Below are 72,089 nucleotides of genomic sequence, written 5' to 3' on the forward strand. Positions count from 1 at the left end.
AGAGTTAGTTGATTTTGACAAAGGCACCAAAGCAATCTAGTGGAAAAAGGAAAGTCGTTTTGAATGATGCTGAACAAATGGATATCTATTTAGGGAAAAAAATGAACTATAAGCTCTACCTCATATAATTTGAGCTGGATCATCAGTTGAAATATAAAAGATAAAACTGTAATTTTTTTAGAAGAAAACAATATCTTTATGACCTGAGAATAGGCAAAAATTTCTTATAGGACCAAGAGAGCAGTTACCATAAAAGAAAAAGAAATATTGTTAAATTAGATTCCACCAAAATTAAACTTTCTTTTCATTAAAAAATACCATTAAGAAAGTAAATAGGCAAGCGAAAGACTCAGAAAAAGTAGTCACAAAGTATAAATCTGACAAAGGACTTTTTAAAGACTATATAAAGAACTTTTACAATTTTATAATAAACATTAAAAATGGGCAGAAAAACTCAGACACTTCACAAAAAAGAGTATACAAAAGCCCAGTTAACAAACATGTTCGGCATCATTTGTCATTAGGGAAATGCAAATTAAAATCATTGTAAAACTATGATGAGATTCCTCTTAACAACCACCTGAATGGTTAAAATTAAAAAGATTGACAACACCAAGTGCTGACAAAGTTTAGCACAATTGAAACTCTTCATTGGTGGGGTATAAAATGGTACAACCACTTGGCAGAACTCTTTGGCAGTTTCATAAAAGTTAAATATATACACATCCTCTTTAACCCAGACATTCTACTCCTAGGTATTAACAAAAAATAAATGACTCATCAGCATGAAAAGACGTTGCACCTCACTAGTCATTAGGTAAATTAAAACAATGAGGTACCCATTCACTTTTTATCCTTTAGAATGGCAAGGATTAAAAGTTGTTAATTGATGAGGTAGAGTTTAGGGATTCCTATGCTTGTTTGGAGGAGTGTAAGCTGACTTGGCTGCTTTGGAGAATGTGTAGTGAAGCTGAAGATGTGCATACTCTGTCTCACCAATTGCATTGTTAGTGATACATCCCAGAGAACTCTAGCAGAGATCTAGGAAGCACATGTATTGTAATGTACAGTGTAGCATGTTCATCCACAGAAAGAGGGGTAAATTGTGGCTTTTTCATAACCACACCAATACAGAGTTAAAATGAGTGAACTAGAGCTACATAGAGAAATCTCAAAGAAGGAAAAGGCAAAGTGCAAAAGAAAACAAATAGTCTTATACTATTTATATAAAATTTGATATATAAAAACATTTATGGATATATGCATTTGCAGTAAAAATATAAAGTTATGCAGAAAATTGGTGAACACAAATGATTGTTTCTAAAGTAGAAAGATATAATGTCTAAATTTCCAAAAAAAAAAAAAAATTAAAAATTATGGCAAATAGGACAAGTATTGAGATATAATAAATCTTGGTGGATACATGGATGTTTGTTTTATTCTCTGTACTTTTCTGAATGTCAGAATAGATCACAACCAATACAAAAATAAAACAACAGCCAACAGGTGAGGGAGTGGAGACAATGAATGGGAGCCAGCTTTCTGAGATTTGTTCCTTCAGATCCCTGTGCCCTCTTGGCTTCTGTGACTCCAAGCCTCTGTGACACATATTGCTCCAGCCTTCTTTATAAGATCTAGGATCCTTTTCCTATCAGCCACGCACATTTGGTTGGTAGGGTTGATTGCCTCAGATAACACTCATTTGAATTCTAGCTTTGCTACTGGTTGTATGTACCTCTGGACGGTAACTTCTCTTACTGTCAGTCGTCTTAACTGTTAAATGATAACAATAATGTGTTTTTCACTCATTAATACAGCAAACATATTGAGTCACTACTGTGTGCCATGCAACTATGATAGGTACTGCGGTATTACACTGGTGAATACACCTGCTTCAGAAGTGATTCTCAATCCAGACTCACAGAATTGCCTATAAAGCCCTTTAAAAAATTAGTAATAACTGGGACTTGTCATGAGAAATACTAATTAGGTCCGGGGCTAACGCATCAGACTGGAGTGCCTATTTCTATAACATTCCTTTCACAAATGATTCTAATATTCAGGAATGGTTTAGCATCTTTATCCCCATAGTCTGTTTTATGGGAGCAGCTATTGTGTTTTTCTTGTTCTCTGCCATGTCCTTAGAGCCTGGCCCATTATAGGTGCTCGATAACCATTTGTTGAATGAATAAATAAGAAAAAGACATTGTCACTGCCCTCTAAAGGTAATAGTCCCTTGGGGAATGTAGACAAACATGTTATAGTGAGTATTAAATGACTTAAAAATAATTACTGCCTGGTGTATAGTGGTACTTAGTTGAATCTTTATGTAATCATTCCTAAATCCACATCTCTAGTGTTAGTCACTGATTTCTAATCTTGAGAGGAAAGTAAAATTAATATAATTTGTATAATCACAATTTTTAGTTGCTTACAAAATTCTTATTGATGTTCTCCCATTACCTCAAATTTGGCATTTCTAAACCTGAAAGCTTCTTTTGTCTGTCTCTTCTCTCTTTAACTCTCTTTTTCAGCTGTCTAATTTTTGTCATTGACAACCATTTTTCTTCTATTTGTTCTAAACTAGAGGCTTTGCAGTCTTCTTTGAGGCTTTTTTTTTCCTGTACAATGTTTTGAAGTACTCATTTCTTCTGAGCCATGTTTTGTGCTCATACCTTGATGCTGCATCTCTTAAGATCTCCATGAGGCAGTACAGTGTAGTGGTTCATAATACAGACTAGTATCAGACTGGGAGTTGAATTGCAGCGCTGTCACTTGCTGGCTCAGTGACCTTAGGTGAGTTCATCTGTGCCCTCTTCTGTAAACAACCATAGGGTTATTGTGAGAATTAAGTGGTCTTAAGGTGAACAGTGGCTAGCATGTAAATGCACTATAACTGTCAGATGTTAATGCTAAGTATTTTGTCTTCTCAGTTAAATTGTAGCTTCATGAAAACATACTATGTATTTCTTTGGTAATCCCCTTTAATACTTGTTACACTAGAAGTCCTATAGGAGGCTCGAAAGTACTTGTCAGTTTTGAGAATATGGTAGTTATTTTGCTTTACGTTTAATAGTAAAATATTTTTCTTTAAAACCTGAGAAATAATTTTAGGATTTCTTTAGAATCCGATTCTTGCCATCTAAGAACAAAATTAATATAAACATGAAATTATAGTGGAGCAGAAAAATGTGTTCCTGATGAAGTAGTTAATAGAAGTCTTCACATTGACAGTTAAAAAATCTTATGATAGGAATAACTTTCAAAGGCGGATGTGCTGGGTCAGTGTTCCCCAACCTGACTAAGCATAACAGCCACCTGAAGTCCTTGTGAAAATACAGATTTCCATCCCCTAATCCGGACTTCTTGAATCAGACTCTCCAGAAGTGAGGCCTGATATTTGGGTATTTTTTTTTTCCTTCTTTTCTAAACCCTGGACGAGTCTTATGAGAGATAAAGCTAGTTTAGATAATGTACTTTCTTTTGAGATTTCAACTGGATTTCTGTAGGCAAATTATTTTAATCCAGCTATTCATATTTCTTTGCCTTATTTCTAAAACACTTCAGGCCTGAGGACTTGCGCCGTGAGTTTGGTCGATATGGCCCTATAGTAGACGTTTACATTCCACTTGACTTCTACACCCGTCGCCCAAGAGGATTTGCTTATGTTCAATATCCTTTATTTTACTGTGTGTGAATATACTACATATACGTGCATATACATATATGTATACAGGAGCATATGTTATGAGATTAATATTGCCTAATTAAATGTGTTTATTTCTTTATCTCAGAAAATCTAAAGCAGTCCACAGTAGCTGGCAAGCGCCCCCCAGTTTGAACCAACCTGTTAGCTAGAATCCAAGCATAAACCGAGCAGGCAAGACAAAAGGCACCTAAAGTTCAAGCATCAAGGAGTAAAGAGGGAGGGTGGACACAGATATAAAGACCTGGAAGAGGGGAAGTCTTTATCAAGCAAAAGACAAAGCCAACACCAGGTTGAGACTTCGGCTTTCCTACATTTACTCAGAGTTCCAGAGTCAAAGCCAAGTCTGATTTTGTTGGTTCTGCGTCTCTTATAAAGTCCATCTTGCAAGCCTTAAAGAGTAAAGTTCAAGGTTCAAGATCAAGTGACATTGAGGTAATTGCAGTCTCATTTTGTATTGCATTTCTTCAGCTTTTTCTGTTTTCAATTAAAAAAAAACAGTGAACAATCTCCTGAAATACAGCTATTCAGTCATTTTATATAGCTTATTTTCATTTTAGTTAGGTTTAATATATAATTTATATAGATAAGGGACTTTAGTAAGGGTACTACAAACCAATATATGTAATTACAGATATTTGCAGATTGCTTTTGTGTTTCTTTTGTGAAGGTTAAAAGGTAAATATCATTTTTAAAGAACTAAATCAGTTTTAAAAATGTTTTAGCTCACTCATGTGTGTTTTGTTTATAATAATTTTTCCTAAATGTCATAATTAAAAACTTTTAATTAAAGAGTAATTTTAATCTTTTACGTGAAAGAAGGGAGTGAGTCCTAAACAGTTTCTTTTATAATACTAGCCAATGTTGGACTTACTTTTTTCTCATAACATGTTTGAAATTTTATAGGTATACTGCAACTACACTGATGTATACATTAAAAGTATAGTTGCAAAAAAAAAAAAATAGTTTCATGTTTGTTTCTGTTCTTTTTATTTTTAGATTCACTCTTCTAAGTCATAATGGGACATTTGTTTTCATAACGAAAGTGGGGTTTTTTTCCTGGTTATTCATATTGGAGATATGAGCTTAGTTACTTGAACTTGTTTTTCCTATTAATTTCATGTCACATAAATAATTCTTTTAAAATAATATTTTTGCTTGATATCTGATGTTCAAAGTGTCCTTAACAGCTAGTCATATTTGAAGATGTTCGTGATGCTGAAGATGCTCTTTATAACCTCAATAGAAAGTGGGTATGTGGCCGTCAAATTGAAATACAGTTTGCACAAGGTGATCGCAAAAGTAAGTGTCACTAAACATTAGAGCTTGTTTATTCAGCAGAGTTTCAGCAATGGTAGATTTGTTTGTTTAAAATTCTGACAGTAGTACTATTTGAGCAGCTGTTATTGAAGTTTTCAAGTAATGAATTTATAAGTCTTGCACTTCATATTCTAGCACCAGGCCAAATGAAATCAAAAGAACGTCACCCTTGCTCTCCAAGTGATCATAGGAGATCAAGAAGCCCTAGCCAAAGGAGAACTCGAAGTAGAAGTTCTTCATGGGGAAGAAATAGGAGGAGGTCTGATAGCCTTAAAGAGTGAGTACAAAATACAAGAAAATTGAAAACTTAATTTTCTACTTTTTCTGGAAAGCATTTTAAAGAGTTTTCAAAAACATGCCACCAGAATCATTTTGTTTAGTATACATAAAGAATCATCTTTTGTAGAAAGATTAATTTGGGTTTATTGGGTATCTTCCATTGTTTTTATTTAAACTTTTTAATAGAAATATAATATATACTGAAGTAAAAGCAAAAAATTAAAAGTATACTTGACAAAGGAGAAACTTTAAATAAATAAAATTTTCCTAAATGAACCCAACATTAAGAATGTAGAGTTTTGGTAATTAAAAACTCATAAGAAATATAATCACTTGTGAATGGATGACTAAATTTGATGTAAATCAATATCTTTATAAAAGGTAAGTTATCTTCCAGAGTAAATTCCAAGTATGTAGTATTGTAGGAAGAAGACATAAAAATAGTAAATTTTTTCAGAAGAAAATATTTCTGAGTTATCTATTTTGCTAGCCAGGAGTTGTTTGTGTTAGAATAATAGTAAATTACAATGGAAATTAATTTCTTGAAGTTATTTAAACAATACTGAAATTGTATTAGCATCCTGAATTCTTAAACACTTGTACTATTTATCTTAAGTTTTAATGCTGTAATTTTTTCATAGGCATGTCGAATTTTAAGGTGAATTCTGTTCTTAAAGAATTATCAGCATTTACGGTAGTATCCTCTTTCTGTGAGTAACAAAAGAGTTAGTTCCCCTGGCCCACATGTAGTATACCTAAGCTATATAGGTCCATTAGCTTCAAATCCAAAATGATCACCAGGGCTGCTCACTTTCACTCCAATCCCTCCATTCCTTAACTCTAAGAGCCTAGACAAGAAAAAGCTCAAAACAGGATATATGTACCAGAACTGGAGAGAGAGAGTCTTTGCTCCAAGTCCTTTGTTCTAGAAACAAGACTCCGAAGTGGCCCGGCTCCAATCCCTCCAGCCAAGTGGAAGGAAAAGGTAGGAGAGAACCACATCCACATTCTATGATTATTTAATATCTAAGAATCCTGATTGCCACAAAATATCTTAGAGCCCTACATGTCAGAATCTCACATGTCAGATCAGTACCTCTTACTGGGTATGCTTTGATTTTTGGCCCATCTTTAGGAAGGCATGAAGGTGGGAGGAAGCCTTAAGCTCCTTTAAAAGCCAGAAGAACCCAGGTCAGGATTGAACCATTACCAAGATTGGTGAAGAAATACTTAGAAACAGTCATATTCTGGAACTTCATCCTTTCTATCATACTTCCTCTGATAGTGTAAGAATATAAACCTTCCGTGCATCTGTGGAGAATAGTCCAGCTTGTCCCATGGCCAAGGGATTTTCCCTTTGGTTATTTGAGATTTAGACTCTGGAATACAGTTTCTGTACTCAAATACGAAATTGTATTTATAGAACTTAAAATGTAGAACAAATTAAGATTTAAAAAAATTTTACATGCCTTGTGTGTGGAAAAATCATACCGATACTTACTGACGTTACTTGAATTTTATATTTATATACTGTCATGTATACTATACTGTCATGTATACTATACATATGTAGACTGTAAACTATACATGTGTAGTTTACCATAAGTTTAGTGTGCTGTGGATGGACATATAAAACGAAAGGTCTATATATCAAAGATCAAAGTAGATGTAATATTGTGCCTAAAGCAGCACTGTCTTAACTTTACTGAATAATATCCACTGCTCTTGATAGAAAGATGTAGTTTGAAAAAAAAAAATTGCCCATTTGATTCATTAAAAATATAAGTTGTTTCCAGTTGCATTAGACCCTTAGTTAACCAATTTTTCTCCTGATGGATCTAAAAAAGGTGATACTCATATCATTTTCTGCCTTTTACTGGAGATAAAGTATAATACTTGGCTGGAGGAAAAAAAAAACAACAAAATGTCTGCTAATTGTCCCAGATCATCATGGAATTAGGAATAGAAAGAACCACATCTTGCAAGACAACGCTTTTGTGCTTTGTATTAGTTATAAGATCATTGCTTAACTTCCCTGACCTTAGTTTTTTTTGTGTGTAAAATTGTATTATAGAGAATGTAAATCTTATCTAGTTCTCAAGGTATTTTTGAAGATCAGACTGTGTGTGTGTGTGTGTGTGTGTGTGTGTGTGTGTGTGTGTGTGTGTGTGTGTGAGAGAGAGAGAGAGAGAGAGAGAGAGAGAATGACTATATATGAACTTAACGCTATAAGTATATACAGTATATATGGTATTACTTTGGACTAAAAAGAGGTCTCTTTTTTTGCCTTCAGTGGATGTGGAAAAAAGAACTAGTTCATTGTTATCACTAGACTATGAGCTCTTTGAGGAGCAAGGACTTTTGTCTTATTTGTGCTTATATCCCCTGTACATAGTAATAGCCCCCAGCTCATAATAGGTATTCCATAAATCTTTGTAGAATTTATATGTCAATGAATGTGTATATATTTCTAAATATTCCTGAAGAATGTTAAAATAGCATCCATTTTTTTTTCCATGTTAGATATTTTTCAAAGACAGTTTTTTCATTTATTTCTACAGCTATGTACTACAGACCTGAAATTTAATAATTTCTAAAAGATTGCTTTTATTTCAGAATATATTCTTGATCAATATATTTATACTTTCCAGTGCTCTTTATTCCTTTCTGTCCTTCCATGCTTCTATCTGGGGTTATTTTCCTTCAGCCTAAAATTTTTTTAGTATTTCTTATAGTACAGGTCTGTTGGCAATGAATTCCTTAGCTTCTGCTTGTCTGAAACATCTTCATTTTATATTCATTTTTGAAGGATAGTTTTGCTTGGGATAGATTTCCAGATTGGCGGGGACTTTTCCCCTTTTTCTTTCTTTAATAATATCATTCCATTTTTTTTTCTGATGTCCATAGTCAGATGGCATCCCTCATGTTGCTCCTTTGAAGGTAGTGTGTTTTTTATTCCCTAGCAGATTTTCAGATTTTTCTCTTTGACTTTGCTTTTCAACAATTTCATTGTGATATGCCACTATCTGGGGTTTAGTGACCTTCTTGAAATTGCGAATTGATGCCTTTCAGTACTTTTGGAAAATTCTAGGACATTATCTCTTCAAATATTGCTTTCACCTAGATATTCAGTTTTTTCTTTTGGCCATGTGACTGTTTCACATACCTTGTATGCTCTGTTCTGGATTTCCGAAAATTCCTTTTCTCTTACTGTGTTTCAGTATAACGTTTTTCTAATAATTTTTCAGTTCAGTTCACTATTTCTTTTGTTGTAGCTAGACTGCTGTTAAAGCTATCCAGTGACTTTAATGTCAGATATCATATATTTTCAATTCTGAAATGTCCATTTATTTCTTTTTATAAATTCCAAAATTCTTTTGAAATTCTCCATCTTTTTCATCTGCTTTGTCTTTTTCTCTTATGTTTTTTAACATATTAGTCATAGTAATTTTTTAAATTCCTGTCTGAATAATACCAATATCCAAATTGCTTTGCATCTTTCTTTTATTTGTCTTCGTTTTTAATCATTTTAACCTGTTTTTCACATACCTAAAATTTTTTCTTATTGGATGTTGGACATTGTTAATGAAAATTGTAGAAGCTTTCCATGATAGTCGTCCTCCAAAGAAAGTTGTTTTCTTCTAGCAGGCAAAGTATTGGCAGATCACCTTGATGCTGTCAAGGCTTGGTTTGAGGCATTGTTAAGGCTAATCTGTTAAAGGTTTACACTTACTCTTGGGGCATGGCCCTTACCTGTAGGACATGGTCTCTCTGGGTTCTTAATTAAAAGCCTGAGTTGTTACTCAAGCTCCTGACCTTTTGGGGGCTTGAACTTCAGCTTCTGTACCCAGCATTATGTGTCTGATCATATTTCAGCTCAAGTTATTGAATCTTCCAGTTGCTGTTTTTTGCTGACCCCTTGGGGGGGGGCGGTCTTATCTTCTGCATGCACAGCTTAGAAGATAATGGCTTGAAAATTTATAGACAGATTTTAGGTTTCTGGAGTTTTTTTGTTTGTTTTGTTTTGTTTTTTGTCTGCAAATCTCTGTCTCTGGGATTTTACCTCTCAAGTCTCAGCCATTTTGGTAGCCCTGAATTCTCACCTCTGTCTCTTCAACTTAGTCAAATAGCCATTTTCTGGTTGGTCTCAATTTCCCCATGCTGGCATTAGGAAAATTGTCTGAGTAAAAGAGCCACAGATTCTAACTTCTCAAGTTTTGCTTGTGTTGGTTATTCTCCAGTGCCTTCAAACAGTTGTCTTACAAATGTTGTCTAGCTTTTTATATGGCTGTTTTCTGTGGGAAGATTAGTACAAACTGCTCTGTCATGGCAGAACTCAGAAGTCCTGCATCTAGGTTTTCTTTTGTTTTTATAAGCATTATTTGATAAACTTCAAATAATTATTTTCTTTTTTTTTTCTTCAGATTCGCATACCTCTTAGGAGTTGTGTAACTTAGACTCAGTATGCAGAGCATTTTTTAGAACTGATCCATGTCATAAGATATATCTAGTAAAGTAAAAATCTTTTGGTTATATATTCTAATATAACAAATATTACAAACTTGTTATGGCTGAATCAAAAGCATGCATAATAAAATCAGAATTGTTTCTTTTAACTTATCCAATAAAAACATAACCAATATTATGTAAAGTATATAATTTCCTGCAAGTGTTGTTTCCTAATCTACTAACTATTTTTGTATGAAATACATACTCTAACATTGTGGATGTTTGCAGGTCTCGACACAGGCGATTTTCTTATAGCCAGTCTAAATCTCGCTCCAAATCACTACCAAGGCGGTCTACCTCAGCAAGGCAGTCAAGAACTCCAAGGAGGAATTCTGGTTCTAGAGGACGGTCCAGGTCCAAGTCCTTACAAAAAAGGTCCAAGTCAATAGGAAAATCACAATCAAGTTCACCTCAAAAGCAAACTAGCTCAGGAACAAAATCAAGATCACATGGAAGACATTCTGACTCCATAGCAAGATCCCCATGTAAATCTCCCAAAGGGTATGCTAATTCTGAAACTAAAGCCCAAACAGCAAAACACTCTCATTTTCGATCGTATTCCAGATCTCGGAGTTATCGTCATAAAAACAGTTGGTGAACAACAACAGAAGAGTGCTAGGTAGTCTTTCATATAAGTTATTAAATCTCTCATTATGTTAAATAAAAATTCTTCAAGGCTTACAGAAAATGTGAGTTGATATTAGTTATTTTGGGCATGTGCAAAAAAATAAAATCTCTAGCTTTGGGTTAATAAAGATTTGGTCTTAATTTAAGGGCCCACACCACAAATTATGTGTCTGATGTCACCATTTTATGGACCATTTTTGTTTACATTGTGGCAGAAGGGTACTTTTCAAAGAAAGTGGGTAAAATGGAACTAACTTAGAAAATTCTGGTTGATAGTATAGTAGTTCCCCTCTTATCCATGGGGATATTGTCCAAGACCTCCAGTGGATGCCTGAAACTGCAGATTGTAATGAACTGTATATATACTGTTTTTTTCTATACATATCCTATGATAACATTTATAAATTAGGCACAGTAAGAGATTAACAATGACAATAATAAAATAGAACAGTTATACTATAATAAAAGTTATCTGAATATACTACAATAAAAGTTATCTGAATGTGGTCTCAAAATATCAAACTGTACTCACCCTTGTGAAAAAGTGAAATGATTACAATGCTTACATGATGAGATGAAGTGAGGTAATCAGAACTGTATGCAATTTAAAACTTATGAATTGTTTATTTCTGGAAACTTCCACTTGATATTTTTGGACTACAGTTGACTGTGGGTAACAAACTGGAAAGTGAAACCATGGAAAAGAGGGGAATACTGTATTGGTGGTAATAATACCTTTTACAAAAATATTTTTTACCTTAAAGCACTTTTATGTAAAAAGTAATTATGACTGTATAATTGGATAGGGCAGATTTAAACTATTTGACACCTTATGTCTCTTTTTGTGTCTTCTGTTTAAACTTGGGCCAATTCTTGGTGGATGTTAGTTCATATTACAAAATTCTGACATTCCCCAAAGTTGAATTTATAGAGAGATAAAGCATTCAAAAGATAGATTCTCTCTTGAGCTTAAAAGTTTTATTTTTATTGGGTGGAACAGTACAGATAACGCCGACATTAAATTGTATCCTGTACTATGTTCATTCACTTAAAACATCAAAACGTTTTTAAAAATACTGAATTTTGAATGGTTTGAGATTATAAAAATTGTGTGCAACACTCATAGTCCAAAAATATTCATATTAAGCCTTATACATTTGAAGAGTGGTACATTTTGTATAAAAAAAATCATTTTATACCATTATTTCTACATGCCTAGCTTTCATCTGCTTTTTTTCTTTTTAGAGCTCTAGCTTAAGACTTTAGATTGTATAGAATAAGTCATCACTTTTGAAAGTGTTTAGTACCTTGTATTAAGAAACTCAAGACTGCATTCTCAAAAAACAGCTTCGTGCAGTATTTGGACTTAATTACACTGCCCTTCATTTTTTAAACCAAATAACTTTATTGCTATTTGCTTTTGTAGTTGTTAAACCTGAGTTTCTTTAAAATGTGTTTGTAGTTTGTTTTTCAGAGGGTTTTGGTAGTATTTGTGATAAATATTATTACAGGGGATATATTTATAGAGTCCTACTTGTGTATCTTGTTGAATTATATTGAAAATTAAAGTTTTCAGCCCATACAGTTAATATTTGTATCTAGAGTGCTTAAGAAAAAAATCTGTCTTATATTTTTAGCATATAGGAGCCAGTGTTGCTTCTATTTCTTTTGAATACAAATTCCAGTTTTCTTTGCATTTTAGATCATATGTGTAAGAAACAACTTTACAAAATAATTTATATACTGGTAATATTGGGGCAAGTCCATAAGTTCACATACACTGTACTTTCTGAATAGTTTCTCTAATCATAGCAAAATTTATTTCAAAACTACAACTCTTTGAATTGTTCCGCTGTAATAAAACTTAATTATAAAATTACGTGGTACTATTGAAAATTTAAAAGATAGTTTGAAGAAAACGACAAATATTAATAGTAATTTTTTATACTTTCTAAATGTTTGGGCTTACACACACATATGCAGTCATTCCAAATACTAACTAGGAATTAATAGTGTCTTTACTCTTCATTTAATCATTGTCTTAGTAATAAGTCCATAAGGCATTGTTTCTAAACATGCTTAATCTTTTGACTTACCTCTGGTTTGGTTTTACACTGTACTCCGTAGGCCGCTTAGAAGGATACTAGTTTGTTTGATGAAAAAACTGGAATGATAATAGTTCAAACTCATTTGAGCTTATAAGTGTGTGCTTGGCACTGCTCTGTAAGTTTTACATTATTTGCTCATCACAACAGCTTTATGAGGTAAATGCCACTACAGATATGGCAAGTGAAATGCAGAGAGGTTAAATGAATTGTCCAGGTCACACAGCCATTACACTTTGGAACTGGGAGGGTGGCTGGGCTCCAGAGTGCCTCTCCATGACAACCATGCTGTGTCTTTTTGGAAGAGAATAGTCTTTGACAGATACATGCTAAACTAAGATAATGTTTAAAGAGAAAAGAAAATAGAATTAGGAAAAGAAATGATTATAGGCTTCAACAAAAATGGGTTCCATGCCTGGAAATCGATTGGCAACTGTGCTAGTACCCAGGAAAATTGTGTTCTGGACATATCTATTCCAGGGTTCATTTTTGCTACAGTTATTTCTTGGACCATTTAAGAGAGGATATGTAGGGCAAGACTGTTAATAAATAAAGCAAGTATTTTACACAGCTATGGTCATTTCTTTTAAAGATGATATATTTACTCAGGTACTCTCCAAGTTTAGGGCACAACCTACCTCCATTTGTTCAGAATCGTAGAGGACAGTTAACGTCAAAGAAAATAAAGTCGGCCACTAAAACTACCTGTTTTCTTTCTCTATATGAATACACACATAATTTCTTTATAGTAGCCAATAGTTTTCAGCTGCAAACATAATGGATATGCTGAATATTTTAGTTGGAGCATAGGAGTTAATCATGTCACCGGGCCAATTTACTTTTAAATGTAAACTATTAACTAATTTCAGGACTATATATTGTAGCGTTTACATGAGATACAACTAAGACTTGTATTACAAATAAGAATTTCTGCTTTTATTCCAATCCCATTGCAAGGGGCAAAATTAGTCAAAGTTTAAAAGAAGTATTTAGAAATACTTCTATTCTTCTGAACTACATTGAAATTGTAATTAGAGTGGTAGAGTATTTGGATACTTGAGTTGGTAAATACATGCTATTCGTGCAGCACAGTCTGGTGCAGAGGATCTGAGTACAAAGATAATTGAGTCAAAACCTTTTTAGAAGTATAATATTCCCTCGTATTCCAGGTTGATTCAACTTCTCTCAAAACAGTACAATAATGATAACTACTGTTTCTTTAAAAGAATCATGCAAAGAAAGTATTTTCCCTAAAAATTGGTATTAAAATGTTTTGAGTCTATCTTGGGGAAAGAGTTATATGAATAGTCTTTCCTGAATCTTATGTTCTAGGAATATACCACAACTCTGAACTTAGAAAAGAAATAACAATTTGTGGAGGTGGGTGGATGCTCAGTGGGTTGACAGTTACCATTTTTTAAAAGTATGTGAGTTTTAAGTATATGCTTGGTTCACATAATTCAAAACCTACATCTCCAGTTTATAAACTAGATTACAAAAATCAAAATCAAGAATGTCAGATTTCAGGTTCAGAATGCTTGTAAAAAATTTAAAGGGTCAGTCTCTTCAGATGAAAGAATGCCATGCCAGTAATCTGTATTTAGTCCTAGAAATGGATTGGTTGTGTGTGTGATAGCTTGTATAGAATTAGTTCCTCCGAAAAAGTAACAAAATTACTACTGCTCTAGGAGTATAAGTCTATGAAGTACATGCTTAAGTATTAATATGCTTTTTAGAAAGACTTCTAAAGGTAGAGAGGGAAACTTGGATTCTTTACTACAACCACCTGTTTCCTAAAGAAAAAACTACATTCTAGTTTTCTTAGCTTACTCCTAATAGTATAGACTTAAAATGTTGTTAAATTGACTTTTAATTTCAACAAAAATCGATATAAGTCTTCCAAGCCCAAGTGATAGCTTATTTTTTCTTTTGGTAAAAAAAATTTAATGGGTTTTGGGTGGGGTGGGGTTAATCATTCCTATTACAGTTGTGAGGCAGTATTTGCTTTGTGATGATAATACTTCTTGAGAAAAAGTACTCAATCGAAGACCTTTTCAAAATTGCCATAAGCTATATAACTGGTCAGATTCTTCGGGGCAATCATATTTTAATGAGAAGGAATGTTATTTAACACATTGTGAAGTATATAACTTCGTAAAAATCTTGGAAGAGTTTAGCATTGTTAGTAAACCATACAATTTTGACCTTAAAATGTTAAATGTAGCTGAATTAGAAATACTAATGTTCTAGTTTTGTAGGACATTCATTACAGTATTTTTAATGTATATATGAAGTCTAACCATTTTTTGTATTTTATACATTATAATTTCCTCCTCAACCATGTAATTGATGAAATGGGATTTTTAAAAATACCACTTAACATGATGGGTGAAAAAGCTTTATTCTAAAATATTTCGTATGAAAAGCATTTTATACAGTGCTCTGAGCTGCCTGTCAGTAATCAAATATACTCTGATACTCTGAAAGGTTTTGGTTACCACACTGTCCACTCTTTTACCAGTTTTGACTAAAAGGTTGTGGTTTTTGTATGTTATGGAAAGTGGAACTATATCACTTAAGGAATAATTTTAAATGCTTTTAGCTTTCTGTTAGCTCCACTGGTATTAATTCAACATTAAAGTCTTTAAAGTAGGAACCAACCAAGTTTTAAGAATTGCACACTGCTTTGCCCTTCTACTCCCTAATCACTTCAATGCTAACCAGCCCTTACCCCTTTCTACTCTTTTGAGAATCATATTAACATGTTTCCTTTCAGACAACTTTGGTAGAATATCTTTCATAAACATAAGTCTATTTTGAAATTCAGGATCTGGTCTCAAGCATCAGATGATATAGCTATGTATATGTGACCTGCTTTGATTAGTATCTTTACAACTTGATAAATCTAGCACATTTTCCTGCCACTTGGAAAAATTACTTAGCTTTCCTGAATCTTTTCTTACACATAAAAGTTATTGTGTGTCTGACTAGAGAAATGAAGTATTTTCATTTTTAAGAGTGATTTTGTCTTTTAAGCTATTATACCTTTAAGATACATGATCTCTTCTAATTAAATGGAGCTTGGGTAGAATATTTAGCCTCCTTTGACAAATACACATCAGATTTTCCATTATTATTGCGGAAGCTTGCTTTTGCCAGTCCTCACAATTTGTCCCTTCAGATCATTAATTCAGAGACTAATGCCACTGTAAGCTATTTCTCTAACAGTGAACTTTAAATTTGTGTCTCCAGTTCTACACTAAGGAAATATTGCTATAAATTGCTTAGAAAATGAATTCTAATTTTTCACCGAGAAATCAGCAAATGCAGTACCTTTTATAAATCTTAAATTGTAATTCAATTTTTTTTTTATAAGTTTAAGTTTGGCAAATGTAATTCCAGGAGTAAAAACATCATATATTTTAGCATATTTAATTTAGAACTCCAAGAGAATTGCAAAGGATATGAAAAGTAATCTGAAAACTGCCAGATTAATTGAAAACAATCTAATCCAAGAGATTTAAAGAAAAGGTTTAGTTCAATATAAAATAGGTTGTCCCTAAACTCTTAAACTCCATCCACCCATACCTTCAGAAAATCCTATCTAAAAGTTTCAAGTTTCTTTCAAAGATTAAGTTGTTTATAAATACCATTCTATAAAATGTACTCTCGAATTTCCTTTGATTTAAAAACAAGTAGTTCCTGAATTACGTGATTTGTGCTTACACAGTTCTGCCTCAGACATACTCTTTCTGTTTGAAAACAGTTGTATTTGGGACTTTTTGAAAGATGGATTCAAGAGAGAGGAACAAAGTGCAAAAAGCTTGGAGGAGTTGGCTCAGGGATCAGATGTTAGGCAAGGTAGGCCTGTGATTTTAAAATATATTTAATTCAGCTATGTCATTCAAAAATTTAAGAGTATACAAGATGATGAAACTATCAACCTTTCATGCCCAAGTGTATGTATGTTTTAGTCCTTCAACTTGAAGCAGCTGTCAATTGCGTAGACCAGTGGTCCCCATTTTTGGCACCAGAGACCAGTGATTATATAAGAATCTAAAGTCTGATGATCTCAGGTGGAACTGAGGCGGTGGTGAGCACTGCAAATACAGATGAAGCTTTGCCTCCTCACTCACCTCCCACTGTGCAGCCCGGTTCCTAACAGTCCCACTGCCCAGGAGTTGGGGACTCCTGGCATGGGAGTTGGAAGGCCTTCCACTCTCTGAAGAATAATGTATTCAGCAATCTAATAAGAGGGTCATTAGGAGAAGAGAGATGTACAAAAAGACAATTATAAAAGGTCAGTTTTACCCAGTTTCAAATCTTGGACTAAGAAAAGGGAAGGAAGCTTTATTCCTACACCAAATGAGTTCATGCTATCAGAATTCAGAACTTAAATTAGAACTGTCTGCTTACGTAGGCAGATGTTTACAGGTACGTAGAGGACCAGCCACCATATAATACTCTGCGAGAAAATATTTAATTCAACAATTGTTGAGTCCATAGGAGGCAGAAAGGATGAGGTCAAGAGCACTGGTAAATGTGTTAAGCCTCATGAGGGAAAAAGGAGAGGCTACAGGAAGACAAAAGTATTTCGGTTCCATTTTTATTTTGTAATTTGTGCTTCCATGCACAATTACCCAAAGTTGTACCTCTAGTTGTACATCAGTCTACTTGCTGTGTATTTCCACGTGGATATCCTACATACACCTCTCAAAGCAAATCAAGATTATCTTCCTCTGTAAAATGATCCCCCTCCAGAATTCCCTAATTGCTAATTTTATCTTCCTAACTGCTCAATTTCAAAACACTTTTCTTACTTTCCACTCAGTTGCTCAATTCTTAAATCTACATCCAAAACATGTCTCAAATAAGTCCATGCTTCTATGTTCCCTCTGTTAATGTCCTTTAGGCTCTTAACGTGGCCATCTTAAGCTTTCCCTTTACACATTTCTATCTTCACATTTTTTTGAAGCAGGAATCTCATTCCCTTGCTCATAAACCTATTGCTCTGCAATGCTTAACAAAGTTGAAACTCTTCAGCATGATACTCAAGGCCCTTCATATTGTTACTCTAATAACGTTCAATACACTGAATCTTCCTTGCAATTCTCCTGAGCCACTGGGTGGGTATTCCATTTTTATCCACCATCTGCTTAGATTTTTACCTGACAATTTTCTTCTTTGCCTGTCAAATACTATTATTTGAAGCCTCAACTCAATGCTACTTCTGTCAGATTCCCAACCAGACAATCCTTACCAGAATTAGTCACTACCTTCTGGGAGGGCCAAGGACTTTAGTTTTTACTTCTTCAGGCATTCATTTTGGTTAAGGAGTTCCAGCTTGTATTTTAGTTATATTTGTCATTTCTTGCCCACCCACCTATACTGTTAAATTTCAGGTCAATCAAATCCTGTATTTGTACAGCATAGTACTTTATATTAAAAATTGTGAAGGGGTGATTGATTACATACATAGTACGATGCTTAAAAACCTAAATGCTGGTCCTGATAAAATGTAGATTACATTCCAGTCTTTTAACATATAAACCATATAAACCACCCTAAAAGTTACATTTTAACATATAAACTACCTTTAAGTTGGAAAAAAAATGGCCCTTGTCAACCTTTTAATAATGTAGTTTGGTCATTACCTTTTTCCTTTATTTGCCTACAAGGACACTAAGACTTAGCACTAAGATTAGTGCAAATATAAGCAGCTGTATTTGTATGTCACTTCGTCAACGGTATGAGTTGAATAAACTTGCTATCATTGTACAGACCTATCTAAAAGCAGCTTCAAAATGCCAAGCATATATTGGTATCCTGTAGTGAAGTACCATCGCATGTAACAATTTTTTCCATTCATATACTATAAACTTTCCACAGCTCTACAAGACCCCTTTCAGGCCTCTAGTTAAAATTTAAGTCTGAAGCTAACTACAGGAACATTGGATGAAATATTACAAGGGACTCCAATGGGAGAAAAAGGTGGCAGAATAATTGGGTTGCACTATGGTCTGAATTCACATTGAAACCTAACCCTGAGATGATAGTATTAGGAAGCAAAGCTTTTGGGAAGTGATTAGGTCATGAGGGCAGATCCTCATGAATGTGATTAGTGCCCTTAGAAAATGGGCCCCTAAAAAAGCTCCCTCACCCTTCTGCCATGTGAGGACACAATGAAGACACCAACTATCAAGGTTTCAATTGATACCAAATCTGCTGGACTTCTTAGCCTACAGAACCGAGAAATTTCTGTTTATAAGCTACCCAGTCTCTGGTATTTTGTATAGCAGCCTGAAGAGACTAAGGGTGCTAAATAGAATTTTACTGTAACATCAAAACTTTTTTCAAATTTGTTAATTCCTTCTCCCTAAATATTATCGTCTAATTCAACCAATTTTGTTCACACTTCAAACTATAAAACCTATGACTCTCATATCTATTTCCTGTCATGCCTTTAAAAGTTCTATCCATCCTCTTTACAAGTGTTATCACTCAGAAAGTCTTTTATGAGGCTGAAACTTCACCTTTCTAGTTTTTCTAACTGCATTTTTTAGTGTGTGTGTGTGGGGGGAGGGTATGTGTGTATATATATACATACATCAATGTGTAGTAAGCATAGCTCTCTACATATAACAAAGCATGTTCTAGCCAGTGCCAAAGAATAATGGTTGGCTGGGTTACATTATGAGCTACATCTATATGAGAGCACATCTATTACTAATCTTCAGATTCTGTGGCAGCTATAATACAAGTTATCTTACCCTTTTCGCACTGCTCATCAAGTCGATAATGATTCTAAGGTGCCCATACTACTCACCTTCGTACATCCAGAAAGTTCAGTGTCTTCCTTCTCTCCTGTATGAACCAAATGGTACAGGAAATAACACCTGAGACTCTTCCATTTATTTTTTTCTAGTAAGGATGGTAGCACCTTTCTTATTCAGTCTACCCTATAAAATTACATATACTCTCTTAACACTCTTGTCCTTTTCACATCTAAATATTGCCCAATTAATCAGAAGAACTTTTTTTTTGTTATTTGAAACAAACTTTAGCTGTGTATAACTAAAAACTACATAGGTTAAATTGTTTCAGAATTTCTTACTGAGATAGACCTTATGTACTATTGTGTAAAAATCAAAGTTTGAATTTTAACGAAAATATATAAGCTGCCATATTTACCTTCAGGCAAGCTTCAGAATCCAAACTTTCATCTATTTTAATATCCATTATGCTTGTTTTCATTCAAGTATTACCATTCAAGTTTCTTTCACTGAAAATGTATGGTGTGGTTTAAGTCAAATAGTACTTTATAAAACAGCTCATATATAAAAACATATTCTGGCTTTACTTTTAACCACAACCATTTCTACTTGTAACATGGGGAATTCCTCCCCTTAGAGGTAGTAGTGTTAAATTATTGTACCCTCTAAATTTCAGAGCAAAGAAATAGTTAAAGACATTTAGCCAGTAAAATAGTTAAAATCCATCTCCTAGTTACACGTTCAAAGATGAAAAACAGTCACACACAAAGAGTCAAGACTAGTTTAAGGGGGGGGGCCAAATTATTATTATTTAAAAATTTGATTACAACCAATTTTGTTGGCATTAAAATTAGCAGTATTTTAAATTTGAATATGAATATAATCCAAAAACCAGAAATTAAGTTTGGTAAGAATGGGAATAGTTTTCCAGTAATTACAGATTAGAAGGCAGAAATCAATTTTGAGAATAGACAAACCCATGTTTACAATGATTGTGCCACAGATTTAAACTTCAGTAGTGCATTAGTAAACTGTTCACATTTAGATCTTCACCTTGAGATTTGACAGTTGTTTCTTGAGAAAAATCTCTCAGTACCTTGTGCAAATAGATTGGTCTTCCATGTGCCTCAGCACACTTAAAATTTCTTCATTGTATATATACAAAACACCTACCATTTGGGCAGGGCAAAATACATACTTTCATAACAAAACTATAATGTACCTCTCAAGTATGAACAATATACACATAATAACATGGTATACATTATTTACAAAATATAAAATATAATACAAGCTGTAATTTTTTAAACTCATTTTTTGCACTTGTAGGTTGCAACAAGGCAAATTTCCACTTCTGTACCAATTTTCTTTTCAAGCGTCCAGAGATTTTGGAAAAACTGTTTTACATATATACTGAAATCTGAGATCTAAGTTTGTACTTTTAGAAGAGTTTTTAAGTGTACTGCCATCAATTCCCTATTTTGGTTGGAATTTTCAATAGTGCTTCCCATCCAGTGACTAGGTGGCTTTGGAAGAACACTAGGAGAAGGTGGATCACTAAACTTTGCCCCAGCATAATTTTCCTTTTGGCTCACTTCAGTTAGAAATGCTGATTTCTTCAAATGCTTTTTTTTAATGTTCTCAGTATTTTTAAAAGGCTTTTTTTCCTGCTTCTGAATTATATCAGATGAAACAGAATCCTGCCAGAAGTTATTCTCATTTCTTTTTGCAGAGGTGATCTTGCTTAGTGGTAAATTATATTTGCTTTTCTGTCTGTTTATCTTTGGTTGTTCAAACAAGTGCATACCATGAACAAGCTGCCCGTGGGGAATGATGATTTTCTCTGATTTTCCCATGTTTGATTTTAAAACCTACAAAGACAAGGAACATAAATGTGAGTATAGTCTCATGATAAAAATCAGTCATGAACTTCACACCATATATCCAATGTATTTAAGTTACCCTGGACTTTAGTTCACCGTCTTGGTTAAAAACATACATGCTCCCTGCACTTATTTATCATTGGATGTTCAAATATGCATATACCTAATTTGGTTTACCACTAAAAATAATCACCAGTTACTAGTATGTAATAAATAAGCAAGTTGTAAAATGTCAAAGTAAAACACCCAAAGTAACCCCAAGTCCATCTTTCCATAAATGTAAGGAAGAGTAATGAGCTATCTTCCAAATACACATGCCAACCCTGTTTCTGACAAAGGTGTTTTTACAATAGGATGTTGCCAAGAACATTTTCTAATGCTTTCATTTTGGTTGGTTCAGAATCTGGTTAAAAACTATATTAATAAACATACTATTTACCTTTAAGACAGAATAAAAATTTTATTAGGAGCTAGATTTTAAGTGAAGTATTTTGATAAGTTACTAAGTACACACAGAAAAATTATTTCCTAGCCTCTGAAAACAAAAATTTTCAGAAATTTAAATACTAAAATAAAAACACAATTACTAAAATACTTTTCACTCTTTATCATCTTTTCCAGTTAGACACACTTTTAACAAATCAGAAAAATGTTTCCTGCCCGCTTACAACTTTCTGGTTTCACAACGGCTTCAAGAACGTTGCTGCACTAATTCTAATCACTTTCCTAACTCAAGTGATCCTTATAGGAAGGCATGACTGGATGGAAAATATTAAATATTGCCCTTCCAACACTTGTAATATGGTAGGGAAGCAGGACTTAAAAATAGAAAAGAAACATTCCATGTTAAAAGGGCAATTGCCAACAGAGCTCCCTGGTTTTAATACCATTCCAGAAGAGAAAGGAATCTTACTGACCAGGAAGCAAAAAACACAAAAAACCCCTTTTGATTATCACTAATATTTCATAAGGGCCATAGAATTGTAAAACTTGAAAGAAATCTAAGATAATTTAAGAAATTACAGCGGACAAATTTAATTTTTCCAAAGCACAGCTACATAAGCTGCAACTCTCGGTGCAATATCCTTTCAACAAAGGGCAGTAACTTATTTTCGATTATAAAAAAGCTTAAAATTAAGAAAAAATCTTTTGGTATAAAGCTTACTTTAATTTCAGGTCCTTTTAGTAATTTGATCCCGTTTATCAATTTTATCCTAGTCCAACAGCACGGCAATTGGACATCATCTTTTCTTTCGAAAATTTCACCAGTCTGAACCCCAAAAATAAAACTTAACTTCCATTAAGAAAGTCCGTTATAGTACACAGTGAGAATTGTTAATAAATTCCAGCCATCCGACAGACTGATTAGCACACAAAATATATCGCTTCAAAGAGGGAAGAACTCTGCCGCCGGTCCTGCCAACTTTGAAAGTTAAAAATTACTGCTAAGTAGGTTGGCCTGGCGAGGAGCAGAGCCCCAGTTGGATTGGCTCCCTCACAGCTCAGCCAAAAGTAAGCCGTTCAGAATAAGGCCGATGCAGCCCACTCCAAATCCCTCACCAGAGAGGTGCTGAGTGTGTACACGCGCGTTGCGGACTAGTCTTGGAGCTCCCCAAGGTCAGGAAGCTGAAGACAGGCCCCCACCCCTTCCCCTACAACCCTGACCGGCCGCGCCTTCTTCATGGGCGCCGAAGCATTCCGCACGTAGCGCGCGCTGACGTCACCATCCCCCCGCGGGCCCCTTCCCTCCCCACCTCACCCCGCGCCCCGAACGCCGAAACCCCCTGGAACGCCGCCAGCCTTCTAAATCGGGGCTGTTGCTGGGGCGCAGCCGCTGCTCTCATTGGCTGGGTCCCGGGAGCCAATCAGCAGCGCTACCGCATACCTCCCCCTCCCCTTTCTGCCCCTCAGCAAGAACAGAGCAGGCGTCACGGAAACTTCCCTCCCGAGTAAACAGCCGCCCCTCACCTCGGCCCCCCTTCCCGATCGCCTTAGTGCAGGGCCCCAAACCCGAGCCGTGCTTTAAGTGCCGGAACTCCCCAACGGTCTCCATGCCCCCTCACGGCATTTACCTCTCTTCTGAACGAGGGTTGGCCCGGAGCCGCGGGCAGCAGCGGACCAGAAAAAGGACTCGCTTCCTCAGTTCGGGTTGCGGTTGCAGGATCCGGGACCGAGGCGGCGGCCTGGCCCGGGACTTCCTGCGCTCCGCTCTGGCCCGTTGAGGGGCTCGGCCCGCTCTCCAGGCTCGGCCGGTGCTGCTGGTATTTGTGGAAGCGGCTAGGCAGCTGCCCCGCCGGGCTGGCCCTCACCTTCTTCTTTCGCCGCTTCTTTGGCGCGGCCCGAGGAGTGATCCCCGCCGAGGCGAGGCTGCAGTTGGGCAGAGGTGCTGGAGCGCGAGGTTGAGAGGTCAGACAGGGACCGTCTCCCGCTAAGAACTGAGGGAGAAAGAGGGTGGGGGGCAGTCCCCGGGGGTCCGGAATCCGGGATAAAGGCGGCGGAGCCGTGGTCACCATCGGGAAGGCGCCGAAGTAACCGCGGGCGGAAAAGCCAAGGGGCGCAAGGCGGCCGCCCAGGACAAGCGGCTCCCGCTGTGGGACGGAGACGACGGTCATAGTGCTGGGAGGAAAGTGGCTCAGCAGGAAGAGAAGGAGCAAGTAAAGCCAGAGATGAAAGCCGGTGACGGCTGCTGCTTAGCAGAGCCCGAGAGGAGCGCGGACTATGGTTCGGGGGTGGCGGCGCAGCAACAAATAGCCTCAGCTCCAGCCCGAGTGTTGTTATCAGAGGCTCCGCCCCCACGCCCGCCCATCTCCCTACGAAAGCCCAATCAGAATTCGACAGGGCAGGCCACGCCCCTCCGGCTTCGCCTCCACCACCTCTGAGAGACACACACAAACAACCAGCTTGCTGCAGCCGGGCACAAAGAACGCGCACAGCGCAGGCGCCGCCAACGGGCCCTTTCGGGAAGAGTCGGTCCCGCGAACAATGAAGTTCCGTTTCGGCCCCACCTCCCCCACCTTTCTTCTTTCTCACCCCCCCGCACCCTACCCTGAAGGCAGAGGTCAGACTGCTAGATCTAGGCAGAATTTGGTAATGGGTTTTGGGGGCGGGCGGGCGGGAGGGAGAATTTGTAAGCTTCGACGCCACTGACCTTGGGGAAGTAATCTATTTCAAGCCTAACATAATAGCATTATTATTCGTTTTCTTTTAAGATTTCAAAGTACATTATGGAGATTTCTCTCCTAGCAATCGTGAAGAAAATCAGTCCACATTTATATTCGGTGAGGAGCAGCTCACGCTTTTTTCATTTACTTGGCTGAGCAACGCTGCGCAGTAGCCAAGGTAATCGGAGTAAGACTTAAGGGAGTGACTAACCGAAATTGGCCCCTTAATATATAAAAAGTTTTCCATAAATCCGTAACTGGGCTTTGTAAATTTTACTATCTTCATACTTGAAGGACTGTAAGTAAGACTTTGGGATCGCAAAACGGCGCCTGATACTGAGTAGGAAGCAATGGAGGAGGCTTGCGTCTTTAAGAGAAAGTGAAACAGTTCTGCAACATAGTGTATTTTGCTAGCTGATTGTTGATAGAAATCTGACTCTCTTCGTGTCCCCGCACTGCGCTCACGCTTAAAAGGAATTGTGGCTATTTATCAACCATTTATGTGCCAAGAACTGTTCTTTACATAACTTTCTTGAACTTCACAACAACCCTAAGGAATAGGTACTGTATCCTCATTTTACAGGAGAGGAAACAGACTTAGGCAAAAAGTACTTGTCAAACGTTATATAGGAAGTTAATATCAGATTTTGAGCTCCAGTCCACACTTGGCAAGAATAAAGTTTTAACGTCATTGTACCACCTGCCACACTACGTTGTAGGTTTTTAGAATACCACAATAATTTTACACTTCTCTGTATCCTTACAACCTCTAAGCCATATTGTTCAGCTTTGTAGTTCTTGGTGTTTTATGATTGATAACAAAGTTGGACATAGGGAATATGCAGAATAATGCTTCTCAATAACTATATGAACTTTTAATACTATATTTCATCGTTATTGATTGCTGGATTTTATATTTGCTGCATTTTACTCATTTTTTTTTTTGTTTCCACTACTTAATATATAGTAAGTGCTCCTGTTCATTGGATAAATGGGAATCACATACTTACAGAGCTGTAAGAGATGATAGAGAGCCTTTAATTCAACTCCTCAGGTCTGCAGATTGAAGCTGGGTTTAGGATCTGGTGAGAATGGCCTCACAAGAGTTGGTGGAGAAGAGCAGGCAAATATTAAGGAACCTATGGAATGAGATAATTCTTTTTTACAAGCGTTTCTACTTTTTCAAAGCACATTTTCATGTTATCTCATTCTGATTCTGTAAAGAATTACTCCAATCCTTTAGAATAGGTTGAAATAGGTTCTATTTTACATGGGATGTTTAAAAAGCCTCTAAAAATAAAGTGACTTGCCTAAGGGCACATAATGAGTCAGGGACTAAAATCATTTGAATTACTAATGCTTAGTCCAGTACACTTTTCACTATATCCTAGGACCTAAAGTTTAACTTTATGGGTGTGGGGGAGGGGAATAATATCACATTGTCCTGGGGAATAATATACCTTGGGGGAGAGGAGAAGGGAGGAGGGCTGCTAATTGACAGTTCAATGGGGCCCTTGATCAAGGACACACCTATTATTGTCTGTATCTCTTGGATGAAGGAGTTATTGTGTGGTATTTAGTTTATCCTTTTGAGGCCTGAAGGGTAGGCCTCCTGGATTCTGTATTTTATGAAAGATAACCTTGCAGCTGTGGCCACCTGGTGAATGGTGCTAAAATGGTGGCCACCACTTAAGAGACTGGGAACTGGAATGGACCAGCAGAAGAGAGCAATCAGGGTTTATAAATCAGATTGTTGGATTTCATGTTACTCTTTGTATATAGTTCCTATAAACTCTTAGTCTTTAGTAAAGTCTAATTTTAATATTCAAATCTGGTTTCATCTGTGCTGTATGATATAAAGGAAAAGATCAGATGCTCTTGTCTGGGTTCAAAAAGCCAATATGGAAGTAGCAAGATATTCCAAGGGTAAAGTAAATCTTGGGAGGTCTCTCAGGGTTCTCGAAGATTTTTGTTCCATTGCATGCCTTGGTTTTATTTTTGTTCAATCAACAGTTTCTTTAAAAGAGGTTTCTTACTAAAAAAAAAAAAACAATTGAAAAGTAAACCAGCTGTTAAGAGCAGGGAAAAAGATAAAGGCCATGTGTGAAATAAGCAGTTTACCTGCATTAATATTTAAAAGCCCTCTGAATTCCTGTGTCGTCTCCTATCTTTATCCCTCTCCCATTTTTATTTCTGTCCTCCTTTCCCTTTCTCTACCTTGAATATCATCTTTGTCTTCTGTTCTAAATGTCTTTCTTCCCACATTACTGTGACTTTATTTCCATTTCCTCTACCTATTGTTGCTTAGACTGTAAATGTCTAAGCTCTAAATGACACCTGTATGTTTGAAAAAGGGAACACTTATTCCAATTTGCACTTTCCTTAATACTCAAATGATTAATCTTTCAAATCTATGAAATAATATTTTTCTAAGCATTGAAGACAACCAGGAAATCAAGATGTTTAATTTAACAAATAAAAATTTCCCTGACATTTAAGCATTGATCACAAACCTTATTTCAACAACATACTCCAAAAAGTTTAATTAAAATTATAAGGTTTATATTTAAAAGCAAACAAAATGTGCACAAATTTTCACAATAATGAAAAATTTACACTAACCTATTATTCCTATAGGTTGTAATTAATGTCTTCATTATCCCTATACTTAAACCTTTCTGGGGTTGCAGTAATTTTACCACATGTTTATTTCTTAAACCTCCCTAAAGGGGACATCAGGCCTGTGCAGGTTGTGCTTTGCACAAGGGTGACTGAAAAGGCAGAGGGGAAACTGAAAGACGGCTCTCACTCTCTGCTCTTAAAGTCATCTTCCAGGCGCTGGGCCACCTGGAGGAAGGGGTAGATATCTTTTCCTAATTGGTACAAAGATGTCTAAAAGGGCTTGTAGCATGGAGATCACCTAGGAATACCGGGTGCTGTAGGTGTTAACAAATAATAAAAAAAGAAAGAGAGAGAATGAGAGAAGAAAGAAGGAAAGAGAGAGAGAGAAATAAAAAGAAAGAAAAAAAAAAGAAAGAAAAAGAGAAAAAGAAAGAAAAGAAGGAAAAAATAAAAATAAAAGGGCTAGTAGCAGCTTTGGGGTATGATAATATTATGGATACTTGATTCTATTTTCATTCTAGATGTAAAACCAAAAGAAAAAGCATGTTTAGACCAGCTGAGGTTTCAACCAATGGAACTTTAGTTGGGTCACAGGCCTGATTGTACCTTCTGGCTGGCTCTCCTTTTATACAATGATGAAACTTTTAAATTCTTTGCCATTCACAGAATGGAACCCAATGTCTTTCCTGAAATGGTGTATTTTTAAAGTTTCATTTGGCCACCTTACAGAACTCAGTTTCCTATCGTATACTGACCTAGACTATTAAGTTTTTGCAGCTGATTTTGAGACCATTGAAAGGTCTCATCTTTTATGAGACAGGGAAGGCATCTACACAATCAGCTGTCATCTTCACAACATTTGGCAAATCATCATCTTGAAACACTATTGAATTTTCTACTTGGTCATTTTATGATCTCAGTGCTGATTAAATGTTGGATCTTTTTTCTACCTAGGTTTTTATGTATGACAAATGATGTGGGGCAGTTCTTTCTATTGTTGGTATAGTTACTATTTTTTGTTGAGGACTGCTTTGCTGATTCCCGGTTCCCTGTATTCATCCCTCCCTACTTTCACAATTAGAGAAATGGCCTATCTATGCTTTATAAATTAATATATGCTTTAGATAAAAAAGTATATATAATTCCATATTTATTCAACTTTTAAAAAAATTAACATATTTATATTACCACATTCACCATCTTTATAGCCAAACTACCTATTACTAAATTGTAAACTTTTTCCTTTGGGAAATCATTATGGACATTCACAGGTTGGCATAGTTTCAGTTATCTATAATCATTTTCTCTTTTTTGCTCAAACCTTTAGAGCTTGGCCATGAAAGGCCTTTTAAAATGGTCCTATGACCTCTTTAGCGCTTCTCCCAGACATTTTTGAAACATTCCTTTTTTATATAAACAACAAGATGTTCCAGATTATCTTTATCTTCCTCTGACCCAAAACATGGAATGAGCTGTTATATCAGGAACCCTTGTTCCTTTAAATGAAGAAAAATATTAGTGGCAAAATCTGAGCATCAATGATGAAGATGAGATTATTCTGCATGAGTACATGGGATTAGGATAATATCACTGGTAGGACCAATTTTGAACAAAATTGGAAGACATTTAAAGTATGAGTCTGTTGGCTTTTTAAAATTCTAATTTAATTTTAACACTATGAAATCATTTTAAACATTTATTCTATTGTAAAAAAAATTAGTTTTCTTCCCAACATTATCTTAAATTTTTAACTACAATTTATGCCCTCATGTATAATCCTTATATGATTTATCATTTGTCATTTCTGTAATCACTTCATTGTCCTTGACATCTGATTCCTCTACTTTGTCTCTCATGTCTTTCCTTTTTATCTTTTTATTTTTCCTACTGTTCTCATTGTCCTTATTTCATCTCACCTCCCTTAAATATTCAAAGCATGAAATTGAAATGTAATTCCTGCTTCATAGTGTTCTGTGGAGAGCTATTGTCTTTCTCATGATTTAAGCTCCTTGTAAAACTTGAGGACATCTATGTTTGTCCCTGCTTGCAACTTTTCTAGATCAAGTTATCAGAAATTTAATGCTGTGTGTGTGTGTGTGTGTGTGTGTGACAGAACACACTCTGTAGAATATTGGCACATTTTTATTTACTTTTACTTAGTAACTAGTGTTTTTAACAAATATTCCTCGGCCCCTATCTGTACTGACGCAGAACAATTTTCTGCGTCAGTACAGATAGGGGCCGAGGAGCACAGAAGAGAAGCAACTGGGACAGCATTTTATAATTTATCAAGGTTTTAGTAAAATTATTTATTAATAAAAAAAAGAGCATTGTATATATTGTTAGTTTTTTTTCATCACAAGAATTCACTCAGGTTACCTAAAGTAATGGGGTGTTTATTTTAAGGATATACACACGTGGACATAAGGAAGACGTGAAGATCAACCACATAGCAGGCCTCATAGCATCCCAGGAAAAACTTTATATCAAGAACTCATGGGAGGAATAGGAATTATAATACAGTGCCTAAAAGATCTGGAATGAAGTTTGGAAACTCAAAATTAATTCAGAATCTGGAGCAACCCTAGTACTCAATTATTTTGTCACTCCTTAGCAGACATTTGTTGATCCTTACTCCAATGCTCTGTCATTGCAATGACTCACCCACTATCTGTGCTTTTCATGTATTTCCACTTATACTGTCACTACCAATTAATTCAGTATTTATTCAAAGTTCAAATTCCAGAGAGAGAGGAATTGATTGGTCCAGATTGGATGATTAGATGATTCATCACCATAATCCTGGTTCAGCAGAACTTTCTTACTAGACCTCCTCTGGGTGGCTTCTGGCTAGGAAGATGAGCCAGAATGGCGAGGCACCTATATATAAGGAGCCACTGAGGATCGCTTCAGGGACTGCGGACATTACTAGCATTGAGAAGTGTGGCCAGCCCAGTACATTGTATAACCTTCTTTCTAGGCGCAAAGCAGCCTTCTTCTACCTGCAATTCCCAGGAATCCAAGGGAAGTGAGACAAACTATGGAAACTGTGGAGATCTCTGACTTGAAAAATTGGATTTCTAGCAACAGTGTCCCATCATCTCTGGTACAGCAACAATTGACTGGAGCATAGTAGAGACTGCCTTTTTAAAACAAGGCATGTGCTCATCCAGCACATTCACTCCTTTACTTATCTGACTCTTTAAGCAAATAAACTTGAAACTCTTCTAAACATAGATTGGAGGCAGTGAGACAAATGGCAATAATTTAGCTGTGAGGGACCTGAGGATTTGGGCTAAGATAGTTCAGAAGAAATGGAAAAGTGAACATGGGAATAAAAGCCTAAGACATGGTGACTGACAACAGGAGTCTAGTGAAGAGACCAGACAGGGTGGGAAGTATGAGGATGAGGAAAGGTAAGGAGAAGGGAAAGTAAAAGTAAAAGATGGCTCCCAGACTTTCAATCTGGTCGATCTGGAGAAAAATGATAGCCTTGACAGGAATATGAAAATCCAAAGGGTTAATTTAAAGAGGAAATATGATTTCCATGGTTTAGTAAGGTTTTATTTTGGATGTTCTTTATTTTAAAGACAAATTAATTGAAAGTTTTGTTTTGTCTTTCAAAAAAAAAGAGCCCCACAACAATTAAGCTATTTTTTCTTGCTTCTGAACCCCTGATAGAAAAAATGTTCTTACTCTTGTTCAGTACAAAAATGTGGAAATCCATTACTTTAATCAGTTTGGTTATCTTTGCCTATTTCATTTGACATTTCCAGAAAATAGGAGTTAATCTACTTCTAAGAAACTTAAAATTAATTAAAGAAAATGAATTGAAACATACCCTATCAAATCTCCTTTATTTTTCAGGTCCCAGAACAGTCAGTTTAATCCTATCCTTCTCGTCAGTTAAAATTCCATGAGGAAAACAACATATTTCATTTTTACAAAATACTACAGTGCCCTAATTTTTACAGTATTTGACCTTAGGGTAATATAAAGTAGAATTTCAGACACTAAGGCTCTTTCAACTATGTGATGGTGACAGGTTACTTGTTTTAGAGAAATGCTTATGATTTTCAAGCATAAGTGAGATTGTGTAGAGTTTTTTTTTTGGTTTGTTTGTATGTTTGTGGTTTTTTTTTTTGTAGCTTGTAGCCCCAAAACATAAAAAGAAAAATGAGAATTGGCTAATGATTTTCTGTTAATTCTTCTTAAGAAAGATGGTTTCCATGTCCTTATGATATCCAGAAAGATTTATGATTTGTGCAAAACAATCAAATCAACCTTGTCTGAGTTATCTTTACCATGACCTTATTTTATGCTTAAAAATTTAAGATTTTTACAAGAAAAAAACTGACATTCCTTGAGTTATATCGTTTTTTAAATATTCTTGAACACAGAGAGAAAAACCAAAAGAATGGATTGCACAGCCAAAGAACAACCACATCCACCTTCACAGAGAAGATCAAAACGAAGCTGTGATGTTGATATTTTGCCAAGTTTCTCTGAGATATTGATTATGACTTGCCGCCAAATATGACTCATTGCTATAAATGCTGTATCTAAAATAATGTCATTAGTTTTTTGAGTTTCAAGGGAGAGAAAAGGGTGATATTTTGGCCTAACTAGCGAGTTAACATATTACAGTTATTCACATGTACAACAAGTACACATAATATGTTTAGGTTTAATACTGACATCAGGGTTTTTTTTTCGATACATCCCAGCCAGATCATCCAATATTGTTGTCCACTAGCCAATAACATATGCCATGCACACAGAGCTTACAATCAGCTTCTTATTCTTATACCTTAAAGTGTAAGCAGTCAGGCAAGGATCACCAGATTTTTGAGGATCAAACAAACAGGTATAAAAAGAATTTGTAAGACACAGAGACATAGAATGGAAGAATGCTTTAAAAAGACCCTCTAATTAATAGCCTCAGGGTATTAGGAGTATAGTACAACTGTGAAACAAAAACAAGATGCTATATAAAAGAAAGAGAATACAAAAACAGTTATTGAAAATTTACAATACCATGGCAGAAATAATAAAGATAAAATAAAATAATAAAGATGAAAAAGATAAATTTAAGGTAATATCCCAGAAAGTAAAATGTAAAGATAATGAGTTTGAAAAACGCTACCATGTGAGGATACAATAACAAGTGTAACTCAGAAGAGGACTCTTGCCAGGTTGGCACCCTGACCTCAGACTTCCAGCCTCCAGAACTATTAAAAATAAATTCCCATTGTTTATAAGCCACACAGTCTATGGTACTTTGTTATAGCAGCCTGAACTGACTAAGGTAACTCCCCAAGTGTCAATCAATCATAAGGATAAAGTTCTTGCAAATATGTAACAGCTCAAGAAATTTACTCCCCATGCAATTTTTATCAGGAAGCTACTAGAAGAAGAGGCACTTCATTAAAGTGAGTAAATCAAGAAAGAATAAGACATGGGATCTAGGAAACATTGAGATCTCACACAAGAGAAGAGTGAAAAGAATTTCTAGGATAAAGGTGAGAGGTGAGCTCTAGATGATATCTGTACTTGTGGCCTAGATCCCAGACTGCAGCGGGAGGATGAATGATTCTGGGAGGGAAGAGAGGATTTCCAAAAATAAGATGAAATTGATAGAATCTGAAATATGTTGGAAGGAATTGAGAAGAGATATACATTTCTAGCAGAGAGCCTGGGGATAAATGCTAGGTAAATGGGAAATGAAGCAAGGAAAATTAAATCAAGGAAAGAGCAAGGAAATTTTTAATTTGTGAGAAGAGAAAAGGTACAAGAAAAAATATGTTCATAGTACAACTGATTACATGTAAATAGCAAATATCAATAGAATCCAAATATAACTACATTAGGAGGATAAAGAAAATTCACATATATATGTATATGTGTAAGTATATGTATGTAGATGGGATCTAGGTAATAATAGAACTGAAACCTCATTTTTTATAAGAGAAAGCCATTAGTTTATGCCTTAAACCAAAAAAATAAGTACAACACTATTAGCATTATATTTGAAAATATGAAGGTTAATACTAAAAGAATAGGTAAGAAGGTTGAAAGAGGTTGCCTGGGAAAGGAGGGAGTGAAAAGGAAGGAAATGGGTACAGAGGGAGTCCAGGAGACCTCTAGTTTTCTTTTGGGCCTTGTAATACTTATTTTACTTTAAAAAAAAAAAAATATATATATGTATATATATATAATTAAAAAGAAAAAAAAACAGGATTTCAAGGTCAAAGCAAAGGCACAGAGGCATAAGTGCGTTAAATAGGCATGGGTGGGAAACAGAAAATAATGCAGAGGTGTTGGAAAACTGGACAGGTCATACTAGAAAGTGGATGAGTAGGGACGCCACATAGAAGTGAGTATATTTTGAAAGGGGTAGAAAGAAGGGCAAGACACTGAAAGCTGAAAGACTAGTTAGAAAATATTTTAATTGAAAGGTTTGAGGGAACTAAGGCACAATCGAATGGAAAGGATTAGTTGTATGAGAAATATCCCAGGTGGAGTTACAGAATTTGATTTACTGATATGATATGGAGTGAGGGAGAAGAGAGAGTTGAGAATTACTTGGACTTTTCCAACCATGCTATCTGGGGGATTCTGATGCAAAAATTTAGTTTGCCTAATTTTGATGGTCTTCCTCATTTTCCAGAGTTTTCTCCAAATGACATTTGTTCTTTAAGAAAATAAAGGCACTGAGTTTGGCCAGAAGAAAACAAATCCCTTCCACCAGTTGGATCTACCTACATTAATTCAGAGTCATTACGAAGTCTCAAGGATGTGAAAGTGCTGGTTACTCTGTGTAAATATAGGAAATTCTATCATGGCCATTGTTGTTTATTTTACTAAAGAATGTGACTCAAGTTCTATGGGATATGCCAAATGAAAAGTTTCAAAAAATGTTTTGAGCAATGTCAGCAACATTGAACACTGATACAAATTGCCAGTATGTATCAGTAGGCTTCAAAATGGGCATATCTTTCACTGCAACATACATTATATTACATTACATTACATTACATTACATTACATTACATTACATTACATTACATTACATTACATTACATTACATTACATTATATTACATTACATTACATTACATCCTGGTATAGTGGGTTGAATGGTGACATCCCCCACCCCCCAAAGATATGCCAGTGTCCTAATCCTTAGAACCTGTGAATGTTACCTTATTTGGAAAAAAGGCCTTTACAGATGTTAAGTTACAGACCCAGAGATGAGCACAACATCCTGGATTTTCTGGGTGGGTCTTAAATCCAATGACAGGTGTCTTTATGAGACACTCAGAAGAGGAGGAGGCAATGTGACTTCAGAGGCAGAGATTAGAGTGATATTGCCACAAGCCAAAGGACACCTGAAAACACCAGAAGCTGGAAGAGACAAGGAACTGATTCTCTAGGAGAGTTTGTAAAGAGAGTATGATCTGCCTCTTGGACTTCTGGACTCCAGAACTATGAGAAAATAAGTATCTGTTGTTTTAAGCCACCGAATTTATAGTCATTTGTTACGACAGCAATAGGAACCTATTACAATTGGTAATATTACATTATTTAAATGTCCTAAAATACCTATTAACCCAAATGTCTTACATATGGAGATTAGATGTTTGGTTTCATGGAAAAGAAATTATACAAACTAACTCAAGCAAAATGGGATTTATTGTAAGAATGCCAAGCCCAAGGAATCCATGGAAAACTAACCAAACCCAGAGCAGGAGCCCCTGGGCATAAACACAATCTAGTAACTCTCAGGGTACTACTTTTTTCCTGTCCCATGACCAAGCCAACCATTGGTGTCTCTCTTCCAAATTCCCAAGAAAAGGCTGTGAGTGGCCCAGCTTATATTTGATATCCACTCTTGGCCCAATCATTAGGGAGCTTCAACCAATTTGTAATTTTCTTGTTTGTGCTTTCTACTAAATAGCTCTCTGCTAAGGCTTTTCTTCTAAGTTTCAAGAAATTAATGTACTTTTATCTTGAAAGTTTGGATTATTTTTTTAATTGTGGTGCAATATATATAACATAAAATTTACCATTTAACCATTTTAAAGTTTACAATTCAGTGATATTTAGTACATTCACAATGTTGTGCAACTATCAGTTGCTACCTAGTTCCAGAATGCTTTTACCACTTTAAAAGAAAACTCCTTACCCGCCCAGCAGTCACTCTCCTTTCCCCCCTCCTATAGTTCCTGGTAACCACTGATCTGCTTTCTGTCTCTGTGGACTTGCCTTTTCTGGACATTTCATATAAATGCAATAGTACAATATATGGCTTTTTGCTTCTGGCTTTTCACTGAGCATGTTTTTCAAGGTTTAATCATATTGTAGCATATATCAGTATTTCATTCCTTTTTATAGTCAAATACTATTCTACTGAACGAAGATGCCACATCTTGTTTATTCATCCACTAATGGACAGATATTTGAGCTGTGCCTACCTTTTGGCTATTATGAATAATGCAGCTATGAACATTTGTTTACAAGTTTTTGTTGACCATCTGTTTTCAATTTGTGGGGGCATGTACCTAAGAAATTGCTGAGTCATATGGCAATTGTTTGTTTATTGGAGAACCATCAAACCATTTCCACAGTGGATCCACCATTTTATGTTCCCACCAGTAATTGTATGAGGCTTCCAATTTCTCTACATTCTTGCCAACACTCATTGTGGTTTTTTTTGTTTTTGTTTTTGTTTTTGTTTTTGTTTTGTGATTATAGCCATCCTAGTGGGTGTGAAGTGGTTTATCATTGTGGTTTTTATTTGTATTTGTCTAGTAACAGATGATGTTGAGCATCTTTTCATAGGCTTATCGGCCATTTGTATATCTTCTTCTTCATGTATTCTGGATACTAGGCCCTTATCAGATATATATTATTGTTTTTTTAAATATAGCCACAGAAGCAAAATCTCTTGCCATTTTCTATTCTCAAACAGAAAAAAATAAGGTTCTAATTTGTGCACATTAACCGTAGGTTAAAACCCATGTTTTAAATAAGCATCTAAAAATATCTTATACTCCTTCCTAATGATTCAGTAGTTGTGGCTGTGGAAGTGGTATTTACCACCTTATGTCCTCTCAGATTCATCTTGGAGTGCTGCAGGGACAATCAATGCCATGTTTATTCCAATCTTCAGTGATTTCCAGTTTTCTGAAATTCCTTTATTATTTTGTCTGGTTTTTCCTTTTAACTCTTTTTGTACTGAAATTGTACTCACACTTTCTGTTTTTAACCACATATCCCTGTTTGGTGTAGAATATTTAGTTTTTCAAAATTATTGTATTCTAAGAAGTAAATTAAAAGATGACACTAGCAATCAAGAAAACCAGGGTCTTTGATATATTTGCGTTTTCAGGGGACTGACCATGGTAGAAAGTGGAACTAAACACAATCTAATGAATAGGATAGGATAGGATAGGATAGGATAGGATAGGATAGGATAGGATAGGATAGAATAGAATAGATCAGACAGAAGAGAACAAAATAGAATAATGGCAGTAGGAAATTGGGCTCATTTGCGTGAGTTAATGATTTTTAAGTAATCAAAAGTTAAAAGCCATAAAATAAATACATTTAAAAATTTAAGGCTTGCTGTGAACTCACATGCTCAGCTCACAGGTCCCAATAGTTAGGCATAATTTATCTCTTTAAAGTCCATTCTCCCAGCTTACTTTGACACAACTGCAATATCATTGCCAACAGGTTTTCAAAAGTGTCAAAATTTCTGTTTGCTCGGCACATACAATATTTCTCCTCTCTAGACTTTCACACTTAGAAAAACAAGATTCTGCTTACCTTAAAATCTTTAAATAACATTAGCATTTCAGAAGATGAATTACATTTATCTTTGTTGTCTTCTACTCCTGGGTTACTGATGTCTGCTCCCAGGGTATGCATCCTAATTTGTAAATCCTGGAGTCTTTTGAACCCACTAATTTTCCAGATGATGAAAGTGAAATAATTTGCCAAGGTTTAGAGTTAAGAATAGAATACAATGCACAGAATGGGAGGAATTATTTGTGAATCATATATCTATTAAGGGACAGAATAGATGAAGAACTCTTACAACTCAACAATAAAAAGACAAATAACTCAATTTAAAATATGGGCAAAGAATTTGAATAGACACTTCTCCAAAGAAGATATCTAAATGGCCAATAAGCACATGAAAAGATGTTCAACATCATTGGTTATTAGTGAAATGCAAATAAAAAACTACAATGAGATACCATTTCACATCCACTAGGCTAGAATAGGGAAGAAGATGACAGGTCTTGGTGAGGATGTGGAGAAATTAGAATTCTTGTGCTGCCGGTGGGATTATAAAATGGTGTAGCTGCTTTAGAAAACAGTTTGTCAATTCCTCAAAAAGTTAAATATAGAGTTATTTATGACCCAACAATTCCACTCCTAAGTATATAGCCAAGAGAACTGAAAACATGTATACACACAAACTTGTACATAAATGTTCATAGCATATTTATAATAGCCAAAAGGTGAAAACAACCAAAATGTCCATCAATTAATGCATGGATAAACAAGGTTTGGCATATCCATACGATGAAATAGTATTTGGCCATAGAAGAGAATGATATACTGATATATGCTACAAATGGATGAACCTTGAAAACATTATGCTCAGTGAAAGAAGCCAGATATAAAAGACCACATATTGTACAGTTCCATTTATATTAAATGTCCAGAAAAGGCAAATTTATAGAGACAGAAAGTAGATCAGTAGTTGCCAAAGGCTGGGGGTGGGGGAGGAGAGGGAATAGAGAGTGACTACTAATGAGCATGAGGTTTCTTTTTGGGATAAAAACAAAGTTTTTGTTTTGATAAAAATGTTTTAAAATTAGCTAATGGTGATACTTATGTAATTCTATAAATATAGTAAAACTCACTGAATTGTAGACTTTAAAAGTATGAATTTTGTATTGTGTGACTTAATCTCGATAAAGTTGTTATATTAAAAAACAAAAACCCAGTTCTGTCTGATACTTATGCATTGAGCTCATAGGTAAAATGAGTTCTCGCAGAGACATAGAAAACATCTGTTCCCAAGTGGAAAAGTCCTCTGTCTGGATCTATTAATTCACCTGTTACTTTAATGTCTACCAAGTTTTTCATTGAAATACCACATCTTCCTTCCCCAGGCATTGCCGCCCTGATTTAGTTGAAAATCTGTGGAACCCTTTGAATTCAAACAGATAAAAGTGAAGCATCTCTGGTTGGAAATGATAAGGTGTGTGTGGGGGGGGAGGGGATGGGGGTGAGGACCTGGTCCGTTAAACATATTCTTTCATATGTAGTCCAATTTTGTTATGTAATAAATAGTAAAACAAACATTTTAGCTAGGACCTTTTCTGAATACTAGGGACCATTATTAGACCCTAAACTAATAACTTTCTCTACTCTAAAATTATTAGTGAGACTAAAATAAAAAATAAGCATGTCCCACCCTGTAGCAATATTATAGATACAGCTTTTAATACTATAAAATATGTGTCCTTTAAAAGGATTTGAGGAGCACTCCCATAAGATAGTTGGATATAGGGTGCTGTGTAGAACATCTGAAACAACCACGAATATACATTTACTGCTGTCAAAGAGCTTATATACCTTCTTGGAAAAGTAAGCATCATATAAACAGTTTAATTAAATGGTGTAATTAGTATGAAAAGTACATGCTTTTGGTACACATTAAATAAGACCAGCAGAATTCATTCACTTAACTTTCATTCACTAAAACTTTTTAACTGTTTTCTAAGTACCAAACACTATTTGAGACTTGGAAATTACTGTGCTAAACAAGATAATCATGGTCTGCGGCAACCTAATTAGCAATGCACAGCAATAATGCAAAAGATGTCACTAGTCAGTAGAGGACTAAGTACTGTAGAAATGGTAAGGTCATTCCTTAGCATTTAAGAAAAAACCTTGGAAAGTTCCAGGTACAACGTTTGGGCTCATTATCTGTTTATTGAAATACTCTAGGGTATTGCTCTTGCCTCTAGTTGCAGCAGCACACAATTATTCATGCCCATACAGTCACTCATGTCTACACATACACACTTCCAGGTAGAACTGGGCTACTTGTGATGGAAGGTAAGTGGTATCTGGGGCCAGGCCAGGGATACTGACAGCTGCCACCTATACCTTCCCTCTATAAAGCAGATAAGCAAGACAAACAGTGAAGGTGTTAATAGTGGCTCTGGCCCATGGGGAAGGGTGTGTGTTGAAGGAGCTGATTCTTAGAGAAGAAGCTGGTGTAAATTTTCAGCATGTTGCAATGGCATTGCTACCTGAAGACTTCCCACTACGGTAGCAAGGCCACTCAAAAATGCTAAAAATTTACTAGTCTTAAAGCTGCAACTGGTAGATTCTGCTGTCTTTCCATTAGTTCGCCAATTAATGGGGATGAAACTGTGTCCCTGCCAGCTAGGCCCAAGAAGACACAGAGGTAGAAATATAATTATGTACACCACCAGCTCCTCCTGCTCCGAGAACCAGCTCCTTTGACACACACACACACACACACACACACACACACACACACACACACACACACACAGCAGGTTGAGTAGCGTTGTTCGTTTCCTTTTTTTGCAACCTAAGCACTGAGACATATTTATTAAGAAATGTGTCTGAACTTCATAACCTCTTCTCCCTACTGAAAATGCATGATGAGGTTTTTTTTTTCCCCTCATCCTCTTTCTAGGATGTCTAGTCCAGTCCCTTCTATACAAGACCAGCACACTCCCTCAGGAGCTTACATCTTACCTAATTTTCCTGCTCAGGGCTGCCAGCTGTTTTGTACATTATTGAAGAGTTGCGAAATCTTAAGCAAAGAGGCTAGAAGTAGAAAGGGTGAGAAACGAGGATCCTGTTCTAATATCAGGGGCTGGGGGCTCTGTAACAGAGAAGATCATTTTTATTTCTGTAGAAACGATCACTGTAGGGCAGTAGTTTTCAGAATGTGGTCAGAGAACCTTTTGAGTCCACACGATCCTCCTTTTTCCAACTACATGTCTGTGTGAGACTGGATTTCAACCAAAACATATCACAACAGATTGAGTGCAGAAGCAGACATGAGAATTCAACTGTCTTCTATTGAGTCAGACACAAGAGATTTGCAAAAAAAAAAAATAAATGCCACTCCTCTCATTAATTTTTGTTGTTAATTTTAAGTAAATTAATACATACTTTTAAAGTTGTGTTTTAATTTTAAAGCAATAAATACAACATAACTCATTTAAGAGAGCTCCTTGAAATCCTCAACAGTTTTTAAAGTGTAAAGAGGTGCTGAGATTTAAAAGCTTGAGAACTGCCTCTCTAGGTCTGCTCTTGCCCCCCATTTGTTCTCTTTCTTGTTCTTGCTGAGGCACCTCACCAAGATCCATTGCTCCAACTATCACCTCCAAGCTTGTTGGTGATTGCTATGGGCAGCACATGAGCTTCTGTGTGCTGCTCTCCGAGGACCTGGAGATGAGAGAAATAAGATTGCCTCTGAGAATCAAACTGGATAAATCCATGTATAGCACATGTGATCAGCCATTCACTCATTCGACAAATATTGATTGAATAACTGCCCTGTGCCATGTACTATTTTTGACACTGGGGTTATTGCAGCAACAAAAAAGAAAATCCCTGAACATTCTACTGGAGTGTATTGAGAGATTATAAAATAATATAATGAGAAATAAAGCCATATGTAGATGTAATACAAGAAGTTATCTGTAAGAGTTTGACTTTAGGAAGTATTTGGAATAACCTCCAATTCTAGATTCCTTTTCCCACAAGGTTCCCAAAGGTGATAATCAGACAATGGACAATGATAAAGGAAAGGAAAATAATGTGATAAAGATTGTGTGTGGGTGTATGCATGTGTTTTTCTCTAGCCTGTAAATTATGTTCCCCAGTAGCCATTTTGCTAGTAGGCCTTGGAAGTGTTTACAAATTTTGTCCTGGTAAGGAGGCAGATATGATGCAAGAAAAGTTCCTGCCAGCCATGGGAGTGGGGGAGGAGGAGAGCCAGGAGAGCACACCCTGGGATTGGCTGCTCAAGGACAAGACTAGACTAGCATCCTTGCAGTGTAGGTTGATGATGATCCAGAGAAAAAGAGCATGGGCGCTGAGCCACCATGAGGTCACTTAAGCACCACTCTCCCAACACCATCTTGAGGAGGAAAAGAAAAAGGGAGAGAAACAGCTCTAATAGGGAGTTATTACCTAGAATGAGAGTATCTTAAGTTAAGATAGTGAGATACTTTAATTGGTTGTTTTAAGTTCTATCTCCAGTATTTTCTTTGCACATCTGTGATGTAGTATGATAAAATTTCAATCTGCTTGCATTAACATTTTAGTGTTGCTGGGCTTGTATATGAAACTCTGAGGCAGGGAACTTTGGAAAGAATGACTCAGTTAGATCCTTCCTTCTCCTCAAGCCTAAACCCAACTGTTACTAGTAGCTGGTCATATGGAGTCAGGAGGCCTATATGGTCAATTAATGTGTGACAAAGGAGGTAAAGATATACAATAGGGTAAAGACAGTCTCTTAAATAAATGATGTGGGGAAAACTGACAGATAGATGCAAAAATTGGACTGCTTTCTTACACTACGTACAAAAATAAATTCAAAATGGATTAAAGACATGAATGTAAGGCCCGAAACAAAACTCCTAGAAGAAAACATAGCAATAAGCTCTTTGACATTGCTCTTAGCGCTATCTTTTTGAATATGTCTCCTAGGACAAGGGAAACAAAAGAAAAAATAAATGGGTCTACATAGTAAAGGAAACCATCAACAAAATGAAGACAACCAACTGAATGGGAGAATATATGCACAAATGATACATCTGATAAGAGATTAATATCCAAAATGTAGAAGGAACTCCCAACCACACACCAAAAAACCAAATTAAAAAATGGGCAGAGAACCTAAATAGACATTTCTCTAAAGAGGACATACAGGTGACCAACAGACATATGAAAAGATGCTCAATATCGCTAATCATCAGGGAAATGCAAATTAAAATGGCAATGAGATGTCACCTCATGCCTGTCAGAATGCCTATTATCAAAATCAAAAAATAAGTGCTGGAGAGGATGTGGACTGTTGTATACTTTTGGTGGGATTGTAAATTTGTGCAGCCAAGGTGGAAAACAGTATGGAGATTCCTCAAAAAGTTAAAAATAGAGCTGCCATATGATCCAGTAATTCCACTTTTGGGTATTTATCAGAAGAAATAAAAACACTAATTTGAAAAGCTACATGCACCCCCTATGTTTGTTGCAGCATTACTAGTAATAGCCAAGATATGAAAGCAACCTAGATGTCCATCGATAGATGAATGAATAAAGAAGATGTGGCATATATATATATACCTAGAGGGTATTATGCTAAGTAAAATAAGACAAAGACAAATACATATGATTTCACTTATAGTAGAATCTGAAAAAAATGAAACAAAATAGAAATACCCATAGATATAGAGAACAAGCCAATGGTCGCCAAAGGGGTGGGTGGGGGGATGGGAATTAAAAAAAAGGTTTTACAGGAAGAAATACTTCATTTGTATCAAAGTGCTATTTCTTTTCCTTAGACTGTTTAGTACTAATTTGTACATGGTGTTGATGTAAGAAATGTTCAAACCTGTAAAGAATTTCTATGAGTTTATTTGAGCCAAATTGGTAACATGCTAGTGAAACAAGATCTCAGATGCTCCCTTAAGGGTGGTTGTGCCTCTCAGGGGGTCTGGAAAAGAGGATTATTTCTGGCATTTCAAAGGTGTGTTAACCTAGATGCACAAGAACAAAGGACAGGGCTGGTTTAAGGCAAAGATAAACTTTTTTATTACCTGGGGCATGACTACACACCATGACCTGCCCTGTTAGTAATTTATGACTAGATCATGCTATGAGGTTACTTTCGTTCACTGGGCTTGTCAGATTTATTACATAGCCCCTTTTTTGCTCACAATGAGTAGGTAGATTTTTTTTGTCACCATGCATAATTTTTTTTTTGCCAAGAGAAATCAAATAGTGAATTATTCTCAAGATCTACGCTTTTCTCCTCTGACACAGCCTCAAAGGAATTCGCCATCATTATACTTTTCCCATTTCCATGCCTTAGTATCCTCAGAGACAGCAAGAACTTGACAGCACTCCTGGTCTATGATTTTGAAACAGGGACACTAAAACCCTAGATGAACGCATTACATGCTGACAGGACCCTTTGAAGGTCCAGTCTAGTGAGGCTGGAATTAGAAGATGGATCACTTGGTGTCCAGGCCGGTGCACTTCCCACCACACTATGGAACTGTGCAAGGCTGTACTCAGGGAGTCTACCCTTGCATATCTGATTTCCCACATCTAAAACCACCCTATCTGAGAGGGTGGCTCTAAAGAGAAAGTGATGCCAAGCCGTGAAAGGGTTTTAGACAAGGAAGAAAGATGTTCAGAAACAGCAGAAGGAGAAAGATTAGTATTTTTGCTCAAAAGTATACATTCTCGAACAAAAGTACATATTTGTGCTCAAAAGTATACATTTCTAAAACCGTGGTTTTTAGATCTCTCTTGTTAATGGAAACTCCCTTCCTAGTTTGGGGTAGCTTTCCTCCTGGTCTATGGGAAAGAGAGATGTTCCTTAAAAATAAAGCACAGCCTCTGAACCCTGAGGTGGTTTTGAAAGGCAAATCTACCTCCGATTGGTGGGCCAATCCCTCTTAGCAAAGGCTGGGGAGAAGGCCCTGAAGCTATGGAAGGAGATAATGCTCAAGGACTTTCACTAGAAAACACAGTGTTACAAAGTAAATGCAGTTGTGTATTAAGATGGGGATATTTTAGAACATGTTGATAGGCTAATGGGAATGATCTAGTAGAGAAGATAATTTGACAATGCAGGAAAAAGAGGGATAATTTCTGAAGCAATTACTTTGAGTAGATGAGAGAATATTGGATCTATTTCCCAAGTGGAGACAATGAACTTGTACAAGAGCTTGGATAGTTTATCTAAGACAACATGTGAGAAGGCAGAGGATTTGGTAGATGTGGTGATGGGAGTCCATAGACTTTTTTTTTGATGGAGTTGCTTCTCTTTTCTTAAGGAAATGGGAAGTAGGGACATTAGCTCTGTGAGGTTTGAGGAGAGAAGGTATGAAACAGTTGACTTGGAGAATGGAGGAGTGAACAATTTAGTAGGAATGTTAGGCAATGTAGTAGGAATGTTAGGCAGCACCAAGAACACACTTGAGATTAGTGGTCAAAATTTAATGGAGCTACTCTGTATGGTTGGTGATTTTCCTTGAGCCATGTTCACGTGCACTGGGGCAAAGGTGGAGCTGGTAGACATTGATTTTGCCATGGATTGGAGTGTTGCCAGGCAAGTTTGATGAAGGGAGAGAAGTAGGTAGTAATGAATCATGGATAGAAGCAGGTTAAGGACAGACATGAGGATGTGATGGACAGTGAAATTGTTCTAGGGTAAATGGATTGTAGGTCCCAGACACAGGAAAAATTTTTGAAGTCAGAGCTGGAAAGCCGTGAGGTGGTGGTCAGAAAGTGAGATGTTTAAGACTGTGATTTTGAGTGCAATTCCTGAAGGAGCTAACTATAGAACCTTAGAGTTCCGAAGGTCCTCAGACCAAGCTTGATATTTCTGAGTATATGTAAAACTTAGATATGTGCTGAAGCGATAGTTTGTGAAGAGAGGGGAGAAAAGAAACAGTAATGAAGATGCCTTTGACAGAAGGAAGTGGATTAATAATTATAGCAAGCATAATGGGAAAGCAAACTAAATAAAGAAAATTGAAATCAAGGCCACAGAGGTCCATGTAGGAACAGGAAAAACTGGAAAGAGATTTGTTTCACACCTCGAGATCATAGCGTCTGACATAGGTGGGTGAAGGGAATTAGAATCAAGGTTGAAAATTTAAAATAGAAATATCTGACATTGTTGATCCATGAGGGAACTTCCCATGGGTGCTAACAAGAATCATAAAAAATAGCTGATTTTATGGCTGCCCGAAAGCACTTATTAGTAACATTAGGAGTTGTTTGCTCACTGCCTGCTATGTGACATAGTTCTCTCCCTACTCAGCAGACATTCATTTCAGGGGACATTAAGTAACGGTCAAACTACAGGATGAGCTGGAACAATAAACCACTTTTTATTATCAGCACATCTATGGTCTCCTCTGCCTTCCCACATGTTGTCTTAAACTATACAAGCTCTTATACAAGTTCATTGTCTCTACTTGGGTAATAGATACAATACTCTCTCGCCTACTCAAAATAATTGCTTCAGAAATTATCCCTCTTTTTCCTGCATAGTCCAAATTATTTGGACACACTATTTCTGCAAACACAGGCATCTGAAAGAGCAGTGTGGGAGACCTCTGGGTACTCAAGTAAAACTCAAAAAAGTTTAGTTAATAACTTAGATTTCAGACCTTTTTGTGACTTATCATTTACTGTTGAAATTATCATCTACTGAAAAAATTTTTTAAATGCTCCAAATGAATTCTTAGTGTGGTGATGTTTTCACAACTCCATAAATATACTAAAAGTTATTGTACACTTCAAATCAGTGAACTTCATAGAATGTAAAATGACACCTCAAAAAACTTAAAAACTGAATTCATATTTATTAAATATTATAATGCCATATTTAAGTCCAGGTTGAGCTCAGTGTTGATTTTTTAAATTATTAAATTAAGCAGCCTGCCAGGACACAGCTCTAATAAAAGGAAAATCCACTAGAAAAGAGTTAGGTCACTCATGTGTTTCTAGTACTAGTTAATATAAACCAGAAGTTAAACTGCAACATTGCCCAAGATAATAACTGGAGTCTGTGTAAGGCTCTAGAAAATTCCTTCCTTGCAACACTTCTTGGCCAGTATGTGCTCTTGTTTTTCCTCTTAAAGCCCAGCCCATATTATCTACGTACCTCCCTCCCTCTTTCCTGTTCTCTCTCTCTCTGTCTGTATTTCTCATTAGAACAACTCAGCAAAACAAAATTTTGGTTTATTTTTGGGCAACATTGTTTCACGCATACATCAAATAGGCCAAAGATAAATAAATAAATAAACAGCAACTTCACAGACAAAAAAAAGGGCGGGGAAAGACTCCTTTTATTTCTGGCCTTTTAAGCCATCTTATAAACCAACTACTTATAGTACTACTGCAAACATACACAAAAAAGTTACTGAAATACTTGGAATAAGGTTTTTTTGGTTTTGTTTTGTTTTTACTTTTTTTTTTTTTAATAAGGTTTCTTTTTCTCCTTTGTGATTATAATGAACATGGTCACACAAGTAGTCAGAAATAGGACAGAGAAGTCTCCGAAGGTTGGTTTGGTCATGTGCGATCATTAAAAATAACTGACCCCTAACAATATGTACAAAAATGTAAAATGTAAGCAACAAATACAACAAAACTTCCCCCTTTAAGGCATTTTTAAGAAAAAAAATCAGAGCCTTGAAAGTTTTTGTTCTTTTTTCTTCCTCTGTTGCAAATTCACAGGTGGTTTCGGTTGGATGGTGGAGAGTGCATGTCATCTGCAGCTGGCACTGCCTGCGGTGGGCAGGCTGGCTGGACTCCACTCGAAAGGAGATGGAAAGGGAAGGGTGAATAGGTCACAGCGGCCTTTTTTTCCTTTTCAAAAGTTTTTTTTTCTGTCTAGTTGTCCTTATCAGTCTTCTCTGCTTCTTGGTGTCAACATTGTTATCCCCATCATCTTCAGCTGCCCAATTGCCCCGTAGCTACCTCAGCTGCATCTTCATCTCTATTGCCTTCCTCAAGATCTGGTTTTGACAGGGAAATAGCTAATGGGGCCCAACTTACACAAGACTCCAAAAACTCAGGAAGAACTTATCTGAAAGGGAAGAAGTCAGGGTAAAGTAGTTGGTACTTTACATCAACTGTGAGAAATTTTTATATCTTAAACAGAATGTCAGCAAAATGCAGAGAGGGTCAAAGCAACCTCATGTAAGGCTGAAACCCAGACTCCCTGCTGGACTGGCACTTACGGCATCCCAGCTAGAGCCTTATCTACAGAAGGCCCTCAGAAAATACAACCTTCACTAACCCTTGGAATTTCTTTTTCTCTGCTGAGAAACCTAAGCCACTTCCTTCTGCCCTTCTTCCTCTCTTTCGCCTACCTCATAATCAGCTTCTTGCTCCCCTGTATGCTTCTTTTTAACCTTTCTTTGTTTGTCACTTGGCTGGATGTGCTTTACTGCCAGGAGTGTAACAATTTTTAATACTGAAGTAGGAAGATAGCTAGAAGATAATTGTACATTTTGCTGACAGGAAAGAAGCCAAGTAGGAACTTGCATGTAAATCAGCCTGCTAGTTAGTCATCGTTCTCACCAATAAAACTACATATCTGGAGTGTTACTGAAGCAGCGATTCGAGTGCTCAGCTGGCCTGGTTTCTATGGACTTTGGAAAACCCTTAGGTGGAACACAAGTGTACTAAGATGGGGCCTACTGCCTCATGATCCTCTCACAGCTGTTGTTTTGTAATAAGTATTCACGATAGTGAGCAGTCACTGAGTATTCTGGGCTTACAACTGTGTTACTAAACTTTTTATGTTTATTGCCAAACAAATGTTTAAAACACCCAGCAGTGGTAGGCAAACTGAAAGTCTCAAGTCAGAATGTCTCTCTTTTGGAATAGTTAACAACTTGAGCCAAGTCCGACCTCCCTGCTTTTCCTCACATGATTCTTCCCACTTCCTGCTGCATCCATGGCCCTGTCCGGACCCCATGGGCCTTTCAGTCTTGGCTTCTGCTGTGCCTTCCTGAGCACCAGCTCTGAGACAGAATCTTCTGAGTTCATGCCCTGGCTCTGCCTCTTAAGCAACTGCGTGACTTAGGGGAGTTCCTTTACTTTTCCGGAAAATGAAACAATACTTCTCAGGGTGGTGGTTTGGCAGCAGATGCTCAATAATAATTAATATCTTTCCTGGCTATTCTAGGAGAAGAAAAGTTATATCGCTTTCCTCTGAATGGAATGTATTTCATAATTTGGCACTTACTTATAAACTCTCTTGTATTTTTGCTCTTTATTTTATATAGTGTTTGTCTATATCCTCAGTTAGCCTAAACCCTTCCTGGGGAGAGAGAAAAGGCTTTATTCTTTTTTGAAGTCCTCTTAAATGTCTGTTTGGTCATGGAGAAAGGTTTTAAATATGTTACAGTTTGTGGGTCGTTCAGTCTGTTGACTCCACTGTTTTTAGTTCCATCAGGTTGTGGTAACAAGGTGACGAGGATGTAAGGATATTATGACTGGGCTGTTGGACTTGAGTAATGGAGGTTGACCACTGTGGGGATTGTCTCTGTGTATCATCAGAGTTCAGTTTCTCAAAGAATGGAAAGCCCTTGATTACTTTATCAATCAAAACAGAGGGCTTTCCATACAGTCTGATTTGTGAAATTTCTATTACTCATCTCAGTTACTGACGCCTAAGAGCCATGCTAGAAGCTTGCAACATCCTTAACTCTTCCCTCTTTACCTCCCTCGCACCCATATTGATATTGTCAGCAAGGTCCAGTTGATTCTTCCTCTTCCGTGACTCTTCAATGTGGCTCTCCTCTCCACTCCAGGCTTTAGTTCAAGCTTCCATCATCTCTTAACCGGATCTTTAAAATAACTTTACAGCAGGTCTCTTAGTTGCTTCTAATTTACTTCTGAAATGCTGCCTCCAGCCAGTTGTCTTTCTGATCAAACAACCATCTGAATAGGTTATTCTCCTTTCTAAAATCTTTTAATGATTCACCATTATTTCCGGAAATCCCCCCACCCCCTTCCATGGAGTCCATCACCATCAAATCCATATCTCCTTTCCTATCTTTATCTTCCATCGTTCTTCCCCTCACACACACATCCCAGTTATAATGTGCAGGCTCTGTGCTCTTTCAGGCTGCTGGGCCTTTTAATATACTGTTTTCTTGTCCTGAAATGCCCTTCTCTTCTATTTCGCCTTTTATCAGTACAACATTGTGCTTTGGAGCAAAGGCTCTAGATCGGAGACCTTTACTTGAATCCTGATTTTTCTGCTTGTTAGCTAGGATGGTGGGCAAGCTATTTAACCTCTTGAGCTTCACTTTGATCATCTGTAAAATGGAAATAATAACACCTCCAAGGGTTAGTATAAAGCTTGAATGAGGAAGTATACATAGCATACTTAGCAGGGTGCCTGGCACAGAGCAAAGGCCCAATAAATATTAGCTATTGCTACCATTTAAAATTCAAGTGTCATTTTTAAGTCATTGCTCTCTTGACTTCTGTGGTAGGTTCAGAGATGGCTCCCCAAAGATGTCTACCCTAATCCCTGGAACCTATGAATATGTCATTTACATAGTAAAAGGACTTTGCAGATGTGATTAAATTAAGGATCTTGAGATGGGAGAGTATCCTGAATTATCCAGGTGGGTCCAAAATAATCATAAGGATCTTCATAAGAGGAAGGTAGGGCAGTCCGAGGGAGGAGGAGAAGGCAATGTGATGATGGAAGCAGAGAGTGGAGTGATGTAGCCATGAGCCAAAGAATGCTGGCAACCTCTAAAAGCAGGAAAGGGGAAGAAGTGGATTCTCCTCTGGAACCTCCAGAAAGACCCATCAGCCCTATCAACACTGTGATTTTAACCCTTAAGTCATTTCTGACTTCTGACTTTCAGAACTATAAGAGAATACATTTGTATTAAGCCACTAAGTGTGTGGTAATTTGTTAGAGCAGTAAGAGGAAACAAATACAACTTCTTAAAAATTGGCTGAATCCCATAGCATTTACACATAGCCATATCATTTTTTTAATTCACATGTTTCTCCCATTAGATTGTATGTTTCTTAGGGGCTGCTGCTTCTTATAAATATTTGAGACCATCCCCTGTTCCTACCTCTGCATACCTACCTAGCACAATGCCTGGCACATTCTTAAGCTCTAAAAAGTATCTGATGAAGGAAAGATTGTGGTTTCAGGTGTGATTTTTGTTTTGGTTGGATTTAGCTCATGGTGAAATGGAGGGACCAGCCATGAATTCTCAAATAATGTTCAGCCTCTGGCAAGCACTGGTCTGGGAGATGTATCAAGGAAAATGACTGAAAACAGGTCTGAGGATTGTTGTAGAAAAAGAGAAGTGATTGTAATTGAAGGAGTGCCTGGCCCTGGAATATTTTAAATGATGAATATTTCATAGGATTCTAGTACTTGCATCTCAAAGATATAATAGAGCTAGAAAAGATCTGGAGAAGGACATTAAAAATGATCAAGGGCAGGGAGAATTATGTAGGGTGGTAAAAATAAAAAAGATTCCATTTGTAAAAAAATGTTCAAGTCTTAAACTAATGAAGAATAATCATAGATTATTTTCTCAAATCCTGAAAAAATAGAAATAGGTAACATTCTTTGAAACCTGACAGTATTTCTCCCCAACCCCGCCCCCTCCTGCAAAAAAAATACCTCTCTATATAGCATGCATTAAAACATTGAATCTATTATTCCAAGAAGCTGTGTCTACCGAAAATGTAAAAACTGCAGGCCGATTTGGATTAAGGGTCAAACCAGCCAGGCAGCTGCCCAGAAGTGCCTCTAAGAGGTGCAAATCATTGCTGAATAAATACATTAGAATATGATGTCTGTGAACTCAAGTTTTCCACATACAGCTTCTCACAATTTTACATCTGTAAAATCTGCCCGGCTTTGTTAAAGTAAACAGTCTCCTTGTGTGGAATTTAAAGAGAAGAATAACAAAAATCTCCTCACTATTTGGACTTGTCTTTGGAATGCTTTGGAATTGCATATATAAGCAGCTTCATCAACTGAACTTCTGGACTGAATAGAAGGGATGGCCTTAGTTAACCAGAAGCAAATGATTTATTTTCTTTTTACATTTTAATCTCTTTAATATGCCTTACATGAAATTATCCAGTTCAAAAAAAATTACAAAGGGAGACTACAGAGAGATTAAAACCCATAGAAAAATAGATATTATTGTGCAGATTTTTCCCCAAGACATTTAACTTTACGTTGGCTAGTGGAAATGAAAAACCAAATTGATCTTAAGTAAATGATTTTTATTGAGAAAATATCATTTAATATATTTTTCATTTAGAAATGTTGAACCATTTAAAGAATATTATTTTGAGGAGCTTCCATTCTGGGGAGCTGATGTGCTCAATTATATCCTAACTGTGGGCTTAGGAAAGAGCTGCGAAAATTCATAACAAGTTATAAATGTCAATTTAGAAATGTTTTCTAGATATTCAGGGATAATAACAATCCTTAGGCAAGCGAGTCCATCAGGTTATAAATAAATGAGCTAGACTGTGTGGAGAGAGTTCCTTAAAACTTGTTATTGCTATGCTATATGATATCAGCCCCTCCCCTGCAGTCCTCCTACCTGCTGTGCTGATTATGATATTGCCATATTGTCTACGTCACAGAAAAGCTGTGGCCTGGTCTATTAAAGTGACCTATCTCACTAGGCAGTCAGGAAATGGTTCCTGAGAGCCACCCAGTTCCCATTGTGACTGACTCCCTACAAAGACATGTGTCCTATGCCTGATATTCTGTAGCCCGGGATGCAGAGACTAGAGCCTGGCTTTGAACTCTGGCTCACAGGCTGTTAAAACTGGCTCCACCAACCCTTGCACCTGGTTCAGATTCTCAGTGGGACCCTGTTTCTAATAATCTTCCTATGCCTCAGGCTCTCCTAATTCATTTCTTTGTGGAGTCCCAAACAAAGCAGACAAACAGGTTTCCTGGCTCCAAGTGCCTCCTCCATCTTGCAGATAGAGTCTTGCTGGAGTTGTCTTAGACTAGCATTGTTTTAGGTAATCCCCCTTGCCCTTTCGGACTATTCTAGGCAATGAGTCTGCCATAATCTAGCTGTTATCTTCCCCTCCTAAACCCAGGGGACTTTCCAACATGGTACTTACCTAGGGTTTTGCTCTTTACTATAAATTTTATATATATACATAAATTTACTATAAATTATATATATACATACATATACATGTGTGTGTGTGTATATATATATATATATACACACACACACATGTATATGTATATATAAATAAACCTTTTTTTGAGGGTAGTTTAAATGAAGGGAAACAACTATTGCCTCTCATAACCTACCCCATAGTACAATTTTCAAAAGACAGATCATGTGGCGGACATGTAAAATGGTGCAGTTGCTTTGGAAAACAGCATGGCACTTCCTCATAGTGTTAAACGTAGGGTTAGCGTATGATCCAACAATTTTACTCCTAGGTATATATACTCAAGAGAAATGATAACATATGTCCACACAAAAACCTGTACACAAATGTTCGTGGCGGCATTATCTATAATAGCCAAAAGGTGTAAATAACCTAATACCTATCAATTGATGAATAGATAAACAAAATGTGGTCTATCCATGTAATGAAATATTATATATAAAGAAATGAAGTTCTGATACATGTTACAACATGAATGAACCTTAAAAACATTATGCTAAGTGAATGAGGCCAGTTACACAAAAAAACACGTCGTATGATTCTATTTATGTAAAATGTCCAGGAAAAGGAAATATACAAAGACAGAGAGTAGATTTGTGGTTGCCTAGGGTTGGGGGAATGGGTGATCAATAGGGAGTTCTATTGTTCTAATGTTCTAAGAAAAATGTTCTAAATTACATAGTAGTGATGGTTGCACACCTCTGTGAATATACTAAAAATCACTGAACTGTACAGTTTCAGTGGATGAATTATATAGTATGTGAATTATATCTCAATAAAGCTGTTTACATGAAGGTAAAACATGGCATTTAAATAAAATATTTTTGAAAAGTTTTGATTACACAAAAAATAAATCATTCTCATTATAAAAATATCAAACATTACAGATAAATTCTCCCTTGATAAACAACTCTAATCCTTTTATTCTGTCCAAAGATGAATACCTACTCATTCTTCCAGGCCTTTTCTTTATAGAAATATAAATTTGTGTGTGTGTGTGTGTGTGTGTGGATTTTTATTTGTGTTTTTTACTTTTATCTTATACTGTATTTTATTATTTATCTTTTTTTCACTCTCGAGTACTTTCCATGCCAGTCCATATAGGTAGGCCTCATTCTTTTTAATGGCCATATAATATTCCAGAGTAACGGAGAAACTCTAGTTTATTTAGCATTTCTTACCGATGAACACTTAGGTTGTTTCCAGTTTTTCATTTCATAACAAATGCCTGGTGAAGATCCTTGCAGATGTCTCTTTTGTATATATCTAAATATTTTTCCTGGGTAGACACTGAGAAGTAGGGTAGCTAGATCATAAGATATGCACATTTTAATTTTAAAAGTATTGTCAAATTGCTGCTTAAGTGGCCATAACAGTTTATACTCCCTCTTGCAGTGGGTGAGACTCTCTATTTCTCTATGCCTTTGCAATATATATGTGTATATTTGATATGACACTTGATATAACGAATGTTTATATTTTGCCAAGCAAATTGATGGAAGTAGATTCTTATTTCTGTAATTACTAATGAAATTGAATGTCTATTCATAAGATTGCCTTTTTCATAGTCTTTCCTCTTTTTTTCTACTGGAATGTTTGCCTTTCTATGTTTGATTTTAAGTAGTTCCTTATATGTATTTTGTATAATAAATACCTATGTAAATATTTATATTCATATCCATCTACATATACAGATATTTTCTACTTAGCCATTACTTTATGGTTTCTGCTTTTTGTATTTTATTGAAGACTTTCTCTCCTGCCAAGTTTCTAAGCATATAATCTTGGTATGAGGTAGGGATCTAATTTTGTTTTATTTTCTAAGTGGCTAGCCAATTGTCCCAGTGTTATTTATTGAATACTTTATCTTTTCTCTACTATTTTGAAACACCATTTTTTCATGTACTAAATTCCCATATCAATAGCAATTCTTAAGCTTATATATAAAATGGAACTGAAACCAGTGTGAGGAGGAAGTCTATGACAAGAGAATGGGGCTGGCTCCCTGAACTGTCTCGCCATGGGAATTTCCAGCAAGGAAAGCATGGGGACTTTCCAAAGCTAGCCCTGTACTTTAAGCATTAGGCAAATAAATTGGCGGCTAAATTCTCCACATCCTAATAATATTAATTGACTTAACAATTGATTATGTCATTTTACCTTTTTTATTCCAGAATCTATAAAACGACGTTACTCCCTTTGGTGCAGAAAATTAAGGTCAGGATACTTACCCTTCGGCTCCTTCCCTGTGATACCCCTCAGCCTGCGGGTATCCCTCAACTAAAGGTCACAGTTCTTTCTTCCGGATTCTGGTAACCTCTCTCTCCTGTAGTTCCTCTGCTAATATTAGCCTTGGGTCCTTACAGGATTCTTACACTTCTCCTGCACCTTTGTAAATCATTCAGTGATATGCTGGTAAGTAGCTGGGGGTGGGGGAAAGGAGGGAGAGAGCCTTAATTTGTAGCATTTGCTAATTGGTGTAGTGTAAATATTCCCATCATAGCCCATTTGGAGCTACCAGTATGAAGTCATGCTAAGAATCAGCTTTTATAAGTTGCTGTGAGCTAGCTCCAGCACACCACTGAAATAGTCCCTGGGTAAATAAATTATTTTAAATTATCCTAATTTGAGTGTGCCATCTGATTCCTATTGAGCCCCAGACTGATGCTGATACAATCCTGGAACATGTTTAGTCAGAGAGAGAAAGGAACTTTCTATTCTCTAGGACTTAAATCTGGGAGGATGTAAGCCTAGAACTTCAGAAGCTGTCTGAAAGTAACGCCACCCAAGAGGAAGGCAGAGCCAAGAGATGGAGGTAGACAAATTCCTAGTGATATCATGTGAAGCCCTGGATATAGCCATACTTGAAGTGAAATGTGCCCTGGCTTTTCAGGAATTAAAAAATTTTTTTCTCTCTTTTTATTTTTGTTTATTCCTTTGTTTTTTGTTTACAGTTTTGCTTAAACCAGTTTCCTTGGGATTCTACCCTTGTACACAGAAAATTCCTAAGGGACAGAATGGTATGGCATGGTCTTGCCCTTTCCTGCCAGTAACCACTTTTCCCTTTATTTCTGCACTCCAGCCACAGTGGTTTTCTTTCAGTCACTCAACAGCTCCTTGTGCCCCTCTGCCATAATTGCTGTGTATGTAGTATGGACCCTGCCGGGAACACTCTTCTGCCCTCTTCGCCCAGTTAACTCCTACTCATCTTCCAGATCTCTGCCTAATGTCACTCTAGTAGTTTATTACAATGTGGCCCCGATGAATTACACCTTCCGGTATTTGTGCCCTTGTGTAATCCCCTCCCCTTGACTCTAAGTTGGCCCTGTGACTGCTGTAACCAATAGCATTCAGCACATAATGATGCTATGCCATTTCCAAGCCCATTAAGAAAGGTGGCAGCTTCTGCTTTTGTGCTCTTGAGCCAACGTGTAAAAGGTCTAATTCTCCTACTGGAGGGACCAAATGGAGAGACCACATGAGAGAATCCTAGCTGTGTCCCAGCCTCTGTGCCAGCTGAATGCGGGCACATGAGTGACCGCCGGCAGGACCAGCAGAGAAACGAATCAGCAAAGCCGAGCCCATACGACAAAATTGTGAGCAAATAAATGGTTTCTCTTCTTCAAGGTGGTTGTTTTAAGCCATTACCTTTTGGACTAGGTCGTTGTTCAGCAACGGATAAGCAAATGAGTCACCTTAAAAACTCCTCTAACATTCCTAGACCAAGTCAATGCCCCATCAGACATTATCACAGAACCATGCATATTTCTTTACAACACTTACCACGATCTATAATGGCGCATTTAACTCAAGAGACTTTCCTTATCTGGGTCCCTTTCCTGTGGTAAATTTAAGAACGCCAGGAATATTTGCCCAACCCAAAGGCATCAGTCCTTGTAATTGTGGTCAGAAAGTTAGATCGGCCCACCCAAGCACCCACTTCTCCGGTTCTGTTCCTGCTGAATCAGTGGCTGATCCTCTAGATATTGGTTCAGTACAAGTATTTGCAGAGAAGTTTAGCACAGTAAAGGTCCCACACCTCCTCCCCTCCTCCCCACCCCCGCCCCAGTTTGTGATTCTACTCTCAATCATTAGGCAACTTTATTAGGAAAACTAGATTTGAAAAGATTCAAGGTTTACAGGTTTACAGTATTCAGATTTACACACCAGGTTCTTTCAAAATACACTTACGGGAATAAATCAGTGACTAACTTTGGCAATCTCACAAAGTACAGAACCTTCCAATTCTAAAGGATTTTGCTGGTGAGTCATTAAGTTAAAAAAGGAAATCCATATCGGTACTAAATCTTTGTAGAAGTACTCTATGTTCTTTTTAAAATTGATTGTTTCTAGGTGGCTACTTCAACTAACATTGTCAAAATAAAAGATTTCTGTTATGATATAAAATGATGCTTTCTGAGAAATTGTTCCTAGTTTGTTTTTTTTAATAAATGTTGACACAGGAAATTTATTATGGAGGGCACTGCAAAGGACCAGAACTTTTAATACATTTATTCTGTGTTATTTTCTTTGCTTAATGTGGTAGATTGGAAATTTTGGTTGCTGTACTTGTGGGGAGATGGCATGTGGAGACCTAAATGTCACGCAGCTTAGGACTTACTCTCCTGGCACCCCAAAGCTTCGACTGTGGTGACCGAACCAAATGCGGATTCCTGAAGCCCATCCTCTCACCCAAGTACTCCTTGCCTACCTTCCACTTATTTAGTGACAAAGGTTGGAATATTCTTCTTGTCCAAGCTGTCATCTTCTCTCCTTTTCCATTAACATTGCTTTAGTTCAGACCTTTGGACTTTTGTGGTAGCCTCATAAATGGTTTTCCTGCTTTAGTCTCAGCTTCCTTCCATCTACCTTCAAACCCATTTTCTACCACACTGTTGGAGGGCTTCGTCACTCCCTTTTTAAAAACCTTTCCATGACTCACCATTCTTGGCAATAGAGATCCTTCACCTGTGGCCCATAGACATTTAGCAGATAAATGGACAAGGAGCAAGGAACCCTTTGAAGTTGTGTAGGCAAATGACATGAATATGCCCGTTTCTCAGGATAGGGTCTGTAGCTTTCATCACATTCTCAAAAAGCCTATAGCTCAACAAGAGGGGAGAACCACTGGCCTACAGAAGAAAACAAATTCCTTGGCATGTAACCAAAAGGGTAATGAAAGTGGTGAAAAGATGCTATAAACACCACAAGCGAAAGGTCCTTTGCTATGCAGGACAAAATACTACTTGGCAGCATCCTCCAGTGCTATAGGAAAGCCAAGTTTTCCTTGCCTTTAAGTTCCTGTAATGGCATCCTATGCTGATGCTACCACCGCGCCAATGTCTTTTGAGAAGGGCCATCCCAGCCCCTCTCAGGATGGCCTCTCCCAATTGTTCTGAGATTTGTAGCTTTTCTGTCTGCCTACAGCCTGCTGGTGCAAACTGTGAATTAACTTTCTAGGGGTAGGAATGCACCCTGCCCAGGGGATATTTACCTCTACGCTTTTTTTTCAGGCATTTAGTATTAGAGACGGTGTGAATCAGCTCCAGTACAAGTCGAAGAAACTAAAGTGGGCCCAGGCGGAATCCAGGAACTATCTCAGGTGACCTCTGAATCTGACTTTCCCAAATAGGATAAGGCTTCAAGCTTATTTGACGCTGTATCCCACACGTGATATACAAGGTCCTTCATAATATGACTTCTGCCGCACTTTCAGCTCCATCTCTGCAATGTGTCCTATGTTCCAAACATACTAAAATATTCAGATCTCCCTGAACCAGCTAAGCACTTTCATAACTCTTTGCCTTTGACATAATAATAACATCAATGATAGTAACAAAAATTTAAAATTCCAACCCAAACTCTCTGAGATAGGTAATCTTATCCCTAGTTTAAAATGAGGAAACTGAGGCTAATAAGAGTTAATTTGTCCAAACCTAACAAAGGAAGGAAGTGTGACCTAGAATTACCTCTTTGTTTTTCCTCTGGTGAATGACACTCTTTAGTGTCAGCTCACATCGCTTCTTAGTAAAGCCTGCTGTGACTTCTCTAGATAGAGTTAGATAGTCATTCATTTCCAAAACATTTTAAACACTTTCCACAATGGTAACAACATACATTTATCATAGAAAATAGTCCTCAATAGTACATCTATCCAAATTCAATCATTGTTAATATTTTTGTAACTATTCTCACAGTCTTTTTAATAGTTATAATCATTACATGTATATTATTCTGTATTCTATTTTTCTGGCTAGTAGTATTAACATGTCTCCACATTATTACACAGCTTCACAATACCTTTGTCAGGATAATTTTATGCAAGGAACAACTCAAATTGTCTTAAACAATAACGAAAATAAGATAATCACTATTACTGCTATAACAGGAGTTACAGAAGTAGGGCACTCAACAAATATGTTATAATTTGTGTTTCTACCCTATTTTTCTATGGTTATCTCACATCTGTTCCCCACCCCACTCCCCCTTTCATGGGCTGACACTGTTCTCAGGACCCCTTCAGATAACAGGCTAAGGCAGCCTGCTTTCTTGCTCATGTCCAGCAAGAAAGGGGAAGAAAGGCTATCCTAACAATGGCATAAAGTTTCACTTCTCAGTCCGATTGGGCCATTTTTAGGTCATGTGCTGCTTCTTGGACATAGACTAGTTCCTGGGGGGATCTCACCCTAACCCTAAACTTGTCTTAAGCTTGGGTTCTTGAACCAATCATTGGCAATCTTACTGGGTGGGATCGTGATTTTTGGTTTATTTGGAATCAACCTTTGGAGCTGAGAATGAAGTCAGTTTCTCTTGAGTCACCTGACTGCATGGATGAGGCATGTATACCAGAAGAAAAACTGGGATTCTGTTAGTCAGGAAGAAGGGGAGATTGACTATTACTATTGTATTTTCATATATGCTAATTTAGTAGGAGAAAATAGTTCCTTGTTATTTTGGTTACGTGTCTATAGTCTCCTTTATAAATTCTGTTGTGGCATTTCTGTATTATATGGTAGTTATTTGCTAGTCTGTGAGCTTCTTAGAGATTATGAATTTCTTAAGGGTAGAGAATCTGTAATACTAATATTTGCTTCCTCAATGTTATGTAAATGTCAATTAAATAAATGGTTAAATGAAAGAATAAATGAATAAATATGGTAAAAAATATACACAATAAGATGGTATTTAGGATAGTCATGGAACATATAATAGTATTATAATGAAGAAGATTCAGAGATTCTCTTTTTCAGCAAATATTTATTGAGGTCTTACTATGAACTACCTACCAAAGATACCACAGGGAATAAGACAGATGTGTTTCTGCCTTCATGGACCTTAGATTCTTATGGAGAAGAGAAACATTGAAGAAAAGATTGCGAGCCAGTGCAGAGAGTTATGGGCAATGTGTTGTCAAGAGTTGTTGTAGGCTTTGTCGACTTGGAGCTGTTTCCTTTCTTCTGATCAGAATCAGATCTTATTCTACATCTTTTGCTTGCAATGAGACAGACAACACAGGGCACCAAAAGGCAGACACCAAGCTAAGGTTTTCACTGCTTTTTGTTCCCCATTACTCTACGTTATCACTATTCTGTTATAATAGCACTGCTTCTAGACCTCTGACTGAAGGTAGAGCTCTATAGTTGTTCAGACAGTTCTACATGTGAGAAGTGGCAGACTGTGGGCAAATTGTAGAGATTGGGGGCAGGTGGCGAGGGGGTTTGTTCACAGGCTGCTGATGAGCTACTGCACAAGCTACCAACCTCTGTGTGTGTGCGTGTGTGTGTGTGTTGGTGTTCTGGCCCCTCCATCCCCCGAGTGTATTGCTTCCAGAGGGCAGAAGTTGTGGGTCAATGGTAATATTTGACCATAACTCTCTTACCTCATTTAGGGCACTAAGGAGACATAGTTCTTTCCTTATTATGTAACATAAAAAACAAGCAAGCATGATTTCTAAACCAAAACAGGCTTTTATTCAGGGATTTTTAGATGTTACACATACTCTTTATTTTTCAGAAGGAGAATGCCTTACTCGAGGATAATTTACACAGGTCACAAGCCTGTTAATGACATCTGCTTTCTTGGAGAAGAAAAGTCCATTGTCCTGTGCTTGCTTCATAGCGGTTCAGGCCCTGCGAGGTGCTTTTCCATAGTTCCTCCAGGATGGAAACCTGACCTACTTTTTCTAGGGGTAGGAATGCACCCTGCCCAGGGGATATTTACCTCTACGCTTTTTTTTCAGGCATTTAGTATTAGAGACGGTGTGAATCAGCTCCAGTACAAGTCGAAGAAACTAAAGTGGGCCCAGGCGGAATCCAGGAACTATCTCAGGTGACCTCTGAATCTGACTTTCCCAAATAGGATAAGGCTTCAAGCTTATTTGACGCTCTATCCCACACGTGATATACAAGGTCCTTCATAATATGACTTCTGCCGCACTTTCAGCTCCATCTCTGCAATGTGTCCTATGTTCCAAACATACTAAAATATTCAGATCTCCCTGAACCAGCTAAGCACTTTCATAACTCTTTGCCTTTGACATAATAATAACATCAATGATAGTAACAAAAATTTAAAATTCCAACCCAAACTCTCTGAGATAGGTAATCTTATCCCTAGTTTAAAATGAGGAAACTGAGGCTAATAAGAGTTAATTTGTCCAAACCTAACAAAGGAAGGAAGTGTGACCTAGAATTACCTCTTTGTTTTTCCTCTGGTGAATGACACTCTTTAGTGTCAGCTCACATCGCTTCTTAGTAAAGCCTGCTGTGACTTCTCTAGATAGAGTTAGATAGTCATTCATTTCCAAAACATTTTAAACACTTTCCACAATGGTAACAACATACATTTATCATAGAAAATAGTCCTCAATAGTACATCTATCCAAATTCAATCATTGTTAATATTTTTGTAACTATTCTCACAGTCTTTTTAATAGTTATAATCATTACATGTATATTATTCTGTATTCTATTTTTCTGGCTAGTAGTATTAACATGTCTCCACATTATTACACAGCTTCACAATACCTTTGTCAGGATAATTTTATGCAAGGAACAACTCAAATTGTCTTAAACAATAACGAAAATAAGATAATCACTATTACTGCTATAACAGGAGTTACAGAAGTAGGGCACTCAACAAATATGTTATAATTTGTGTTTCTACCCTATTTTTCTATGGTTATCTCACATCTGTTCCCCACCCCACTCCCCCTTTCATGGGCTGACACTGTTCTCAGGACCCCTTCAGATAACAGGCTAAGGCAGCCTGCTTTCTTGCTCATGTCCAGCAAGAAAGGGGAAGAAAGGCTATCCTAACAATGGCATAAAGTTTCACTTCTCAGTCCGATTGGGCCATTTTTAGGTCATGTGCTGCTTCTTGGACATAGACTAGTTCCTGGGGGGATCTCACCCTAACCCTAAACTTGTCTTAAGCTTGGGTTCTTGAACCAATCATTGGCAATCTTACTGGGTGGGATCGTGATTTTTGGTTTATTTGGAATCAACCTTTGGAGCTGAGAATGAAGTCAGTTTCTCTTGAGTCACCTGACTGCATGGATGAGGCATGTATACCAGAAGAAAAACTGGGATTCTGTTAGTCAGGAAGAAGGGGAGATTGACTATTACTATTGTATTTTCATATATGCTAATTTAGTAGGAGAAAATAGTTCCTTGTTATTTTGGTTACGTGTCTATAGTCTCCTTTATAAATTCTGTTGTGGCATTTCTGTATTATACGGTAGTTATTTGCTAGTCTGTGAGCTTCTTAGAGATTATGAATTTCTTAAGGGTAGAGAATCTGTAATACTAATATTTGCTTCCTCAATGTTATGTAAATGTCAATTAAATAAATGGTTAAATGAAAGAATAAATGAATAAATATGGTAAAAAATATACACAATAAGATGGTATTTAGGATAGTCATGGAACATATAATAGTATTATAATGAAGAAGATTCAGAGATTCTCTTTTTCAGCAAATATTTATTGAGGTCTTACTATGAACTACCTACCAAAGATACCACAGGGAATAAGACAGACGTGTTTCTGCCTTCATGGACCTTAGATTCTTATGGAGAAGAGAAACATTGAAGAAAAGATTGCGAGCCAGTTTTACAAAGAGAAGTGCAGAGAGTTATGGGCAATGTGTTGTCAAGAGTTGTTGTAGGCTTTGTCGACTTGGAGCTGTTTCCTTTCTTCTGATCAGAATCAGATCTTATTCTACATCTTTTGCTTGCAATGAGACAGACAACACAGGGCACCAAAAGGCAGACACCAAGCTAAGGTTTTCACTGCTTTTTGTTCCCCATTACTCTACGTTATCACTATTCTGTTATAATAGCACTGCTTCTAGACCTCTGACTGAAGGTAGAGCTCTATAGTTGTTCAGACAGTTCTACATGTGAGAAGTGGCAGACTGTGGGCAAATTGTAGAGATTGGGGGCAGGTGGCGAGGGGGTTTGTTCACAGGCTGCTGATGAGCTACTGCACAAGCTACCAACCTCTGTGTGTGTGCGTGTGTGTGTGTGTTGGTGTTCTGGCCCCTCCATCCCCCGAATGTATTGCTTCCAGAGGGCAGAAGTTGTGGGTCAATGGTAATATTTGACCATAACTCTCTTACCTCATTTAGGGCACTAAGGAGACATAGTTCTTTCCTTATTATGTAACATAAAAAACAAGCAAGCATGATTTCTAAACCAAAACAGGCTTTTATTCAGGGATTTTTAGATGTTACACATACTCTTTATTTTTCAGAAGGAGAATGCCTTACTCGAGGATAATTTACACAGGTAACAAGCCTGTTAATGACATCTGCTTTCTTGGAGAAGAAAAGTCCATTGTCCTGTGCTTGCTTCATAGCGGTTCAGGCCCTGCGAGGTGCTTTTCCATAGTTCCTCCAGGATGGAAACCTGACCTACTTTGGGAGATGAGGGATTGCTTCTCTGGGGAAATTATATTTCCATTGAAACTTAAATGATGAGCATGATTTTTCAAAAAGGTGAGCAGCATTCCAGGCAAGGATAGAGTTTATGTGGAGGTCTTGAGGCCCCAGGCAAGTAGGAGCCCAGGGCATTCAGGGAACGGAAAGTTTCACATGCCTGGAGTGCAGAGAGTGTGGAGAAGAGCAGGGCTAGATGAGACTAGAAATGTAGGCACGGGGGAGATCCTCTACAGCCTTGCAGACAGTGTTGTAAATTTAGGATTCAGGCCAGGACTGGAATCAAGGAGGTCAAGGAATCACTGAGAGCATTATGGCCATCACCAGAACAAAATTTATGTGCATATTTTTTTCTGTTCTTAAGATTTCATTAAATAGTTTCTTGACATTACAAAATAGATTAAATTTTGACTTTCATGTCAAATTAGAAGATTGGCTTTTTATCTAACATTTTGTTATAAAAAATTTCAAAGAAAAATGGAAATAATCACCTCTATTCCGCAATTTATGTTTTGCTATATTTGCTTTGTCACATATCTGTCCATTTAGCTATTCCTCTTGCCATTCACCAATTCATCTTATTTTTTGATATATATCAAAATAAGTTTCAGACATCAGTAAACTTCATCCCTGGACACTTCAGCATGCATGTCATTAACTAGAGCTTAATGTTTGTTTATTTTATTTTATTTTTAGTGGTAAAAGTCATATGCAATGAAATGCAAACATATGAAGTGTTCCATTTGATGAGTTTTGATAAATGTGTATATAAAAATTTGAAGTTTCAAAAAAGATATGAATTTTACCAAAAATTATCATCATACTGTTGTAAAGCTCTTATAGTATACATGAAGTTGTGTAATATCAATTCAAGATAGACCGTGATGAGTTAAGAATGAATGTTGTAATCTTAAGTAATCACTTTAAAAATATTATCTAAAAAGCCAATAAAGGAGCTAGGCTGGAATACAAAAAGTACTTATCCTAGAGAAGACCAAAAAGAGGAACAGAGAAGAAAAGAGACAAAAATCAAATAGCAAGGTAGTAGACTTAAATTCATCTATAACATAATTATACCACATCTAAATTAACTGAACACTCCAATTAAAAGACAGTGATTGTCAGTCTGGATAAAAAGCAAGACCCAACTATATACTGTTTTCAAGAGATGAATTTAAATATAAAGGCATAGTTTGAAAATTAAAGAGTGTAAAAAATCTATATCATGCAAACACCAAGCATCAGAAAGCTAGTATTACTATGTAACAGGCAAAGTAGACTTAAAGAAAAAGAATATTTCTAGAGATAAAGAATGATACTGCAATGATAAAAAGGTCAGTTAATCAAGAGCACGTGCAATTCTAAGTGTGATGTACCTAATAACAAAACATCAAAGTATTTCAAAGCAAATTGATGAGAAAGAAATAGATCTATAATCATATTTAAAGATTTCAATATTCTTTTTTTAGTATATGATAGAATAAGTAGACACATCAATAAGGGTATAGAAGATCTGAATAATGCTCTCACCAACTTGATCAGACATATTTAGATGATCCAATAATTGCAGAGTACACATTCTTTACAAGTGTACTTTGAACAATCACCAAGACATACTTTATGCTACTGGGCCATGTGTGACTTTTAAAAATAAAACCATTTAAAAGTAAATCAAAACATGAAATACCTAGGAATAAATAAATTTAACAAAAACTGCATAAAACCTCTACACTGAAAAATACAAAATATTACACAGAGAAATTAAAGATCTAAATAAATGGAGTGGCAAATCGTGGATTGGAAGCCTCCACAGTGTTATGATGTCAACCTTCCATAAATTGGTCTTATAGCATTAAAACCATCTAGTCAAGATCCTGGCGAGATTATTTTACAAGCTGACTGTGAAATTGCAAAAGATATAGGATAGTTAAAATGATCTTGAAAAAGGACAAAGTTGAAGGAATTAGCTACTTGATTTCAAGAGTTACTAAAAAGCTATAGTCATGCAGACAGTGTGAAATTGGTGTAAATAAATTAATGGAATAGAATAGAATCCAAAAATAGACTCACATATGTAGAGTTAATTGATTTTCAACAAAGGTGCTAGGGAAATTCAATGGGGGAAAAAGACAGTCATGTCAACAAATGTGACTGGAACAACTAGATACCTATATGAAAAAAACTGTCATTGTATATTACATTTGTAGCATATATTTGTGGCAAATTACAGTTTTGAGTTTATGTTATCCATGTCCTGGGAAGCAAATTATGCATATTATTGCTATACTAGCTTTCTCAAACCACAAGAGTATTATTATTAAGTAAAACTTATTAAAGAACTGCAATAGCATTGAAGACACAAGGGTATTATTTAGAAAATAATTTAAATTCATTAAATAATGCTTTATTTTCTGGATGATATAATAAAAATGGCCTTCTATTTTTAGAATGTACTTAGGCCCTTCCTCTATATTCCTAGTAGGAGAAATTTCTAATTTCATTTATGACCAATGATACATATTTGTGATACCTCTAGCTGGGGATGGAGGGGTAGGTGTTATAACCTTGCGAAAATAAAATCTCATAAGCCAATAGCTGAAAAGTACGAAAGATCTATTATTGATTTCTTTTTAAGGCTTCTTTTAGATATTAGAAGAATCAAGTTCACTGTGTGTCCTTCATGTATATGGAAGCTAGTATTATCTTGACTAGTGGAAGTTAATCAAAAAGAGAAGTTCCTGGCCTTAACAAACTGAAATGTGAAAGTAATTAAGTTTTGAAAACATTTTCCTACTACTCACTGGGTTTTGAGAGGGGTTTCTTGAGGAGAAAAGATCAGGTGGCTATACTATATCGTTCTAACCCCCAGATCCAGGAGGCTTTGCAATTGGGTAAGGCTTGATATTCCCCAAGGAGTTCCTGTCTTGGAAAGGGGCCTATCAGCTGTCCAGAGTCAAGTTGCAGCTAGAGTAGCAGCATAGTTTCCTTCTTATCATTTCAGCTATTTGGGAAAGTCTCCCAAAGCTGGGACAAAATATTCCCACCAGTAAGGAAAGCTTCTCTCTTCCAAACAGTGCTAGAGATGCCCCATAAACTCTCTACTTCTCATTTTTATTTTTATTTTTTATCTATTTGTCTAGAGGTTTTTAAATTAAAAAAAAAAAATTTTATAGCTTCTTTGTGCAGGCAGCAACACTTCCATTACTATAATGTTGCTTGAAATGTTCAAGTTACAGAAGGGTTGATTAGATCATATTTCTGTTTAAATGAGAGGCCTGAGAATACACTTTGAACATCATCACTGCAGGTCACTTTCTAAACCCCCACTAATGTTACAAATCAGCTCTTAGGAAGGAATACTTGTGCAAGTCGGCCATTTTGCCTTTATTTTTAGTTTGCTGTTTTTGGAGCATGTACCAAGGGCCATGCTAAGTGCTTTACATATATTATCTAATATAATCCTCATGACACCCTCTTAAATAGATATTTTTATTTCATCATTTTATAATTAACTTACTTTAGGACAGAGAGTTAGGTAGAGTCGGACCTCAAATGCAGATCTGAGTACACAAGCACAAGTTCTAACAACTATTCCACATGCTCTTACTTAGCTCAGAGGATGACATAATCCTGATTTTACCCCAAATTCTAGTCACTTTTCTGTAATTCCTTGTATATTTACAATCAATTGATTGTCTAGTCTAGGCGGAAAAACTGGACTAGGTAGCATGCAGTAAAATAAAGCAAAATACAAGAAATCGCTGTGCCTTTGGTGTGCTTTTAATCGAGTTAAGATCTACTGAAGCAGTTGTTTTCAACTTAAGATGCACACTAGAATCATCTATGGAACTTTAACAAATATGATGACAGAAATTCTGATGTAATTGATCTAGGGTGAGGCCCGGGCATCAAAGTTTTTAAAATTGCCCAGGTGATTCTAACGTGCAGCAAGGACGGGAACAAAAACAGAAACAAAAGCACCTCATATAAAATAACAGCAAAATCAGTACAATGTGTAAAATGATATATTCTGAAATGTATTTATTTTTTACCTCATTCCACAAAGGAAAATAATTCTTCCTTGGCTAAAGAATTATTTGGTACAGAATGAATTCCACTGAGGGGCACAGCCTTTGAGGAACTTGTCAAATAGGCGTAGATGGACTGAGACATGTAAAGTCAGTGTAGAAATAATTTAGGTATGTTTTATTTCTCTGGTTTTGGTTTGCAAGGCAGCAGTAGCAGATATTAGAAGAAACAGTTCTTAAAAGACAACGATTGGTCCAGGTACTGTTTCTAGGTGGTTCACTGGTCCAAGAACTGTTTCTAGGCAGTTGATTGGTCTGGAAGCTGTTTCCAGGCTACCTAGCCAGTAGATTGCTTTGTCTCCAAGGGTTACTCAATCTACCAAGTAATAACAGGTCTCAAAAGCTTGTGTGGAATGATAATTTTTTACTATTACAGAAGCTTATTGGAGAAAATACCAGTATTTTAGGGATGACTCATAGGCACATTGTACATTTCTTTGATCCAATTTCCCTAAGGGTTAGGAATTGCTCATAAGGCAGAAGCTTCCTAAATTATTTTTTTTCCCCAAATGGAGGAGTGCTGGAGCTGTTCCATGAAAAGTTTCCAGCTGTTAAAAGTGCAGCATTAAAATATTCAGTGCAGTTCAACCATTGGATGGTTTCCTGTCTTGTCTTCTTCTCAAGAGCAGGTGAAGCTGCTCTCAGTTTAATATCAGGAGGAAAAAAGATAGTGTAAGAAATGATGGTGTAATAACAGTAAAAGACAACCAAGAAAAGGGTAGAGTCACTACAATTCTATAATCTTAATATTTAAATATTTTAATTTTTGTGTATTTTTATTATAACCTTAGGTCAATATTATTTGGATGATGATATATGTAAATTTAATTTTTGTTGACTAACTATATCTTTAAAATGGTTCTATAAGTGTCTTTCTTTGAAAGTATGATGACATAACATGATTTATCAGCAAATTTTATATTATTAGCTTCAGATTCAATGGACATTGATTTTACATAATTATCTCATTTCAAAAAGAACAACAATAATAAGCATATGGAGAGGCTACATTGTGGCAGGCAGGCTCTGTTCTATGAACTGAAGATATGGTTGGAAATAAAACAGATAAAATCCTCCTTCTCTAGTAAGGAAAGAAAGGAAATAACAATGCTGGCTGACACAGATGATTCCGTGCTCTACATGTTTTATACATATTAACTCATTTCATTCTCTTAACAATCCTATGAAGTAAGTATTATCATCATCTCCATTTTATAGGAGAGGAAACCAATGCACAGAGAGGTTAAGTAACTTGCTGAAGGTCACACAGTGTGCATTAGGGCTGGGATCTGTGGCTCTGCAAGCTTCATGTTTAACTGCTATGGTATTCTCTCTCTCACTTCTACTTATTCTGGAATAAAAAGTTTTCCTTTTCCTTTCTCAAATATTTTCAATTTTTACTTCAAACATTTGATATTTCTCTATAAAGGTATGGATAAATATTACTACCAACACTTTTCAGTTACAGGACACTCACTGTGTGCCTGGTACTTTACTTACCAAAAGAAAATGAGATGTTCTATTTAGTGTACCTGCAAAAATGTTGCTTCAAAATAAACGGCAGGTAGATAATATGTATAATCTCAAGTTAGGAAGTGATCTAATGAAGTAGTTCCCAGTCTTCTCTGCACATTAGAATCACTTGGAAAGTTTTATAATCTAGTGATACTTGAGCCCCACCTCCAGGGCTTCCAATTCAATTGGTCTGTAGTGGGTTATGGCATTAGTACTTAGCTAATATGGTAATCTGCAAAGTGACAGAATGTTTAAAAGCCAGACACTTAAAATCTTAGTCATTATTACAAGCACAGCATTGAATCAGATTGACCTGGATGCAATACCATGTCTGCCAGCCATTAGCTATGTGGTTATGACAAGTTTCTGTAGGGAAGGAAAAATTCTCCTCTAATCTCTAGGATCTTCAGCTGGGCCTAAGAACTAAACTGACGTAAAACAGGTTAACAAGACAAAAGCACACAAATTTTATTACATTTTTACATGTACAAGGGGGCCTTCCCAAGAGAATGAAGTGACCAGAGCAGGAAGCTTTTATACTTTTTAGACAAAGAAATAAATTTGTGATGATATGACAAATCAAAAGGTTTTGGTAAGGGGAAGTTAATTGTCGGCAAGGAGCTAGGAGACATATGAGGTGGAAATAAGTGGAAGACCAGGGTTATTTCACTAAGTGTGTTTGTACAGGTCTATTTCAGTGTCGACTCCCAGTCTCTGATAATAACGATGTCTTCCTCTTTCTGGTGTAGAGAAGATACCTTCCTCATGGGAAATTTTAGGGTTTGCTTTTAGGTAGAAAAGGTTAAATCAGAGAGTCCTTCCGGCATCTGCTGTTTCTCAAATGCCTTTAGCTCAAAATAATCCATATGCCAAAGCAGCATATTTGTGTGTGTGTGTGTGTGTGTGTGTGTGGATTCCCTGAACTCCATTTCTAAATATCTCTAAGCTTCACATTCCTCATCTGTAAAATGGAAATAATCATTTACCTCAGAGTTGTAAGAATTAAAGAAAATATGCATGAAAATTATTTTCACATTCCTATCGCAAAGTGTGTCTAATTAATGGTTATTTTTTATTCATTCATGCATTAATTCACTCAGCAAATACTTGGGGAGCACCTATTCTGGGCATTGTTCTAGGTGCTGGGGATATAGTACTGAGTAGAACAGACAAAGGTTTTGCCCTCAAAGCACTACTTTGGGTTTCTTTCTTTCTTCCTCCTCCTCCTTTTCCTCCTCCTCCTCCTCCTTCTCCTCCTCCTCCTCCTCCTTTCTCTCTCTCCTTCCCTCTCTCTCTCTCTCTTTTTTCCTTTTTTAGCATTAAGAAAATGTGGTTAATATCATGGTACTTATATTACTCTACCCCGTAATAGGTCATCTGAACTTGGGATCCTATCCTTACCTGCCCTCAGAGACCTTACTCTATATCAGAGTCCCCTCACCTCTCCACTGGTTCTTTGTCATATTCATTTAAACATAATCAAAAATTGTTTTCATATTAAAAGAATCCCTGAATCAAACCCTTTGGCTTCAAGTTACCCAACAGTTACTGTTTTAGCTCCTTGTTCCCTTAGCTTCACAGGCGAGTGCAGATATTGTCTGCCTCACTGTCCTCACTCTTTATGTCTACTTCATCACTTCTCATTCGCACACCAGAGTACTGTAATCAGGCTTCTGTCCCCATTAGCCTACAGGTATTACTCTCAACAAGTTCACTCTCTTTCCTAAAAATGACTCCATATTTACCTCGGGATAAAGTTCAAACTCTTTCAAGTGGCATGTGGTCTTCTTCCAGACTACCCTCTCACTACTCCCTTTTAATATTATTATTTATGCCTACAGCACCTGGTCTTCCTAGGTGGTCTCCCATCCAAGTACTAACCAGGCCCAAACCTGTTTAGCTTCTGAGATCAGACATCAGGCTTGTTCAGGATGGCATGGCCGCAGACCATGGACTGTGGCTCCACTGGGGCATGAGCCCAGGACCTTCTGTGTGTAAAGCAGACGTGCTAACCTCTACAGTATGGAACTACGTACTCACTACTCCCTTTTCAACCTGCATTCCTCTCTGCTGCCCACTGCCCCCACCCCCCACGCACAGTGTGTTCCTACCATGCAGAGCTGCTGTCATTCCCCAGATGCCCGTTCTTCTATCTCCAGGTGGTAGTGCTCTAGAGCTAATTTGTATTCCGCTTGTGAGAACCCAAGGTGCAGTTCTCTTCCCAATCTGTATTTATAACGTCATGTTGGTAACTTAAAGTCTGCCATGGTGGGAGTATTTACCAAGGAAATTGATAAAATCTACACATTAGGGCATCCTTGCCTATCTCCAGAGAGATGGTTGTGAAACATTTACCACACACCATTGCTTCTAAGCCTTTACACATATGGTCCCACCTCTACCCCAACTTGGCTCAGCTTAAATGTCACTTCCTCCAGGAAGCTTCTTTTGACTCTTCAAGATTGTGACTCTATGGTAACCGGGGCAGCCCTCCATTGTGGCAGTTATTATACTGATTTTTTCTGTATCTTATGCTGGCCAAGTAAAGTCCTTGAGGTCAGGGACCTTGTCTTGTTCATTGCCATTGTTCTCTACCTAGGATAAGCTAAGGCACATAGCAAGGTACTAATCATATTTTTAAATGAATCAATACATGAGTGGTTGAGATAATAAACCCTCCCTATTAAATAATAAGCATTTTATGGTTCAAGAAAGTGGCTTAATTTTTGTATTCCCTAGATTTCTTCACGCACAGTAGATATTCAGTAGATATTCAGTAGATATTTGAGTAGAATGAAGGGAGTAGGCTTGAGTGTACATCATCTGAGCCTAAAACTAGGGCCCAGTTTAAGATATCCATTCTAGAAGTGAGTCAATGACCTTTGAAGTTATGGTTCTATAGAAGCCAAACCTGCAGTTTTGAAATATGTCACCAGAAACTTAAATTTTCCCTAGCCATTAACTTAGCTCAATTTACTACTTTTATTTCCTCATTTATCTTCAGAAAGTAATCCAAAGCTTACTCCATTTCTTTCTTCCCTCTTTACAGCATGGACACAGTCTTTGCTCACAGATTCATATGTACAGTGAATCACAAGGCAGAGTAGGAAAGCAGGTTGGTGACGTGAAAGGCACTTGGGATTTAGAGTCAGGAGACACTGGCTGTGTTCCTATCTATCAGAACTTTTCTGGAGCCTTCATCTCTTCATCTGCAACACAGAAAAAAATATCTTCCCTATCTAATTCACTAAATTTTTGTAGGATCAAAGTAGTTAACATAGGTGAAAATGCTTTTGTAAATTGTAAAGCATTGCATAGAGTAAATGCAAAATCTCTCAGACCAATTGATCTTAAGCTCATGCTGTAGTTTAATAATTCCTAGCAAATAAATGGAATCTGCAAGAAGATAAAAGAATATTCTAGTATGGAGAAGGTATAGAAATACAGGAGTTATTTATTTGGAAAACAGATGCTTTATCTGTTTCTCAGCATGTAATTAGGTAAGATTATGGTTTCA

The 72,089-nt window shown here is 36.7% G+C and overlaps 2 protein-coding genes and 1 pseudogene across 3 annotated transcripts; 1 reads left to right on the forward strand and 2 right to left on the reverse strand.

The window, feature by feature from the left end:
- The first annotated feature begins 4,008 nt into the window (after positions 1–4,008).
- On the forward strand, positions 4,009–12,320 carry SRSF12 (serine and arginine rich splicing factor 12). The gene is made up of 4 exons (XM_023534807.1): positions 4,009–4,141; positions 4,897–5,008; positions 5,162–5,303; positions 10,043–12,320. The coding sequence occupies exons 3-4, from the start codon at positions 5,173–5,175 to the stop codon at positions 10,410–10,412; spliced, it is 501 nt and encodes a 166-aa protein (XP_023390575.1). The 5' UTR covers positions 4,009–4,141; positions 4,897–5,008; positions 5,162–5,172; the 3' UTR covers positions 10,413–12,320.
- A 7,778-nt stretch (positions 12,321–20,098) lies between these two features.
- PNRC1 (proline rich nuclear receptor coactivator 1) lies at positions 20,099–23,982 on the reverse strand. Of its 2 annotated transcripts, none has more exons than XM_011367367.2 (2): positions 23,275–23,982; positions 20,099–21,190 (listed from the first exon to the last, which is right to left on the reverse strand). In XM_011367367.2, the coding sequence occupies exons 1-2, from the start codon at positions 23,812–23,814 to the stop codon at positions 20,747–20,749; spliced, it is 984 nt and encodes a 327-aa protein (XP_011365669.1). In that variant the 5' UTR covers positions 23,815–23,982; the 3' UTR covers positions 20,099–20,746. The 2 variants fall into 2 exon arrangements, with proteins under 2 accessions (XP_011365669.1, XP_011365670.1); XM_011367368.2 differs by having other exon boundaries at positions 23,512–23,950.
- Positions 23,983–70,404: 46,422 nt separating this feature from the next.
- Positions 70,405–70,520, reverse strand: LOC111744351 (annotated as a pseudogene).
- Positions 70,521–72,089: the final 1,569 nt, after the last annotated feature.

Source organism: Pteropus vampyrus, unplaced genomic scaffold (genome assembly GCF_000151845.1).
Source record: "Pteropus vampyrus isolate Shadow unplaced genomic scaffold, Pvam_2.0 Scaffold133, whole genome shotgun sequence".
NCBI classification, from domain to species: domain Eukaryota; kingdom Metazoa; phylum Chordata; class Mammalia; order Chiroptera; family Pteropodidae; genus Pteropus; species Pteropus vampyrus.

Coding starts and splice junctions, on each gene's coding strand:
- SRSF12 (XM_023534807.1), top strand. CDS start 5,173: ATGAAATCAAAAGAACGTCACCCTTGCTCTCCAAGTGATCATAGGAGA. Junction 5,304..10,042: donor AGGTCTGATAGCCTTAAAGA/GTGAGTACAAAA, acceptor GGATGTTTGCAG/GTCTCGACACAGGCGATTTT.
- PNRC1 (XM_011367367.2), bottom strand. CDS start 23,814: ATGACCGTCGTCTCCGTCCCACAGCGGGAGCCGCTTGTCCTGGGCGGC. Junction 21,191..23,274: donor AACCCTCGTTCAGAAGAGAG/GTAAATGCCGTG, acceptor TTGTCTTTGTAG/GTTTTAAAATCAAACATGGG.